The sequence below is a fragment of the Alosa pseudoharengus genome, unplaced genomic scaffold, assembly GCF_046254945.1.
Source record: "Alosa pseudoharengus isolate Yale_2024_CS ecotype anadromous, Long Island Sound unplaced genomic scaffold, YU_APseudo_1.1 YU_APseudo_1.1_scf_23, whole genome shotgun sequence".
Taxonomy (NCBI): domain Eukaryota; kingdom Metazoa; phylum Chordata; class Actinopteri; order Clupeiformes; family Clupeidae; genus Alosa; species Alosa pseudoharengus.
Window position 1 is genome coordinate 31,299,193 of NW_027468685.1, and position 69,898 is coordinate 31,369,090.

General features: G+C 41.5%; 7 protein-coding genes across 8 annotated transcripts in view; 6 read left to right on the forward strand and 1 right to left on the reverse strand.

Moving 5' to 3' along the window:
- The first annotated feature begins 3,170 nt into the window (after positions 1 to 3,170).
- On the forward strand, positions 3,171 to 30,413 carry pard6gb (par-6 family cell polarity regulator gamma b). Its single transcript, XM_076302367.1, has 3 exons — positions 3,171 to 3,468; positions 8,619 to 8,841; positions 27,855 to 30,413. Exons 1-3 carry the CDS (start codon positions 3,394 to 3,396, stop codon positions 28,907 to 28,909), a joined length of 1,353 nt encoding a protein of 450 aa, XP_076158482.1. The 5' UTR covers positions 3,171 to 3,393; the 3' UTR covers positions 28,910 to 30,413.
- Positions 30,414 to 31,965: 1,552 nt separating this feature from the next.
- Positions 31,966 to 34,677, forward strand: bloc1s4 (biogenesis of lysosomal organelles complex-1, subunit 4, cappuccino). Its single transcript, XM_076301057.1, has 5 exons — positions 31,966 to 32,397; positions 32,744 to 32,815; positions 33,354 to 33,455; positions 33,568 to 33,702; positions 33,969 to 34,677. Exons 1-5 carry the CDS (start codon positions 32,104 to 32,106, stop codon positions 34,074 to 34,076), a joined length of 711 nt encoding a protein of 236 aa, XP_076157172.1. The 5' UTR covers positions 31,966 to 32,103; the 3' UTR covers positions 34,077 to 34,677.
- Positions 34,678 to 37,560: 2,883 nt separating this feature from the next.
- On the forward strand, positions 37,561 to 40,222 carry nutf2l (nuclear transport factor 2, like). Its single transcript, XM_076302369.1, has 5 exons — positions 37,561 to 37,637; positions 38,078 to 38,193; positions 38,307 to 38,378; positions 39,792 to 39,890; positions 40,078 to 40,222. Exons 2-5 carry the CDS (start codon positions 38,095 to 38,097, stop codon positions 40,189 to 40,191), a joined length of 384 nt encoding a protein of 127 aa, XP_076158484.1. The 5' UTR covers positions 37,561 to 37,637; positions 38,078 to 38,094; the 3' UTR covers positions 40,192 to 40,222.
- Positions 40,223 to 45,139: 4,917 nt separating this feature from the next.
- LOC143141107 (choline transporter-like protein 4) lies at positions 45,140 to 53,790 on the forward strand. The gene is made up of 19 exons (XM_076302368.1): positions 45,140 to 45,212; positions 45,360 to 45,459; positions 45,687 to 45,818; positions 45,908 to 45,968; positions 46,453 to 46,564; positions 46,719 to 46,802; positions 46,891 to 47,003; positions 47,260 to 47,382; positions 47,921 to 48,020; positions 48,225 to 48,317; positions 49,273 to 49,375; positions 49,652 to 49,911; positions 50,365 to 50,459; positions 50,583 to 50,677; positions 50,862 to 50,935; positions 51,172 to 51,242; positions 51,428 to 51,522; positions 52,311 to 52,395; positions 53,622 to 53,790. Exons 2-19 carry the CDS (start codon positions 45,418 to 45,420, stop codon positions 53,720 to 53,722), a joined length of 1,839 nt encoding a protein of 612 aa, XP_076158483.1. The 5' UTR covers positions 45,140 to 45,212; positions 45,360 to 45,417; the 3' UTR covers positions 53,723 to 53,790.
- A 3,432-nt stretch (positions 53,791 to 57,222) lies between these two features.
- adnp2b (ADNP homeobox 2b) lies at positions 57,223 to 63,467 on the forward strand. The gene is made up of 4 exons (XM_076302371.1): positions 57,223 to 57,506; positions 58,936 to 59,052; positions 59,619 to 59,711; positions 60,266 to 63,467. The coding sequence occupies exons 2-4, from the start codon at positions 58,945 to 58,947 to the stop codon at positions 63,026 to 63,028; spliced, it is 2,964 nt and encodes a 987-aa protein (XP_076158486.1). The 5' UTR covers positions 57,223 to 57,506; positions 58,936 to 58,944; the 3' UTR covers positions 63,029 to 63,467.
- Positions 63,468 to 65,809: 2,342 nt separating this feature from the next.
- Positions 65,810 to 68,715, forward strand: txnl4a (thioredoxin-like 4A). Of its 2 annotated transcripts, none has more exons than XM_076302374.1 (4): positions 65,810 to 65,884; positions 66,345 to 66,519; positions 68,002 to 68,105; positions 68,227 to 68,715. In XM_076302374.1, the coding sequence occupies exons 2-4, from the start codon at positions 66,367 to 66,369 to the stop codon at positions 68,396 to 68,398; spliced, it is 429 nt and encodes a 142-aa protein (XP_076158489.1). In that variant the 5' UTR covers positions 65,810 to 65,884; positions 66,345 to 66,366; the 3' UTR covers positions 68,399 to 68,715. The 2 variants fall into 2 exon arrangements, with proteins under 2 accessions (XP_076158489.1, XP_076158490.1); XM_076302375.1 differs by lacking the exon at positions 65,810 to 65,884 and adding an exon at positions 67,468 to 67,586 and having other exon boundaries at positions 66,433 to 66,519.
- Positions 68,610 to 69,898, reverse strand: part of LOC143141113 (uncharacterized) — a 3,490-nt gene continuing 2,201 nt past the window's right edge. The window contains exon 5 of the mRNA XM_076302376.1: positions 68,610 to 68,821. Within this exon, the coding sequence (XP_076158491.1) occupies positions 68,813 to 68,821 (9 nt within the window). The 3' untranslated portion in view covers positions 68,610 to 68,812. The remainder of the gene's footprint in view (positions 68,822 to 69,898) is intronic.

A 69,898-nucleotide genomic window follows, 5' to 3' on the forward strand; every position in this document is an offset into this window, starting at 1 on the left:
TTCCCCCCAACCCTTTTCCCCCAACGTATAATTAACAACAGAGTGTTATTGTAAATAAATGCACCATGCACCACCATTAAAAAAAGAGAAAAGACTAACAAGTGGCTGCGGTGTGCAAAGGAAAAAAGAGAATTAGGGAAACACATAGCGAGGTACAGTCAGTAAAAGAAGGGTAATGATAATTACATAGACAAATGCATGCATATTAATGCGTGCATGCATGCATGGTTTCTGGTGTGGTGTAAATGGGACCAGGATCTTGCCTTAACATGCATCATGAACTAGGAATTTCCTGTGCACTCCTGTTAGTAGCCCAGTGATCACCAGCTAGAAAAGTTCACCAGCTCTCAGGATTATACACTTCCCTAAAAATGTCACAAGTACTTGTCACTTATAGAACTGGTGCTTGATGTAAGTCTTTGAATGAAGCCTGAATGTAATAGTAGATAAATTACATCTAGCGATATATATATATTCATCTCAAAGCAACATGCAGTGCATCAATATGACAATTTGCACATATTTCTAAGCAGTCATAAGATTATAATACCTTTTGTTCTTGAGGATCTACATGCCCCTTTTAGACCCAGCAGTGATTAACTCCCTAATAAGGAAAAACCCATGCAGCTCACACAGTGAAGCTAATGTTTAGTGTTAATGCAGGAGCATGACCATCAGTCTTACTGCCCCCCACAAACACACACATCCACCCCCACCCACACATGCACACACACACACACACACACACACACACACACACACACACACACACACACACACACACACACACACACACCACCACCATCTTTCTCTCACATCTTTCTATTTTCTGTTTCTCAATACCCACCCCTATTTCAGCCTATTTGGTGCCTGTTTCATGTTGAGGAGGGCATGGGCATTTTCCTGAGGGAGGTTAAACCCACTACATAAAACTTCTCTCAGGTTACACTCCGCCTCATGAGGAGACTGACCAGAGGGGCCAACACTAGCTTAGGTAAAACAAAGGTGGGTGCAGTGATTTTGCATAACCCACTCACTTTGCCACGACTCCGCTTGTTATTTTGCATTGCCTTTGTGGTTGTAAATGACTACAATTGATAAAGATGTGTACTCACTAAACCTGGTCCTTTCACCTCTAGTCTATTTCTGCATTTGGTCTGGTTTGATAGATTCGACTAGCACCCCAGGCCCTTTGGGGCCCCATCCAGACCTGCAGGAGGACTGATCCAGACGGAGGAATGTGGGTTGAATGTTTTTTTTTTTTCATTTCTTCCCCTTGCATCTGTTTCCCATCGTCTCAACATAGCCAGACCTGGTGAGACAAAAGGCTGTGGACTAGAGGGCTGGAAGAGGGGGTCAGCGTCCAGTGTGCCTGCGAATGTTGAGGTGAGAGGGTCTGGGCTAGGACACAGTGTGCTGGGCCATTTAAGTGGTGGAATGTCGAGATACCCCCTAAAAGGCCCTCTAATCCCCTCATCACCTCTCTTTTTCGCTCTCTCTCTCTCTCACACACACACACACACACACATATACACACACACACACACACACACACACACACACACACACACACACACACACACACACACACACACAGACACATGATTAAGCTTAGCAATGGGGCCTCTTCAGTTACTGGAAAGACCAGGGGAACAAAAGATCAAATAAAAAAGAAAGTAATATTATCAAATGATTATGTATGAATATGAAATCAATGTTGTACATGTTGTGTTCGATACATTAATAAAATAAAACTACAGGAAGTGTGTAGTGCACTATAATGGATCATGTGCTTCCAGTGATGTTGAAGTTCTTCCATTTTTGCTCCCATATTTGATTGCTGTGCCATGCTGCTTGCTGAATAAACCCAGTTTCTGCTCTTTCTTATTTCTAACATAGTGATTACATTACACACACCTATAGAGGCTATACAATTTATCAATGTACAGTAACCTATGTGATGAAATAGAACATTGTGAATATTTAGGGGGTGTGTAATGATGTGACCCCACTTTTACAGTTTGCAAAAAGGCTGTGCCACAAAACCAGCATCAACGTTGGAGTACACAGAGATGTCCTAACAAAGTAGGCTAATGTTTTGACAAATAAAATGTTTGGAACAAAAGATACAATTACACTTCAGCACTCAGCCTCTCTCTTTCTCACACACACACAGAGAGAGAGAGAGAGAGAGAGAGAAAGAGAGAGAACTTTGTAATCTTTCTGATAACCTAAGCTGCATTTTCCCTACTCAAAAGCGCAATCAGGCACGGTGTTACACTGCCATCTAGTTGTGCCGGAGAACGATGTGGTATACGTTTTTGTCAAGGTCTAAGAATTTGTTCACGTGAAAGCACCACGCCACATGACGGCAGCAGTGGTCCGTCTAATTAAGTTTGATTAGTTCGGACATCTTTTGAATTATAAGGATAATTGAAGACCGTCTACTAAGGATCATTTGTGACAGCGATATGTTCATTATGAACTGTTGGAGGACCCTGGTCCTCTAAACTATAGGCCTATAATTTACATTGCTAATAATAAAGCTATTGGGAAGTCGAAAAACATGAATGACAGGCCATGCTGTAGGCCTAGGCTTAATTCTGCACAAATTGCAGAATTAAGCCTTTTCATGTTTGACTGCATGTGAAATATTATGTCTTGTTAGAATAACTACTATTGAAAATCTAATAGCCTATTCCTTAAATGTGACAACAGTAGCCTACGCTACATTTGGAGGGACTGTGGAGGTGACCCGAACTGACCAACAGGACGAAGCGGCTGCGGCTGTCCTCCTTGGCACCACACTTGGCTGCCAGCCAGAACGCAGTAAACCTGGAGACACCGTGGTGACCCCATCACGGAAGATAAATTTAGAACCTCACCTAGCTAATAATTTGATATTAAATTTAAGATTATGCCTATTCATCGGCTATACCAAGTTGATTTTACAAATGTGGAAATCAACTTACACCATTACCTTATACACACCAATGAAACTAGTTATATGCAGCCTATTTATAGAAATAAAAATCACCTCTAAAAGCGCGTCCTCTAGCGTGTGGGAGTATACTCCGCTCATGGTTATGGGAGCATTGTGGGATGGCCTCTATTGAGGGCTGGCGCTTGGCTCTACGCTTGTGGGGCGCAGCGATGATGTCATTTTAAAAGTTAACCCACTCCCCTAGTCCGAGTTGCTGATTTCTTCATAACATTTCATTTTTTTCTGCTGAAGTTTCACTAACAGTCCTACGGATTCTAGCACTCATAGGTGGAATATAGGTGACCTACAGCTGTAGAGGGAAAACTTCTCCATTCAGACGACGCGGGATTTTAATCGAGCTGCCCCGTGAAGCGGGCAAAAGTGTTAACTTTTAAAAAGAAAAAGCAAAAATGAGCCGGATTATCCCTAATAAATCACAGTCTTTACGACAATTGGATTGCAATGCCGTTGAAGTCAAAAGCAAGGTAGGTTGTGCTTCTCTTGCAACTAAATAGAGAAACTTTGGGAAATTGTATCCAAAAGTGCTACGCAAAGTCGACGAGGTCCACGATTTACTGAGGTTGGAAAATCTTTTCTGATTTTACAAACGAAACGCGCCATGCAACCAAGTTGTGTTGAAGAATAGTTGCGTTGGTGCAATGGCCCTTTAGAAGTACATTAGGGTAGGCTACGTTCATTTTCGAATTTGCTTGCAAATCTGGAATATCTGGTTAATGTTTTTGCCTTGCCCATGTGATATGTGATGCTCCCATTTTCCCTCAAAAAAATCTCATATGGCAAATACTCCGCTACACTATTGTCTAAATGTTGCGAAGACTTCGAATGCCCGAAATTGTTAAGTACGGATTGAAATAGGTATTTCAATGCCTCCACGTTCTTGAATTTATGGGTTCAGATGGGATCTGACGTTGATTTGCTTGGCCTCAGAGTAGGAAGACTTGCAGTTGACATAAATGCTGTTGCTTTGACATTATCACCAAGCCACCCTAATTGACAATACCGAAACTATGCCTTCCATGTAGGTTTCCCCATAATGTTACCGCTCCTTGCTGCCTGTAGGAATGCCCTCTTGACTTGATGACGCGGTAGCAGTGCCAGAGAAATGGATGATTTAATACACGAACTCATAGTGGGATATGTATGATTGGAGGGGTTTGGGGGTCTATAAATTCCACCCGAACAGGACCAGACTGGCCACTGTCCTTACCGACAGTCATTGGCAAAAAATGACATTTCGTCTTGATATCAAGGAATCTATCTGTCACAAAGAAAATGAAGGCACTACTTAGCTGATGGTGGCATGACTCATGGATGACACTCTGTCTTGGTATTGTGTAAAAACAAAAAAACAACAAGTGCAAGTAGGCCCTATGGCCACTCTTTGTAGTCTAGGTTAGGCTACTTCTTAATTTTTGAGCCTAAATTCAGAGCCTACCTCTACACAGAGAAAATCGAGGTGGTGATTGGTTTGGATAGGTTTCATAACAATGTGCCATGGCTGTGAAGGCCTTCATTAGGAGAGTGCCTGGGCACCGTGCCCACCTCCTGATCTATCTTTTGTCTGAGGGAGCTGGGGCCTCAGCAATGATCTAATTCATATCGGGGATTGGAATGTTGGTTTCCCATCATCTGTGAAAGGAGGCCTCTGAAGACCCAACAAAACCCCCATTACACACACACACACACACACACACACACACACACACACACACACACACACACACACACAAGCACTCACCCACCCCCTCTCCCCTATCTGGGGTTAGACTGCTCCCTAAGAATAGACCAATACCCCCGTCTGAAAGAAGGGAGCGAGATGCAGATTGAGCAACTTTCTCACAGTCTGTAAGAACACAGGACAAGCATGAGAGTTCCTGGCCTACACTAAGAAAAAGAGTTATCACAAAAGGGCTCTGTGAAAGGTCTTATGGGTATTCAAATTGAAACCCACTCACCCTGTTATGTGAGTGCAGGTCAGTTTATTAGGCTGGAAAGGAGAGGGTGTCAGACAGGCTTTTATTGAATGCCTCCTCATAATGTGTCATCACCATTGCTCTATTCATTGTGGGTTGAGCAACGCACTCTGAGAAGTACTGGCGAGAAGAGCACCGTGACTCACTAATCTTTTCAATCACATGACAGCAGGAGTCTTTTGCTGCAGGCCTGACTGGAACTTTGTGAAGTGTACCACCATGAGGATGCAGGGTTCCTGGCTGCCGTTCATGTCTTTGACTGGTGCTGTCGTGAAACAGGTGGCCATGATGAGATTAGCTGAGTTGTAGTCTCTGCGGTTTTTTGCTTTGCTTTTCCCTCCTTATCAAGAAAGGGTGTCTCCTGTGTCTTAAGCTGTGTCTGCTGTTTGACATCCAACAGAGTCAGCATGTCTCTCAGCCTCTGCGTACAATTTTGAACTTACACAAATGAATGTTGAAAGTTCAGTACCTGAATGTACGTGCAGCTGAATGGGGAACTGGTGTGTGTCAGGCTACCGTGGGGGCTGTTCTGCTTGCCTCAACAGGTAAGAGTTTCCTGAGTCGTGTCACAGACAGCTCTGTCATTGTGATATGGCTCACTGAGTGAGATCCTGTTTGAGCATGATCAGACACTACCAGGAGGCCTGGCCGGAGCATGAATGCACGAGCCAACAAAAAATTTTAAAACGACTCAATCACATTCATTCCATTGCCACATGTATGTTTTTTTGAAGCTGTTACACGTTTAGCTCTCGGTAACAAGACAAGAGATCTATTCCAACAGCTACCCCACACGATTGACCCAAAATGAGTTCTGTAGTATTGAAATGTAGAGCAGGTTCTGACTGGAATGCATCTTTTGTGTAAATATTTGTCTTTCAACATTGGCCCATTACCTTTGCTAAATTTATTGCAATTTAGGGCAGCCGTAGCCTACTGGTTAGCGCTTCGGACTTGTAACCGGAGGGTTGCCGGTTCGAACCCCGACCAGTAGGCACGGCTAAAGTGCCCTTGAGCAAGGCACCTAACCCCTCACTGCTCCCCGAGCGCCGCTGTTGTTGCAGGAAGCTCACTGCGCCGGGATTAGTGTGTGCTTCACCTCACTGTGTGTTCACTGTGTGCAGAGTGTGTTTCACTAATTCACGGATTGGGATAAATGCAGAGACCAAATTTCCCTCATGGGATCAAAAGAGTATATACTTATACTTATTGTTGGGTCCAATAAGCCTCCAGGCTACAAGGTTTGTAAAATGTATATTCATTAATTAACAAGCTAGTCCCCATCTCTGAAGGTTTACTGCTAAACATAGAAGTTAGCCGAGCCACAGTGCCATCTCAGCAACACAACCATATGAGGAGCCTGGGTCTGCAAGGGAGAGAACTCACGACACACACACACACACACACACACACACACACACACGCACGCGCACACACACACACACACGCTCTCTCACACACACACACACACACACACACACACACACACAGATAGATTCTGTCTATATGTGAGCGAGAATTATGCGTGTGACTGCCTTTCTAAACTCTGAATTAAGCACCTGCCACACATGCCAAGCTTCACCTCCCACCCTGCTTGCTTCCCAGCCTGATGTTGGTATTTCATGCTCTAATGACAGGCTGCTCCTGCTGCTTCAGTGCTGCCCTCCATTTCTGAGAGCATAATTGCACTTCTGCAGCGCCCTCACAAATTACTGCTGTGATGAAACAGGACTGCTACAGAGAGAGACAAAGCCATGCTTGTGTATATGATCCCACTCTGTGTTTCTCTTGCTGCAGACATGGATGTAAGACTATATCATATCTGATATTTCATCGTAGTCTTTATGGTAATTAGTCCCATTCACCACTATCGTCTTGATATTAAATCACACCTGCTTACAGTCTTAAGAGCCATGCAAACACAAAAAGCAAAACATAATCTTGACCATCATCGGTGAATAACTCTTTTTCCTAACTTTGATCTCTGCCTTCTGTCATGCATGTTCTTGTTCTGCGAATTGCCAACCTGGCAGCGCATATGTGAACATGTCATCAACTATATAATTTAATATCACAATATGACAATTGTTTGTCACAGGAAGGAATTCCATTGCAGTGTTTCCCACAGAATTGAATTCTATATACTGTGGTGGTAGGTTTGCAGAATTAACGTGAATGCAACAGTTTTTAGCAAATTAGCACAGCGTGGTTATGATGCTAGCCAGATTTTAGCACAATTTAGTACAACCATTGTGTGGTGGTCAATGTTGATATTGGTGGGGCGCCACAAATAAGTCAATGTATGTATAGTAGTATATATACTCTTTTGATCCCGTGAGGGGAAATTTGGTCTCTGCATTTATCCCAATCCGTGAATTAGTGAAACACACTCAGTACACACAGTGAGGTGAAGCACACACTAATCCCAGCGCAGTGAGCTGCCTGCTACAACAGCGGCGCTCGGGGAGCAGTGAGGGGTTAGGTGCCTTGCTCAAGGGCACTTCAGCCGTGCCTACTGGTCGGGGTTCGAACCGGCAACCCTCCTGTTACAAGTCCGAAGCGCTAACCAGTAGGCCACGGCTGCCCCAAAACACTGGAACAACAATGGGAAACACTGCATTGGTATGTCATGGATAATACGATGTGGCACATTTCTTGTGTGTGTGTGTTCCTGCTTGTGAATGATTTGCACAATGTTTTTGTGTGTACACATGATGTGTGTGCTTTGTGCTGTTCTGTCTGTGTGTGCGAGAGATAGGAGAGAGTGTGAAAAGTGCTTAGTCGTGACCACCATTACCTCATCTGTTGTTCAGTGTTTCATTCTATGCTGTCTGTCCGTGTACGCACTCTCTCTCTACACACACACACACACACACACACAGACGAACACAAACTGACTCATGTATTGTTCTATTGTTACTAAGCTGTTTGCCGGTTCCTCTTTTCACAACACTGAATCACAGGCTAACCCAAAGTTCACTAATACAAAATAAACAAACACAGACCTGCATTATCAGGCCAATTATGTGCAATCAGGATATTCTCAGTCAAGCTTTCTATCACACAAGAATTTAGCATTTACTTAGATTAGAAGATTAGAATCATTTTAAATGAAATGCATTTCCAAGTCCATGGTTGTGATTTAAAACCAGCTAATAGAATGAGTCGGATCATCTGGGTTCCAGGGCAACGTCAGGGTGTCAGGCTGTGGCTGTTTAGTCTGGTGTCTAGGCTGCTCTCTTGAGGGTCTTGGAGTAAAACTCAGAAATGAACCTTGGTGCTCCTTAACACAGCAAAGTCTTTACAGAAAGAGCAGAAACGTGCGTGTGTGTGTGCGTGCGTGCGCAGATTTGCAAGGATGCACAAGTGCAGAAACATTGATGTTTGTGTTTATGTGTGATGTAGGCTTGTGTGTATTTGTCTGCTGGATAGGTTGTACAAATAATTGGTCATGGGTTACACAAATAAAGTGTAAATATGAGTGAGATAATCTTCTCATTAATCTTATCATCTCATCTCGTCATCTCACTGCATACGTTTGAGAAATTCTGTCTAGCTAACTGTGTTCTCTCTCTCTCTTTCTTTCTCTCTCTCTCTCTCTCTCTCTCTCTCTTTCTCTCTCTCTCTGTATTTATTTGTAGTATGGGGCTGAATTCCGCAGGTTCTCTGTGGACCGTGTGAAGCCAGGCAAGTTTGAGGAGTTTTACAAGCTTATCATGCACATCCACCGCATTGCCAACATGGAGGTGATGATCGGCTATGCAGACGTGCACGGAGACCTGTTGCCCATCAACAACGATGACAACTTCTGCAAGGCTGTCACCTCTGCCCATCCCCTTCTCAGGATCTTCATCCAGAGACAAGGTAGGTCTACAGCTCTCTCTCTCACTCTCTCACACTCTCTTTCTATCTCTCTCTCTCTCTCACACTCACTCAGTGGGGTACCACTGTGCCCAGACTTGATTCTCTGCAGGAAGAACTGCTAATGGCAACATTCACTGACCCACAAATTCTGTGGGAATGGTCTGCTGTGTGTCATCATCATTAGAGACAACCCCCACCCTCCCCCATTCCTTTATTCTCTCTTTCTCAGTTTATCTCACTCACTCACTCACTCACTGTCACATGCACAGACGCATAGACATAACACATGTCTAGTTTCTCACCTATATTTTCACATGGATTTACCTTAATCAAGACTTATTCTGAACACAGAACATTTGTTTTTATAGTTATTTCACAAAAGGAATTTCTCTCAGATGTTTATGAAACATCCGGTCATGGGCAGCTTTCTGTTTTGTTTACCTCTTGGCAGGGGGTGGTCAGCTCTTGTAGTTGTCTGTAGTTTCTGTCTGAGTATGTGTATGTCTGGTGGATAAGTCCTACCATGTTGTCAAAAGGAAGAGCCCCTGGTCTGTTGAATGTAGGTCAGGGTTGGGGTATGTCCACTGGCATACTGATGCATTCACCACTAGAACAAAAGACATGAAGAGTGACAAAAAAGAGAGAAAGAATGACTATGGGAAAGAGTAATACTTGCATCTGAGTAATTTGGTCTCATCCGGCCCCTTCCCAACCAGTCATGTTCAGCTGACCCCTTTCTCATGCATGCCTGAGCAGACTGGGGCCATGGACTGGCCACCATTTTGGAATCGCGTTCCATATTCTATGACGGAACGGAAAATCACAGCAGTAAGAAATCTGTATGCTAGAAAAGTCAGCAGGCAGCAAGCTGGTTTCTTACACATATCTTTAACAGATTACTGTTTATCCATATTGCATAGACCCCTGCGGTAGTTTAGATTATGGAAGGTCAGGTTTGTATAAGTGGTGTCTGGACCTGTTTTGGGTTCAGCGTTGTTGTACGGCTATAAGACGGCTTTTCAGTCGGCTTGTAGGAATATTACTTTTTATCTTAGTCATAACAGGCAGTGGTGTGGTCTGCTTGGTCAGCATTTTCTCTTTGTATCTCTCTCTCCATACACACAGTCACAGACACAAGGTAAAAGTGTCACAGACGCACACCAAATGCCATATCAGATAAACAGAAAAAACATTCATAACTTCAGAGAACTGCTCCTCTGGTGAAGTTTCTTTGAAAGCTGCATGCTGTGTCCGCTTCCCCAGCCCAGATCTCTTCCCCTAGCGGCTCCAATTCAGACACAAGCAAGGCTGAAGAGATCGCTAGTATGTCATTCATTCATTGACATTGATTCAAGGTGCTTTATAGCAGGGTTTCCCAAACTTTTTTTCTGGGGTCCCACTTTTTAAAAATGACAGACTATCGCGACCCAACTCGTGACTGTGGTAGTTAACAAACTTTCCTAAGGTATAAGCTAGGGATATTACACAACATAAATTGTCACTAGGCTATGCTGGCGACCCAAATAAAATCTCCTACGACCCACCTGTGGGTCGCGACTAGGGTTGCAAAATTCCGGGAATTTTCAAAGTTGGAAACTTTCCATGGGAATTAACGGGAATATATGGGAATTAACAGGAATAAACGGGAATTAATGGGAATAAACTGGGAATTTTTAATATGGAAAGTTAGTCTATAACAGGGAACTTAAATGTAGTGGACAAAACCCCATCTAGAGCATAATATTAGTTAAAACAACCTGATTTAATGCAATTTCAGTCGAATTTGTACCCTGCACATCAGTCAGTCACATGCACACAGAAATCAGCATAGGCTAGACATAAAGGAAACCTATGGTGCGTTCATGTGCATGGGAAAAAAAGGTTCCAACCAATCGGATTTTGTTCTTGAGTAGTGTGGTGTATCTTGGGCAGTTCAGTGTTGCTAGTTTAGCATGCTAGTAAACAATAGGCAGAGAATGGGATTCCCGCTAGCATGCTAGTTAACTTTGTATGCTAAGCTAAGCAAAAATACAAACATTCAAATCATATAGCTTATTACGAAACAAAATGTTTGTTTATATATGAAAGTTCACAGTTAATTACCATAAATTCCAATTAATTCCCATAATTACCTTTAATTCCATTAAAGTTTCCAATTTGGAATATTTCCAAAATTCCCCAGCTTAACTTCCCATGGTAAGTTTCCGGAAATTTACCGGAAATTTTCCGCCCCTTTGCAACCCTAGTCGCGACCCAGTCTTTGGGAACCAATGCTTTATAGAGTCTAAAGAAGATGATACATGGGGCAATTTTCTGAGCCATGTTGCTGGGCAACCACATAACCAGTTCTATGTGTTCTGATTGGATGATCATGATCTACCTACTGATGATGTCCAATATCAATGAGAAGCAATATTGGCCAGCAACATTGCTCAAAAAGTGACCTTGTGTATCGTCAGCTGAAGGCTACATTGTGTGTTTGTGGGACAGGGGACAGAAGTGAATAATTGAGCCCAGTGGGACCAGAGCTTCCTCCTGATCAATGTTCATGTCATTTACTCTTGAGCTGGTCTAGTCTGGTTACTGGCCCTGGACAGGAAAATGTCCTAATCCACAGTCTTACACAGCTTATGGCTAGTCATTTGATAATGTTTGATGTGTTTGTTGTGTTGTGCGATGTGTGTGTGAAGGTCTTGTGCAGGTGCGGGGGGGGTGGGGGGGGGTGGATAGGACGATTCTAAGGGCCCAGCACTGTCAGGGGGGTCCCCAGAGAGCCCCCCCCCCCCCCCCCCATAATACTAGCAGTGCCCCTGGGTGTGTGTGTGTGTAGTGTGATGGTACACTGGATAGGCTGGTTTGTGTTTTATTGTTTGGATGTTTTATACAGTAATGTGAAGTGTGTGAGTGGTGATGTGATCAGCTGTGTCGCTCACACTCCTGTCAGGTTCTACATTTTCTCTTCAGACATGATGGCTTAGATAATATTCCCTGGCCTGGGTTTTGTGTATTTCATACTTGACAGTGGAGGTGTAGATGGTATGAAAAAACTAGGTTGATTTCTACTATGAGATTCTTGGTGACCCTGTTGAACCATACTGCGTCCATCCCCACCACTTTTCATTGTGCTTTCTGGAAACCACAGAAAATGAAATTCCTGCAATTGTAAGACTACATTAACACTGCAATGCAGTTAGATTGAGACAAATTGTGAGGGCCTATAATAGAAACCATCCAGCTACTGGGCTGTTTTTAAAAAGGACTGCACTGGCATGTACATAGTAGGGCTGGGTGATGCGGCTCAAAAAAACTCTGGAGGAGAGGAGGAATGAAAATATACAGTAAAATGCAATATAACAAATAAATAAAAATGAATAAAAAGTAGATATTGTTATACAAAGTTAACATGTGTCTAATACATTATACTAGTTGTGATCAATTAAAAATGGTGCTTAAAGCTCTGCAAAAAAATGCACTTAAAAAATCACTATGTCAATATTTCAATATGACAAATTCTTGTGATATAGTTAGAAGCATGGCCATGATCTACTATATGGTACAGCACACCTAGTAAATAGATCAGAATCAAGGGCACAGACTGCCCTGTCTGCCCCTCATTCTTAACCAAGTTGAATGACTTTCAGTTCTCTTTTCCCTCCATTGAGAAGGCAATATTTATCAGGTTTAGTCCATACCCACCCCTTTTAAAGCAAACACACGTTTAGTTGTTGTAGAATATAGGTCAAGGCTATGTGAACATCGCCATCAGGTGTGTGTGTGGTGTGTGGTGTGTGGTGTGTGGTGTGTGTGTGTGTGTGTGTGTGTGTGTGTGTGTGTGTGTGTGTGTGTGTGTGTGTGTGTGTGTGTGTGTGTGTGTGTGTGTGTGTGTGTGTGTGTGTGTGTGTGTGTGGCCTGTAGTGCTCACTCTACGTAAGAGAGATGTATTGTACTGCTCCTTTACTGTATTGGGGTTTACATGGACAGTTTGTTTTTGTCATTCCAATAAAACTATTCTGAACATGTTCATATGGGGTATGTTCTATTCAGATCAGGTGCTCCTTACAGTCTAGGCAGTCTACTCTTTCTTACATCCTTCTTTTTAATTCTGAGATTTAGTATCTGCTACTTAAATCTGTCGTTAGGGAAAAACAAAGTCTGCCACAGAATGAATATAAAAGTGTAATTTCTTCACTCTGCACATCAAGTATTTTTCTTCACGGTCAGTTCAACTCAAAGTGTGTGTGTGTGTGTGTGTTTGCGCGCACTGTAATTCTGTCATTTCTAAAGATCAGAACTGAGCTTGAGAACTCAAGCCAAAATGCCTCTCTGCATGTGTTTCTGCTTTGATCGCAGCATTGAGTTGTAAATGTGTTTTCAAAGCTCCAGTGCACTCAAATTGGCCTCATTGTACCAGGCTTTGGAGAATAGTTGGTCAGACATTCCCTGGCAGCATTAGTCTTGACCGCCTCCACTCTTGGCGCTATTTTAGTCAATGGTCAAACATTCCTCCAAGTAGAAAAACACCCTTCTTTCTGTTGCTTCAGTGTAATTCCTCCTCGCCACTGATGAGCTGCTCCCTGGACTCGATGTGACAGCCAGCCGGACTGGCTGGAGTCTTGTGTTCCCAGAATTCAGTTCAACTCTGCGTGCTTGACGTGCCTCTGCCTTCTGTCTCTGGAAGGCCCATTTGAGATGCATAGTATAGAAGATGGAGGAAAAGATTTCGGGGGTTGCCTCCCAGCATGTTTGCAAAAGAGGGATATATAATTAAAGTTAGGTTAGCGAGAGAGAGAGAAGGCTGAGTCAAGTAATCTGGTCCAAACTTTTTGCTTTCTGATCTAGTAGCAAATTTATGATGTTTTTGACAATTGCAGTCGACTCTTCGATATCTATGACCTTCCATTCTTTTCCCGGCTGTTAGCCTTGAAAATGGAACATTTTATGTTCATATATCCTTTAGTCTCTCTTTCTCTCTTTCTCTCTCTCTGTCTGTCTCCCCCCCTCTCTCTGTTATTGTTGGAGGAGAGCAGTGGGTTTTGGCAGCCCATTAACTTGTCCAGTTCCTTTCTTTAGAAACGTACTTGAGTTCTCTCCTAAGCCTTTTTTACTACAAATTGCTATCCTCTAGCTTCCCCCAACTTCTCTTCTGTCCACTGATCTGAAATGTCTTGCCACATGCACACAATGCATGAACACATAGTTCAAGACGTGCTTCACATACGAGGCACAGGAACGGGTGTCTGCGTGTGTAATGTACACGTGCTCATGCACACAGTCCTTGCTGTGCTGGTTGTAATAGCTAACTGCAGAGATTAGTTGTCAGACGTGTACGCATGCAGACACACAGAAAGACGGCACATCTGGTTGGCTGAGTCCTTAGCCCTGCGGCTTTTAGGGTCTGTGTAGCAGAGGAATGGCTTCCTGACTGTATGCAATCTGTCTCTCCGTCTATCTCTCCCATTCACACACACACACACACACACACACACACACACACACACACACACACACACACACACACACAATATGCACATTCACATAGAATTTCATTGACAAACTATGTCCAGTCCACACACCCACATAATCAATTGTACCCTCTCATACACACATACACACTCACACACACATCACAGATCACCAGAGCAGAACCGAGATATTTTGTCATTCAGAGATGCCCCCCTTCATGGAGTTCTCTCATAAGCTCTCCCTTACATAATCACCTCACAGCTCTGCAGGGCTTATGCGCATCACGTGCCCCCAGAGATTTGTATTGTGTTTGACCATCTCTTTGCATCAGCTGAAGAGGCTAGTTTTGTGTTGTCTGTGCTGTTGTGGTCCCTATCCCTGCTCTTTAAAACGTTGGAGCTGCTCTTGCACTCTTTTATTGGCCATTATGCCAACAACCCCCCCCCCCCCCCTCTCTCTGCTCCAGGCGTGCTGGTGAAAGCCCCAACGCTGAAAGCATCCATGTAACTTTACAGTGTGTTATTCACACACAAGGCTTTCTTCATGTTGAAGACAATAAGGGAAAGGACACAGCGCTCAGGCTCCTCTTTCACTACTTGGATTTCCTCTCATGTTTTCTATCTCCTGTTTTTTAGGTGAAGGAAAGTGCTGGGCTGTGTAAATTGTGTGTGTGTGTGTGTGTGTGTGTGTGTGTGTGTGTGTGTGTGTGTGTGTGTGTGTGTGTGTGTGTGTGTGTGTGTGTGTGTGTGTGTGTGTGTGTGTGTGTGTGTGTGTGTGTGTGTGTGTGTGTGTGTGTGTGTGTGTGTGTGTGTGTGTGTGTGTGTGTGTGTGTGTGTGTGTGTGTGTGTGTGCGCAAGTGTGTTACGTTTCATATACCTCTGCATTGCCATCACCAGCATGACCCCAGAACACATACAACATGTAACTGATGAGCTCCATGTTCTAAATGGCCTCGCTGGTGAGCAGGCCCATGAAGCTCCCCTCTTCTCCCACCTCCTGCGCTGGACGATGGTGAGCAGGCCCATGAAGCTCCCCTCTTCTCCCACCTCCTGCGCTGGACGCTGGTGAGCAGGCCCATGGAGCTCCCCTCTTCTCCCACCTCCTGCGCTGGACGCTGGTGAGCAGGCCCATGGAGCTCCCCTCTTCTCCCACCTCCCGCGCTGGACGCTGCTTCTCCTCCACCAGAAGTGAGGGGTGCAGTTTTTTGCAAGAGAGTATGAAATAGTTGCTCCCCATATGCCAGCTGTTGAAGAAGGAAGCCGAGCGGCCTCAGTCTTGTGATTAGAACAGCACAGAATCTGCTGAGAACACATATCAGCCTTATGCTTAACGTGTGTGTGTGTGTGTGTGTGTGTGTGTGTGTGTGTGTGTGTGTGTGTGTGTGTGTGTGTGTGTGTGTGTGTGTGTGTGTGTGTGTGTGTGTGTGTGTGTGTGTGTGTGTGTGTGTGTGTGTGTGTGTGTGTGTGTGTGTGTGTGTGTGTGTGTGTGTGTGTGTGTGTGTGTGTGTGTGTGTGTGTGTGTGTGTGTGTCTCAGGAGGGTGCTGCTGTGCTACGGTTGTGTTTACCTGCTACTCTGTTAATGGTGTTAGTGTTAGTAGTAGTGTCTCTTTTCCCTCCACAGAAAGCTCAGCTGGAAAATACCCCCATTTTAAAACAAAAGTGTCTGAGTGTGTGTGTGTGTGGTCTTCCTATTAAAAGAGTGTAGTAAAAGTGGCAGAGATGACACAGATGGCTGGAGAAAGGATGGAGGAAGGGGAGGGGGAAGGAGGGAAAGAGTAATGAGTTAAAGGAGAAGTGGAGTGATGCAGACCTGGATAGATGCAATATTCTGTGTAAGTTCTGGGACTCGTGCCATCAATAGACTAGTAATGAGTAGGTCCCAGTTGTTTTGTGATTGTACCACAGACACGTACAGTGCCAGTGATTCAGTGCTTACTGTGCATCTGTCTGTCTCCAAGTCTGTCTCCAATGAGTCAGGCTGTAGTCCAACAAAGACATCAGTCTCTCTATTCAGTTCCTTTGCTTCCTATAGAGGTGTCCGTGTTTCCCTTAATGTGCTGTCTCCCCAGACACATACTGTAATGTTCCATACAGACACTCACAACTGGATAATGACCGCAGTGACCTGCTCTTGGTGCTTTATCTTTCTGTTAGTTGTTATCGAAGTTCTCCAAAGTCCTCTGAATTCAAGCACTGTGTTGTCATGACACCCCTTTCTCCCACTGTTACTTTGTTTTTGAGGTTTTTGAGTTCATGTCCTTGTCCCTTATGGTTTTCTACCTTGTTGATGTGTGTCATTTACACACACACACACACACACACACACACACACACACACACACACACACACACACACACTGAGCTTAGATATAAGCTATACAACTCATGTTGTAGCTTATATTCTTATTCTCTTTAAAGTGCATAGCCAGACAAGTTTGCTTCTTACTATTGCATTGGAAAAGAGGCCTTGTTTTGCAAATCTCTCATTGAGCTGCTGACTTTCTTTTGCTGGGTTTATCCCTTTCTAATCTTGGCACTTGTGGCTTGGGCCAAGCCCTTGGGTAGCCCACACATACATATGGATCCAGCATCATCCACAAATTACACTGCTGAGAGACAAACAAGTCCACTGCCGGCTTGCTCAGCCTCTTGAAACCCCTCCAGCCCCTCAGCACTGGCACTTTCTCAGGCTATGGGTAAGATAGCCCTCATGGTCTGTCCACAGGTTTGTCTCTAATTTCCCCCTCCACCCTCTGACCAGGAAATGCTGGCTGCTTTCGTCTGAAGGCTCCATATGCTGCAGTTGTTTATAGTCTGAGGGCCTAGGTCTGTGTCTGTGTGTGTGTGTGTGTGTGTGTGTGTGTGTGTGTGTGTGTGTGTGTGTGTGTGTGTGTGTGTGTGTGTGTGTGTGTGTGTGTGTGTGTGTGTGTGTGTGTGTGTGTGTGTGTGTGTGTGTGTGTGTGTGTGTGTGTGTGTGTGTGTGTGTGTGTGTGTGTGTGTGTGTGTGTGTGTGTGTATTGGTGAAATGTGGTCAGCAAGAGATGTGAGAGCTCTGATTCTGTTTCTGTGTGCTCCCTGAGAGTGATGGCTCATGGGTAATTTGTGGCGTTTGGAGGAGAAGAGGGAGGGGTAAAAGGTTTGGTAACTTCTGAACTTTTCTATTCCGACTCACTGATTACCATCTGATGCAAGGCCAGGCATGTGCAGACTGATACAAACTTGCAGACGACAGTTAGCTTAAAAAAGTTAAAAAAATGGTTCAGAGCTGTGAACACAAGTGCATGATTGTCTTGTGACATTATCACTTTATCATTGACATTATCGCTGACATTTGTGCGAATAATGAGGTCACCTTTTTTTAGAGTGTTTGGAGTGTGTCACTTTGGTAGCTCTTTGTCACTTTTTTTTTTTTCAAATTCATTTTCAAGATTAATTTATTCTTACACCTCATTGCACATGTGTAAAGAGAGTAAAAAATATTGTGTTTCGGCTCAACATGGATTTGGTTTCATAGTTTTGAATGAAATCTAGAAATGATCTTTAAGGTCAAGAACCACCTGCCATGTTCATGTTTATTAACAAAAACCCCTCCAGAATTAAACTTCACTGTGTTCCTGAATTTAATGGTTGTTTTTGTGAGTCAGGACAACAATGTTTGATAATGTGGCCTTGCTGTCTGCATGATCCAACATGACAGGAGAGCTCTTGATCAGCTGTCGCCAAAGATATGTAACCATCCTCTACTGAAGAATAGTACTTTTTCGTAGAATGTTTGCAGTGTTTTTAATGAAGCCAGTATTTTTGCACAGTTGTGTTGACTTTTCCTGACTAGCACAGTTCAGGTCAGCCTATCTTTTTATTTTGGGCCAAGGCCATGGCCATGACAATGCTCTATTCAGAGTCTTCAAACATAACTCATCCCTTTGTGATAAAAATGTTGCCATTTTCTGACATTTTCTTAGCAAGCAGTGTGTTTTTCTGTGGATCCTTGCGCAGGGTAGTGCTTGACCCATTGACCAATGACTGCCAAAAACCTTTTGTATCTGCGACTGGCTTGTCAGTTTATGGTTAGGGTTTAGAACAGAGTGCTTTGTTGTCCTATCTCATTTTGACCTTCCCCATGTATCTCTCTTGCCTAAGGTCATGTTTTTGGTCCCCTCACTGGTTATATCACTGGTAGTGCTAAACAGTTTAGTTAGTGTCAAAGTTAGACCTGTTACAATGTTGCAACGTTTATCCCGCTTCCAAAAATATTTTTGTAAAATGTTGTAGTGCTTGGCATGGTTATGTGGGGTATGTTTACAGGCAACCTAGGATTAGATATCTCCAGTGGTGCATCAGGCTGTTACACACACACACACACACACACACACACACACACACTTAAAGACTACATGGGGAGCACGCTGGATGTATGCATGTACACTGGCTATATGACAAGGAGGGGCCACAATAGGAAAAGGGCCTGCTTTGTAATTAAAGCCTCCCAATAATAAAGCCTCTCCACCATGTGTGGAGCCACTTCATCCTCCCAGAGATTCTCAGTCATGTTGCAGTGTGTGAGACGGTCGTAGCGAGGTTGTGAGACAGAACCTTGGTGTATGAGAGAGAGAGTGGTGTGTGTGTGTGTGTGTGTGTGTGTGTGTGTGTGTGTGTGTGTCACACACACGCTTGTCCATGTCCAAGTGTGTGGCAGCTGCTTGTGACAGTGCACATTAACACAACATGTAAGGAACAGATATTGGATGTCCGCCCTGGTCATGAGCGTGTATTTACCCAATTCATTTACGAAGAAATGTCTGCCATGCAGGCTGCTGTTTTGCTGCTGTGTTTGTCTGAATCTTCGTGCTTGCATAAATTGGTCAGTGAGCCATGCAAAAAACCCTGAACATCTCCCACGTGCACAGCTGGAGCACCAACATGGTCAATTGGCCTCTAATCACCAGGGACACAGGACATAACAAGCAGCAGGGCCCTTGTGGTCACTGCCAGTGCACGTGGACTCCAAAGAGTGGGATGTGTTTAGCTCAGGGGTTGGCAACCTTTTTTACCTGGAGAGCCACTAAATATTGTTAGAAGTTATATGTTATTACATGGTATCACTTTATAAACAAATTACTCAAGAGAGTCCATATAGTTGTAGTGAAAATTGCATCCATGGCCTGAAGAGACCATGTGAGACTTTCCTGCAGTTATGTGACTGCAGATGGGATCGTGTTGTGGTAGACAATGGAACATAATCAGTTTTTGTGTATGCCTGAAAGTCATTCTCTTTAAAAGTAGTATAAGTATATATACTCTTTTGATCCCATGAGGGAAATTTGGTCTCTGCATTTATCCCAATCCGTGAATTAGTGAAACGCACACAGTGAACACACTAACCCGGAGCAGTGAGCTGCATGCTACAGCGGCAGCTCGGGGAGCAGTGAGGGGTTAGGTGCCTTGCTCAAGGGCACTTCAGCCATGGATGTGGGCATGGGAGAGCAGTGCTCAACCACTTCCCCCACCCACATTTTTCCTACTGGTCGGGGATCGAACCGGCAACCCTTCGGTTACAAGCCCGAAGCCCTAACCAGTAGGCCACGGCTGCCCACTAAAGAATGCCCACAAAAGAATGAGCCAGTCGAGCTGGTGATACACTGCAGACTTGTCTGTCAGCTGTGAGTTTGCACACACAGGGTGCTGAGGCATTTCACTGTCTAAACTGGATGGCATTCTAATGAGCCGATGCCAGATGAGGATGAGGCACACTGTCTAAACTGGAAGGCAGTCTAATGAGCCGATGCCAGATGAGGATGAGGCACACTGTCTAAACTGGAAGGCAGTCTAATGAGCCGATGCCAGATGAGGATGAGGCACACTAAACTGCCGTCACCACACACAGAGCGTGACGAAGGGTGCCCCTCAGACAAGTGCTCCAAGGCCCCTGTATTTTGACCCAAGGTATCCTACATCTACTGCTGATCTTCCTCTCCTGGATTTACTAATGAGCAGACGTGTTTTATTGGAGGGGCAGTCATGCACAGCAGTGTCTCAGTGAGCAGAGCGCTTTGGCAGCCAAAATGGCTGGCCTGATGAAGTAAGTGAACAAGGAGTGTCTCCTCCTCCCCTCCCCTCCCACGTGGGGAACTGACATTAGTCCAGCCTTGCAGGTGAAAAGTTCAGTACTACTGCAGGAGGAGAGAAGGGAGGAGGATTGAATGGGATTCATACTGCAAGAATAGTGTGCCTCACAAATTTGATTTATTTATTTATTTATTTATTTATTTATTTTATTTATTTATTTATTTATTTATTTATTTAATACTGTTTTACTCTGTGTATAGTTTATTATAGCAAAGAAAACCTTTTTTTTGAAGTCCTGCTATTTTTGCGCTCTGGGTTGTATTTGTAGTTTAATCAAGGTGTGTGTGTGCGCACGTGTGTGCGTGCATGCGTGCATGTATGTGCATACACTCGTACGTATGCATGAGACTAAAGTTATCCACTGAGACACAGCAGAAGGAAACCCAACACCCCAATAGCCAAAGTGATGCTTTGGAAAAGGCTTGCTTCTGCATGTTGCACAACAAAAGGTCTGTGTGTGGCTGAGGTGTTTTGTGAGTTGATGTGCTTTGCACTGAGAAGAGGGGTGTGTACTCTGTGGTTCAGGTCAGGGTGCAAGGCAAGTTTTTGTTGAGGCATGTTAGATCCATCTGGGCTTGCACAAGCCTGTACAAGCACCACACGTGGCAGATAAACTTACTGGGTTTTTTTTCTACAGTATTGTAAATCTCTTGACAAATCCTCCTGGTTTGAAGTGACATCACATCAATCCTTTAAAGTTTAGAGAGGTCACTATTTAGCTGGGCTAAAATCTGAAGCTGTTGCACAGATGATGGTTTCTTGATATTTATACTAAGAAAAAAAGAAGGTAGCAGTTTTGCTCTTTTCTTTTTTTCTTCCATTGACCACAAATTCCTGTGTGGCTGAGTGAACTGCAGTGGAAGCAGATTTCTGTGTGGTGGTTGAGCACAGGCTTCTTCAGCTTTGGGCTCTTATGAGGTATGCTTGTGCTGACCTTGTGCATTGTCTGTTTCCAATGGAGTGTGAAACCATGAGGCTTCATCGCTATTAGTGTGTAATTACCATCCACATCATGCAATGACTGCTTTCAAAGTCCTGCCACTCTTGTCTGAATATTTCACTTCAACATGCAGTCAACATGGAAACCTCAAAGTTGGAAAGTTCTGTTAGCTTTTTTAACTTTCCAGGAATGCGGTAGTTATATATCTTTGTATATCTGTCTATGATTGTGTTGTGTGTGTGTGTGTTTGTGTAGTAACTTGAGACTCTTCGCACAAACACGATGCATAATAGGAAGGAATTATTTTTCTCATTCATGTTAACTAGCAAGGATATAAGAGACAGGCACATGTGGGGAGTGGCTGTGCATGGGTGTGGGTGTATGTGTGGTAATGGTAAATTAACTCTAAATGTTTTAGATTTTCTGAGTCGCTGGCATGTTTATCTAGTGAAGGTCATTGATTCATAGTGATTCCTCCATCCATACTTTTACACATGTAGTGTCTATATGCAGAATTCTATTTATGTAGAATAAATAAACTATTATTATTACTTTTATTATTATCATTACTTAACCCCCCTCAGTGCTCTTAGCCTGGTTTGTGTCATCCATGGTAAGATAACAGGAAGTCTGCACCATCTCACTGACACGGATGTCCAGCAGGGTTTGGGTGGGTGGACAGAGAGAGGTCATATCCAGAGAGAGATGAGGTCACTTCTGAGTCTTATCTGTTGCCTCTCCAACTTCACCCTATCTCTTTGACAGATAAATGCTGACTTTTTCAGAGCAAATGCAGTCAATACATGAGGATGTCAAGTCCATGTCAAACATGATTAGATTCAACTTTATTGTCATTGTGCAGAGTACAAGTACAGAGACAATGAAATGCAGTTTGCATCTAACCAAAAGTGCAAAAAAGCAGAAAAGTGTAATGTGATATACACAGTATAGGCAGGTGGTGCATAAACAGTATAAGATATATATATATATATATAGTGTAGTGTAGACAACAGTATACCGTTAAGAAGGTGAAATCGTTTACAGTAATATAAATTAACTATATGTGTAGTGTGCAGTGTATTAGCAGTAACCTTATAAGAGCAGAATAGATATGGGTACAGATCTGTACAGTTGATTAGCAGTAACGTTATAAGAGTAGTAAAGTACAGAGCTAGAGTTCAGTAGGGTGACAGCCGCAGGGAAGAAGCTTCCTCTGAACCTGCTGGTTCGGATGTGGAGAGACCTATAACGCCTCCCGGAGGGGAGTGGGGTGAACAGTCTGTGGTTGGGGAGAGGACAGTCTTTGTGATGATGTTGTGCTCCTTACGCAAGCATCGCTTGCCTTGGATGGCCTTGATGGAGGGGAGTGAGGAACTGGTGATGCGTTGGGCAGTTTTCACCACCCTCTGCAGTGCTATATGGTCGTAGACAGAGCAGTTGCCATACCAAACTGTGACACAGTTGGTGAGGATGCTCTCGATGGTGCAACGGTAGAAGTTCACCCGGATCTGAGGAGACAGGTGGACCATCTTTAGTCTCCTCAGAAAGAAGAGACGCTGATGAGCCTTCTTGATCAGGGTAGAGGTGTTGATGTGGACACCCAGAAACTTGAAGCAGGTGACACGCTCCACCTCAGTCCCGTTGATGAGAATAGTGGTGTATGTGCTAGCGTTTGACTTCCTGAAGTCCACAATGAGCTCTTTGATCTTCTTGGTGTTGAGAGCCAGGTTGTTGTCAGTGCACCACAATGTTAGGTGCTGGACATCCTCCCTGTAGGCCGTCTCATCTTTGTTGTTGATGAGACCAAACACCATGAGACCAAACACCACAGCCCTGTGGTACACCGATGTTCAGGGTGATGGTTGAGGAGGTGTGATTGTCTAACCTAACAGACTGCAGTCTGTTGGTTAAGAAGTCCAGAATCCAGTTACAGAGGGAAGTATTGATGCCCAGTTCACTGAAGTGATCAGTTTGGAGGGGATGATTGTGTTGAATGCTGAACTGAAGTCAATGAACAGCGTTCTCACATAGAAGGTGAAATTGTTCCTCTCCAAGATATCTACTGCACATACTGTACATTTGTGTGAATAATGAGAGTTGTGTATGTATTTGTACGCAGGAGCAGTCTATAATTTATTCCCATAAGCAACATTATATCAAATGTTTCTCTAGTTGTGTCCCACTTGACCATACAGGTTTTGGATGGGCCTTTTATGTTAGGCTACTACTGGGCTGCAAAGGGCCATAGGTCTGCTTATGTTGGTCTCTGTCTCTGTCTCTTTCACTACATTACATCTCTCAATCTCTCTCTCACTCACTCACTCACTCCCTCTCTCTCTCTCTCACAGATGTTTATTGGGACAGGTGGCAGAGGCCTGAGGTTCACTGCAATGTCACATAACCAGAACAGCTTTATGGCCTCACTGGCAAATTTGCTCACACATTTACCCCCTCTTTCTTACCCAGTAGGCAAAAATCTGGTCTCTCTCTCTCTTTGTCTCGCTCTCTCTCTCTCTCTCTCTTTCTCTCTCTCTCGCGCTCTCTCTCTGTATGAGTGTGTGCATGACAAATGCCTTGTCTGAGTGTACACAATCCATCCATCTGTCTGAGTGTACACCATCCAAGTCAGAACTTATACTTTAAAGCATGTCTTTGTGATATACTATGTCCAAGAAATACTAGTGATGTATAAGAGGTGTTTTATGTGGAGCTATTTTAGCTGTTTGATGTGGAGACTGTACAGGACCCAGACCGCACCACTGGCTTCACATACCATTTCTGCCCATCCCCCAAAGCCTGCAGCCCATGCTGTGCCCAAGCTGTGTAAAGAGGAGAGGGCAGGAAGAGAGAGAGAGAGAGAGAGAGAGAGAGAGAGAGAGCATCTGATCTGCTGACACAGGCCCTGATAGCCCCACCATCCACAGCCCTCGTCTAACTCATCCCAGATGTGGAACAGCAGTGCACAGGGAAAACAGAGGGAGTGGTGGGAGGGACAGATGGAGAAGGGGAAAGAGATGAGGGCTAATGCTCAAATATCTCCCATATCTGTGCCCATCTGTGCCCATCTGAGCCCCATGCTTTTAAACATCTATCCAGCTGACCCATGCTGCGTGGGAGTCGGAGGACTGGTTGCGTCCGGTAATCTGTGTTGAATTCAGAAGGACTCTAGTCTCTACTGACAGCACAGTTTTCTTTCAAACTGTTTTTCTGTTCCTAAAGGTTCCTGTTGTGTCTGTTAAGCAAAGCTCTCATAGGGAACACCTGGGTCTATTTATTGAGATCTAAGAAATACAACCCCAATTTCCAAAAAAAAACAACAACTGGGACGCTGTGTAGAACATAAATAAAAACAGAATGTTATGATTAGCAAATCTGTAAACCCTGTATTTAATTGAGTGTAGTGCAAATACACCAATCATGACCAATTGTTGAAACTGAGAAAAGTTCATTTTGAATTTGATTTGAAATCTGAATTTGCCAGTAAAAAGCTGTGACAAGGGTATGTTTACCACTGTGTGGCTTCACCACATCTTTCAGCAACAGGCTGCAAATGTTCAGGAACCTTTTGAGAATGAAATGTTTCCTATCCTTGCCCGATATAAAATTTCAGATGCTCACCAGTCTGGGGTCTTCTTAATTGTGTTTTTGGTTCAATGATGTACCCGATGTGACATGTGTGAGACTGGACTGCAGGCAGGCCATTTGAACACCAGGACTCTTCTACTATGGAGCCATACTGTTGTGATATGTGCAGGATACAGTTGGGCATTGCATTTCTGGAATATTCAAGGTCCTCCCTGGATGGCAGCATATGTTGATCAGACCTGTATATATTATCCACCATTATTTGCACCTTTCCAGATGTGCAAGCTACCCATGCCATTGGCACTAATGCACCACACCAACACCACAGAGACAGCCAGTACATCTGAATTCTTCTTGAATTTCCCCTTGAGGATCAATAAAGTATCTAGCTAGCTAGCTAGTACAGAGCTGTGTTTGTAGGTAATAGCTGTGAGTACAAAATGCTATTTGATTGTATAATGAAGTGGAGGCGTGATTACTCCTAATATTCTATTTATGACAATTATCCTGCAAAATGGCCAGACGGTCAGTACCAACTTTCGTTATGCTGTTGCACAAATTATATTTAATCACCATGAGTAATCACATGGTGATGTTAATAAGGTGTCTAAATAGGCAATAATGTGATTAACTGTCATACTAGTGATTTCACTTTTAAATCAAAGTACTGAGTTTGTGGAATACACAGTAGTAATCATTCAGTCTCAGACAGTGTGAGAATAAAGTGAGAGAAAGAGGCTCATGGCTAGCAGTAAAATCTTTTACATTCCTGCTTTTTATTGGAGTATATAAAAAAATCCTTGCTGTGCTTGAAAGGGTCATTTTCAACATAGAAGTTAATGAGAAGTTTGACAAAAGAATGAGGAGAGGTCTTCTCTATCTTTCAATATGTCACTGAGGACCTGATGGAGTAGAATTGTGCTCACACACACACACACACATTCTTAAAACACATATATAGATTGTCATGCATGCACTGTGTGCACCCAGCCTTTGAATTATGCCATCTAAACCTGCAGAGCACGTTGACCCCTAACATTCCAAGTTTAGGAAAGCAGGGAGGGGCAGCTCTTACTGGGATGCATGCCGCAGAGGATTCTGGATCCCCAACCCCCTCCCTCCCTCCCCACGTACACCCATCTCAAAAGGAATGTAGAACCTTCCCACTGTTGTGACCCTCCTCCCCCCACAGACACACACCAAGTCTTTTTGGGAATATGAATAGAATGTTAATATGTGAATAGTGTTTCAATGACCAGTGTAAAGCATGCACAGGACTTTGTGTTTTTGTTATAATGTTATAATATATTTTTACATTATATATAATGTTATAATGTATTTTGTTATAATGTTATTGTGGGATCATAAAGCCTGTTTGTCTTGTCTTGTGTCAGCGTGTTGACAAGGATAAATGTGGTCAATTCCACACAGATCTCCAGATAGCGGATTTTGGTTGAAAGGAGTTATGAAGGCCCTTTGGACACTAAAAGTCGCTAGTAGACCTTAGCCCCCATCCCTTGCAGTTAAGCCTCAATCTACTGGCTCCACTGTGTTTTTTTTTTTTTCAATCCGAAGACTTTGTTTTTCTGTCTGGAAGACTCGGGGGCATTCCCTTGCCAAAGTCTGGAACAGGCCGGTGAATGACCAGCTAGGCTTTGATCCCCACATGTTGGTTTGCTTTCCCAGGATGTATTGCCCTAGCAGGGATTACTGCTGTTAGGGCTGGCTAGCCAAGTTGGTATGGCCAGTGGCACTGCTGTCTTGGCACTTCATCATGATTGAATAACAGGAGCATTCTATTGAAGAATAGTTCTGACCCAGACTATCTCCTCAGCCATTTCCTGAGCAGTACCAGCACTAACTTGACTTCACCTACATAAGCAGGGAAAGCTTTGGAAAGCCCATTGTAATCACCAGCTGACAAGGTTGTGCACGTGGCAAGTGGCAGTTGTGTAGGTAGACACTGCTTTCTGTGGAACTCAAGGCTCGTGGATGTTTCCTTTGTGTTTGAAATCCTGAAGATGTGTGAGTGTTTGTTATGTGGAGTGAGATTCCAGAAAGGAGTGTGGTGCTGGTGTTTGAACTGCTAACCACTTCACTTTTTTCACTAGTGTTGGGGGGTGGGGGCGTGACTGTAACAAGGAAATAGCTGCCCCCCCCCCTCTTCTTTCTTTCTCTCTCTGTGTGTGTGTGTGTGTTTTCCATCAGGAGTTGCACCAGTGTCTTAAATTCCTCAGTAAAAAGCCTGGCTGGCTTGAATCAAACTAATCAGGCCACAGGCTTGGCCTCGAACCAGACTAAGAGTATCTGTGTTCAGGCAGCTTTGATAAAATTCAGAAGCCCTTTAAAGGATGGACTGAAGCTGGCAATTTGGAATGTGTGAGAGAATCAGCAGTCAAACCGGCAGCCATTGCCATCGGCCAGACACATGGCCATTTGAGGAATATTTGCTTTGAGACTAGCTTTGTAGGCATTAGATGCTCCTCTAATTAAACCCCATTTAGGAACATTGATGAGCAAACAAAAAGTTTACTGTTGCTTCCGAGGGGCTCACAGTTTTGCAGTTTCTAGGAGTGGGCTGGGTGCTGCAGAGCTACAGGAGAAATCACGTGTTGCTTTGGGTTAGTTTAGTCTAGTGTCCTTCAGCTCGTCCAACCTTCAGCTTGAAAAAAACATTCTTGAAATGTCCGTGGGGTGATTAAAAAAAGTTTGAAAATAGATCTGTGAGTGCTATCCTTTATTCATAAAGATTATATTGACACTCAGGAGAATGTAGCACACAGTTGAGACTGTAACTGCTTCCAGACATGTTCTCTGCTCTACTCAGCCCCTCATCTGACGGGGTACAGTATGTAATTTGAGCTGTGATTCCTTACACCTGTCTATCTTCTCTTTGCAGAGGAAGTGGACTACAGCAGCTTTGGTAGCAGCACGCTCACACGCAAGAAGAAAGCTGTGGTGACACTCCGCAATGACTTGAACAGAAAGCGTCCGCACATCCGCATCGGAATGCCCCAGGACTTCCGACCTGTGTCCTCCATCATTGATGTGGACATCCTGCCTGAATCCCACCGCCGCGTCCGGCTCTATCGGCATGGATCTGACAAGCCACTTGGCTTCTATATCCGGGACGGGACCAGCGTTCGTGTTACGCCCCATGGCTTAGAGAAGGTTCCAGGCATTTTCATCTCGCGGTTGGTACCAGGGGGATTAGCAGAGAGTACGGGGCTGTTAGCGGTCAACGACGAGGTACTAGAGGTTAATGGCATTGAGGTGACTGGGAAGACACTGGATCAGGTGACTGACATGATGATCGCCAACAGCCACAACCTCATTGTCACGGTGAAGCCGGTCAACCAACGCAACAATGTTGTGCGTGCCAGCCGCATATCAGGCAGCTCGGGCCAGAGCTCGGACAGCAGTGCTGGCTCCTGTGGCTACCCTGCCCTCTTGCCCAGCAACCACGCCACGTCCTCGCCTGTTGTCGGGGGCGCCCACAGCAGCTTTGTCGGTGACGACCTGGAGAGCGATGAGGAGTCCGACATTGTGATTGAGAGCAGCATTAAGAGGCCGTCACGACGCTCCAATGCTTCCGTGGCCTCCACCAGTTCGCGCTTGCAGCCCCAACTCGCCTACATCCCACCTCATGCCATACCCAACGCACCACCCAGCCCCCCCACACGCCCCCCCTCCATCATCTCCACGGCATCATTCCACTCGCAGCCTAGCCTGAACGGCTCTGGCCCTGCCAGCTTGAGCTACCAGCTACACAGAGACCTAAGCCTGCAAGGACCCCACGTTAATCCCCATTCCCACCACACCAGTAGTCCTGGCCTTCGTCACAGCAATGGCAGTCTGCACAAAATTCTCAGCTCGCTCCGCACAGACCCACGCCACAGCCTTGCGCTTCCCAAAGGAGGAGTGGAAGAGGATGGCACTGTCATCACACTGTAATGCCCTACATCACATCTCAGATTGACTGTCATTTTCTGTCTAATCTCTCTTTCTCGTTCTTTCTCCGCCTGTCCCTATCTTTCTTTTTTCTTACGTTTCACCCTCACACACAAGCATCTAATTGCCCAGAGACTGAGTTGGAACATCATCAGCTGTGACCTTCTAAATGCAATGATGTCAGAAAAAAAGTATTTTTATATAAAAGGAATAATTTAACAAATACTTAATACAATCATGAAATAGCAGCATCTTCTCAATGCTCATTTTTGTTTTGTGTTGTATTTGGTTTTTACCCATCACAGACATAAGAGATTAAAAGTGTTACATGCCAGACCACTAAACAAGCACAGCATTTAAAAAAAAGAAAATCTCTTTCCCACTCATTTTAAGCAGTTATCTTTTCATTAACAGGACCAAATTGGAGCTTTTGCATCTTTTAAGTTTTATTTTTTTTATTTCTGTTGATTTGTGTATCTAAGGACTGGCTAGTCCACACATAGAGACCAGAATGATCTGTATTGAATGATTGTTTCCCCATTGAGTCCGGTGAGTTATAGGCTACTCCACACTGTTCAGTTTAATCTGGTTAACATATTCAGGAATTTCACATTGGGAAATGGAATTGAGTATTTTAACTACGACACCTATCCACATGTTTGTAATGTTCTGTCTGTGTTTTCACCCAAACATTTTTAAAGTACTTTCCTTAAGACACATAAAGCAGATTTTCTGAAGACATATACATTTTTCAACACACTTGTGTGCTTTAATGGCCACAGAAAATGTCAATTTCCATACTGGTGTCCCATCACTTCTCTGGTAACAAATGTCATTGACTTGTCTGTTTGCACTTTACCACTCTGAACAGCATATGGGATAAAAATGCATCACTAATAGCCACAAATAACTGGGTGAAGGGGTGCTTATTGGGATTGGCAGTGTTGCACAGTGTCTGGTTTTCAGTGGTAGTTTACAGCAGTAGCCTACTCTTTTTTTATATTATATTTTCCATCTACTTTCATCATGGGAAAATGTAACATTAAATAGAAAAAGATTTTCATTTAGAATGATTTTCAGAACTTTAATACCCGTTTTATATCATTCAAGACCAGTATTTAAAAATGAGACCCAAGCCACAAATGCCTTGTCAATAAGGTATCATCAACTACTTGGTGGAGCCCAGGAGATATTTTGTTAAGTTAATTTTAGTATATGATCTTTGTTACCACTAGGGTTGCTCAGGACTGGTAATCATACTGCTTTTCTTAGAGAAAGTCGGCACCATGTGATGTGTTATTGGTATATTTGGTAATTTAGCACCATCTGCTGGGCTCTGTCAACGTTGCCAGCTTTCATCACATGATACACAAATGCTATGTTATTATTTATTGCAAAGATTCCTTTCAATCTCTTACTGGAATGTCAGGATGTTGTCCATTTCTGTTTGTGTTCATATGCATTTTTAATTGTGAATAAATTGTTTAAAAAACTCTTCTCTATTACACTATGAAGCCTTTTCACATTTCATTGGTGGTGTATGTCACATCCAGGGAAGACATCTTGACTGAGATAGCGTTGTCTGCTCATTTCTTTTTTTATGGAAGCATGTCGAGCAGACAAAAAACTGAATATGGGTATTCTTCATGAGATAGGCCTACATGTATGTCCATTACCTCAATATGGATTTTTTCCCTTGGGAAATCACAAGGACTGTCATGTCTGAATCTCAGGAGTTATTCTTAAACATAACGACATTCAACACCTCTGCTAATGTAGATGTAAACATGTTTTTTCAGATATTGCCCTCCCAGCCTTGTTTGCACAGGTGGACTCCAATCAAGTTGTACAAGCCATCTCAAGGACCATTGATAGAAGTAGGATGCACTAGAGCTCAATTGCAGGTGTCATAGAAAGGGTCTGAATACTAAATAAAATATGTCAGTGTTTTTTTTATAAATTTACAAAACACTCCAAACACCTGTTTTTTGTGGAATGTTGGAGTATTTAATCCATGTTAAGATGAGTATGAAACATAACAAAATGTGGAAAACTTGAAAGGGTCTGAACTTTCTGGCTGCACTGTATTTTTATATCGATGTTACATAGTTTTGAGGGACAGGCTTTTATATAAAACATTATATAAAACATCTACATTTTTTTTTACATAAAACAAGGCATACAGATGCACTCTTATTATGGATCATCAATTGAACATGTCAACACTTGGATTTCTCTTGGAAAACTTTTCCTGATACAATGAAAAGACTAAACAGAATTTAACAGAATAACAATAAGCATAATACAAAGCGAGACTTAAATAAATAGATTAGTTAGAAACAAGGTAAACTGATAAGTCTTTAAACACTTTTTGAACATCCCAAAGCTATCACTAAAACAAACCGCAGTAAAAGCATGGTTTGCCACAAATAGAAGGATGGCTATTCTGGAAATAACCCCCATCATGCCTGTTGGTGTATGGTCTGTATGTGGGGCTGTTTCCTCCAAATGCATTAATGCCTATAGGCTATCGTGGTATCATCATTTTCTGTGCTTGCTCTGTAGCACCAATCTTATAAAATGACATGCTTGCTGCATTGTTGCCAAAGAGGTGTAGTGGAGGACTGTCAATAATTGACATAGACAACTATTTGTTTTTATTAAAAATAATTATTCCTTGAATAATTCCTTTTTTGCTGTCCTGATTTTTTTTTAAATAGCCTAGCCTACTATTCAACTCCACCAGGCCAGGGGTGCCAATAGCAGACCTAAGTATGGCACTGTCTCTTCGTGATATGGAAGTCTGGGACTCAAAAAGGTTTTTTTGAAAAGCCAGGAAATAGACTAATGCCATTCACAGCTGAATAATTGCAACTGCAAGATAGCCTAGAAATCTAGACGCACCCTAGCGGCGGCAAATTAATTTGCTCAGCCTGTACATTTCAATGATATAGGATGGCCCGCCAGGCTAACTGCAAGACACTGTTTAGGACTTTTTTTAATTTCAGAACTGTCAACAACTCAGAAAATGCTGGTTCTCTTCGTGGTAGACTGACTGACTTTCAGCGATTTCGAAACGCGGTTGTGAAAACGTTTAGATTGAGTCCTTAGAGCCACTGTCATCATGTGATCGGAACAGAAAAAACAACTACACACAACCATTTTACATTGAAAACAAAGGTGTAGTGTGAGTGACTATGGCCCAGGCCCATCGTCCCGACAGGATTGCTGTTCTGTCTCCCTTGGAGGAGTCTAGTGCGGAGGTCAGCAGAGATAGCGGCATCGTTTCTCTGAGCGCCAGCAGCTTGTCCATGGTCAGCGAGGCCCTCAGCAGCGGGACTGTCTCTCAAAGCCCCAGCTTCGGCGCTGCGGTGTCTCAGAGTCCAAGCTTCAATTCCGGGGAGCCCGTGCTAGAGTGCGTGGACGAGGAGATCCTGAGACACACCGCTCAAAGTTACTCTACGTACATCAGAGCGAACGCAAGCGATGAGGTATTTAGAGTCAAATGTTTATTGACAAAGTGTTTTTCTTTGCCAGTGAACAAGCTATCCCAATGTTCTGAACGATGCAACCAAACCTTAACGTCAGCTAAGTTGTATTGCGTGACAGCATGCATTGCTGAGACAGTGTCTCTTTTGTTGCACAGCCTAATATAAGATCTCAATGAAGAATGTGTTTACCACTGCATTCTCACGCTAACGCGGTATGCATACATGCATGCGTGAAGGACTTGGATCTGGGACGTCGTTGTCAAACACAAACCTTGTGCGGGCTCATATGATTTGAACCGGACTTTGGACTTATACGATGTTCACTTTTTGTTTCTGTCATGTGCAGATCCTTAATTTAGAGAAGAGTTTGGAGGAAATGCTCACAAGAGTAGATGAATTTGTGGGAATGCTTGACATGGTAAGTAATAACCTCTCATAACAGCTGCTGCACGATGCTATTGGCTATGTCCCTGAAGGTTTTTTTTTTTATTGAAATTGAATAGGCTAACCAATAGCAAAATATGCTCTAAATGCATTTCTAATTGCACACTGAAAAATGAAGAAAGTTTAAACCCAATCTTACACTCATGTTTATGATTTTATGTTCTGTTTAACAGTAATACTGTCTTATTTAGTAATTGTTTATAAGTATAATCTCGCCCAATACATTTTCTCGTGTATTACAAGTTTAATGTTTATTATTGTCCCGGTTTCAAATAAATACATTGTATTCCATTCCATTATGTACAGGTTTGTCAAATGTGTTAGACCTGATGGAGACAGTCAGGTCCAAATATATTCAAAGTTGTTTAATAGATAGATAGATAGATAGATAGATAGATAGATAGATAGATAGATACTTTATTGATCCCCAGGGGAAAATCACTAACTGGAAGATGACACTAAATGAAGAGATACCACCTTGTTTATCGGCACTACGTTTATCTTTTATCTAGATCCGCAATGATACCTCACAAATTGTCAACGAGAATCTACCTCAAATCCACAGAAAATCAGAAGAGATGAGACAAATCTACAGTAAGATTGACAAGCTGGAAGTAAGGATGCACTGTGTTCATCAGTCACATATCTATTTTTGTTTATCAGTCACATATTTATTTTTGTTTGGTACAGTGGTTAATGTAGTTGGTTTGTTAATTCATTTGAAAGGCTTTTGTGAAGATGGTCGGTGCTAATGTGAATGCAATGGAGGATCAGGTAACACAGGCTGAAGGTGAAGTTGGGACCTTACCAGGAGCCTTTAAGAAAATATTCCGGACAATGAGTGTTCCAGGATTCTTAAATGTAAGGCACAACACTAAAATTTTGATATCTAAGCACACTTACTATATGAAGCCCAGAGTGGCTGAGTTTTATGATGTAGCCTACTTTTTCCCGTACATGGTGACTAATGTTTAAGAAGTCAGGATTTTGTTCAGTGAATGTAGATTAATTTCAGCAAAATGTATGTTTAGTAGGCTTGTAAACATTAAATTGTTATTTCAGTAAGTCTGCTGTGTGTCATCTTAGTGTCAGACTGTCACATTTGAGCTCTGTTATCAACTCTGCAGAAACCATCCAGCCCCAGAAGACCCCAGAATCACAGCCAAGAGCTCCCTGCTGTGTTCCGCACTGATGACTACTTCCCCCCTCATACAGATTACTCAGGGGGAGTGTAGACCGCTCACCTGTCTCTAATGATCATCTGTAATGGCTGGAGGGCTATAGTGAGGAGTACTTCAGCACATAGCAACTGCTGTGGAAAGACCCTGTGGTGCTCCAGCCTCAAGAGCAATATGGACCCAGGCACAAGGTGTATCTGGATTTTTATCTTTTGTGTCAGTTCATTTACAACTTTGTAGCCAGATTGTTTGTTTGTTTGTTTGTTTTTGTTTGTTTGTTTGTTTGTTTTTAAGATGGATGTCCAAGTGCCTCTTTCTGTTAAATTATCCTGTGTGTCTGCCAGGGGGGTTGGAGTTGAAATGTCTGACATAATGGATACTGCATAGAAACTGCTGTTAATAGATTGATACAATAATAGTATTGCATATTGTACTTACATTTTATTGCATTAAGGAGATTTGTGTTAAAATGATGTCTTATAACTTACACATTTGTTGTTAAATTTGCTATGCAGTCACAAATGACCAAATGCTACTGAGTATATTTCTGTTCATTTTTGAATATGGACAACATGACATAACATATTCTGTTTATACCTCTATTTGCCAGTTGTAATAACAACATAATTGAATTTATTAAAGAATGTTTTTAAGTAAACACTGTCATTCAGTAGTAGCAGGCAGCACTTGGTCACTTTAGGAGGTGTGTGTGCAAATGTTGGTGGAGGTTGTTATAACAGGTGCACCTAACCCTACAATATTCTCTGATGCCATTGGCAGGGTTCCTACGCAGTATGGAAAACCTGGAAAAGTATGGAATTTGATTTTAGTAATTTCCAGGTCTGGATAAGTATGGAAAAAAGAAACAAGGGTATGGAGAAATATTTATGTTTCCAGACTATTGCATCAACAGTAATAATCACTTCTCTCAGTGAACTATTCCTACTGTTGTGTAACTTAACTGTCAGTCCACATCGTCAAGATACAATTATGTGGGGGTCCTCCAATTCTCTCCAAACAAGAGGACCCTGGCACCAAAACCAAATTGAGAACCACTGGTCTATGCAAGTGCCCTACACCAATGTGCACTGGTATGTTTGTGTAGCTCTGCTATTTTTGGCTAAAACACTGGTAATCAGAATCAAATAGATTTCGCCTCAATGAAAATAATTAACTTTAGGTAGACTTTAGACGTTATCCATTTTTGAAGTTAGGGCCCCTAATTTTTTGTATCTTTGAGGTCAGGTTCCAACATTGCAGTAATAGCACAGTATGAGCTCCGCTCGGTGAAAAGCAAAAACGTCAGTCTGAAAGTATCAGCTTTCCTAAAAGTCTGATTTGCAAAAACCTTGCAAACAGCACCAACTGGCACTGTTAAAAGCTTACTCATTGCCACCTGATGATGGAGACTATAAAAGCTAAAGTTTTGCAGAATTTCATCTTGAGGGGCAGCAAGACTGTTTTAGCTGCTAAAATTGAATATAATGAGAGTCTAAGCGGCCTTAACTACAATTCTATTTGAACCACTGCTCCGAAGGTTGCTTTGGTACGGAAAAATCACGTGCCATATGACGTTCGAAGCAGAAACTGCTTCATTCTCTGAATGTATCACCTGAGTGGTTTGCAGCGCCACCGCCTCGCGAACCAATCGTGCTGCCACTGCAACGGGCAGGCCCTCGTTTCTAGTCAGAATTATAGCGCGCTCAAAGCATAAACACTTTAGGCTAATGCACAACATTGCGTTTGGTTCGTAGCCTCTACTGTGACAAGCATAGTTTGTTCGTATTGATTTATTTTTATTACAATGTAAGAGAGACATGGGAAAACTTTATTCTGATCGCTCCTGATCAATCTTTATTTGTAAAAAGAATGATATCCCATTCGTATTCATGTGCACTACGTATGTGGGGGGATGGGGTGGTTAGGTGCGTGCACTAGATTTATTTCACTAGTAAAGCTTCCTGTCCACTATCTAGCCGGGATAATTTAGATGCAGTCTTGGCTTTTCACCAGGAGAGGTCGCTGTTACTGAAGCTTCGAGTAATGAACCCATTTTCGAATCAACTGTTCAAAGTGGTTCAGTGCTTCACCAAAGCTTCATTTGCCCATCACTACTGTTCACGCCTTCCCTACAAATTGGATTTTATTGGTGAGTATCAAATTGATATGTGTAAATTGGTCTATTTTATAGAAAGAATATCAGACATGATTATTACATTTTTCAAGGAATTTTGTTGTATGGCCAAAAGTCTTTTGTAGCCTAGTTAAGCCTACATTAGGCCTATATATTTAATTTACTTTAAAATATCTTCATAAACATTACACCAGGCAATGTTGTATTATTTATCGATCCTAAAATGTAATTAACGATTTAATCTGAGCCGTTGGACAGTGGTTCTTAAACTTTTTGTCTGGCGACCCCACAAAAAAGTATGGCGAGGTCTGGCGACCCCACTTTCCCCAAACCCATTCTAAGTCCTTACTCAAATACCCCCCTCAAACGTTAACAACTAAATCAAGCAAAAACTAGAAAGCAAAGTCATTTGTTTTATTTACTCCATATGAACAACATCACGAACAAACAATTACGATTAAATAAGTGTAGGCTGCCGCCATATCAGATCAGAGCGCTATGTGCATAGCGCGCGCGCACACACAAGCACGCACACACACATAGGCCTACACATGCAGCATTAGGCCTACATCGTTACATTAATTATATTTATGGCGATAACAATAACAGTATTTTTTTATTTCCCTTTTCTGGTTTACTATCTTTAACAATTTCAATGGGAAGGGTGGGCATGCTTCCGTGAACTAGCAAGTTAATTCTAGGAGGAATGCTGCATACGGCAACACGGAGATTTTCCTCCACGGTGCTGAGCCGACCTGTATTTTGAGATGTCGTTTCATTTTGACAGGTTTTAAGCTCTCATTCGCCAGAACATCGCCGCAAATCACACATTGTGGGTGGTCGAGGTTATGTTTAACTTGGCAAGTGAATATATTTCAAAAATTCTTTCTGATAAAGCCGATGCGCCGTTTGTTCTTTTTTATTCTCACCGGCCTGTAGACTTGTCCCATCTGAGGATCACGGAGGAGTAGACGCACTAGATGGCACTTCCGAGCTTTTGTTCAATTTTTTTAAGCAGCCACCTGTCCATTTTGGCTAGTAAGCTACCTATGTTTTTGTTTTGTTTTACTTAAAATAGCGGGAACAAGTTGAGTTTGCATAGTGGGAGCAGATTGTTTCTATCAGCGGACCAGTAGCCCATAGGCTGAACCAAATCTCGTTGAAAGACGAAAACATTTCTCTCTCTTCTCTTAACTGCGTGTAAATAAGAAAAAGCCAGAAAAGGCCAATATTATTTTCCTTTGTTTCACCTAATAATAATTTCAAACTGAATACAGAAAATAATTGGCGACCCCACGGAAGGTTTTGGCGACCCCTAGTTTAAGAATCACTGGACTATTACATTTATTATTTCTAGTTTTCATGCGTTGTGTTCTGGGGGAAGTTGAAACTTTTATTTTGAACCGCGGTGAACTTATTTTACAGAACACTATGACACTATTCCGTTTGGGACTCCGCGGGAATTTTGGGTTTTGTGCATGAAGGTAAGTTGCCCCCCTTCTCTGGTGTGTACACGATTCATTATAAAGTCGTATTCGTTTAGTTAGCGTGAACTAGTCCATGTGGTTTGAGTACAATTATTTAACTCAACTTAATTGTCTTTGTGCCCATTTGAATTAGAGAGCATGGCATTTACCCTACCGTTAGTGTTAGCAGGGAAACCTGTTAGCTAGCTTATGGCCTCCTTACACCAAACAACTTTGACAAGATTTGGGAAAGATTTTTGAAAGATTGGAGTCTTTTGAGGAAAGCTTGAATGGGGGGCAATCTTTTCCCAAATCTTGCCAAAGTTGTTTGGTGTAGAAGCTAAGGTGGCCATTAGTTGAAGGTGTTACCGCTGAAAGAAAAAGTCAGTTTCAGTTTGTAGTTGAACACCTAACGTTACATATTAGTGTGTCCACACGTGTTTTGTTTGATGCTTTAGATAGTGAACATCGAGTCATGGGAGACAAACCTTTGTGGGAACAGATAGGCTCTCAGTTCGTGCAGCTGTACTACCAACATTTCGACAATGACCGCGTCAAAGTTGGAGACCTCTATGTGAGTAAAGATACTACCTAAAGAAGAGCCCTGTAAACAAAATGAGCACCGCAGAACTTGCTTCTGTGTGAGGATGGATTTGAGCAATAAATCGTTCTCGTTTTTCCCCCAAGTACGATGATTGCTTTATGACATTCGAAGGATCCACGTTGCGGGGGAAAAACAATGTCATGGCCAAGTTAAGTGTAAGTGAACTTATTTTCTTATTAACTTATAGCTGTTTCACGTAACAGCATTCCTTTACACAAACTTACGTGGCGTTTTTGAGAGGTAAACAGGTACGCCATGCTGTTGGAGGTGGAAACAAACGCTGCATTGCCATTGAAAACATAGTAAGGAGCTGACTCAAGGGTTATAAAAGTATTTTCTCGTGTTTAGTTGTAAAATGAAGGCACAGTTCTTGTAGCCATACATGTTCACTTCTGACTATCAATTTGGTAACGATAACGGGCTATTTGACGTTTTTAGAACACTACATATCGAAGGTGTCAAATGTTGGAGCAGTGTGCAAGCTCCTTAACTCCAGTCTAGTTTTTTTCCAAAGTAAAATTCTTGTTTTGAAGTTAACTGATGGTTAAATAACCAAAAATCTGATTGTTTGCACCTCAAATGGACGGTGACGTACGTCTGTGAGGCGAGTTTGTGTGAAAGAATTGTTAATTCTGTACTTATAAAAACTGTACTTATAGGCCAGACATGAGTATGTTTCACCTATTTATGGTGAATCTGAATTTGTTACCTTGGCTCAAGTTTTCGCCTTGATGGAAATTACATTAGTACATTATAAAACAAAGTCATTGTGCAAATACATGGCAATGTAATTTCCTGCCAGACGAAAACTTGTGGTTTAATTCAGTATAAATCTAATTGGGCAGAGATATGAATAATTGTGGGCTTTACTGTATTTGATGTGTGCTTTGTGTGTGCTTGGTATGGAAACCCTCAGCTGCTTGTGAAATTGAGATTACTTAAGACTATTTATTTATTAGTAGTCTTACTTATTTTATTAGTAGTATTACTTATATTGAGATTACTTAAGACTACTTATTTATGCCATCTCGATATAATAAAACATTCTTGAGATAATTAACATTATTCATCGAATATCTCAGGGAAACTACATATTGTTTTCAATGATGCCACTTACATAACCACTTATTAGCTAGGGTTTCATGGTGACAGCATAGCTGCATAGCATGCTTTTACTTTTATGATGAGAACAACAAGGTTCATTTTATTCCAGCTGTATCACACATCACAAACCCAGTCTTCCAATGCCTTCTTGCCAAGCAGGGGTGCGTTTCCCAAAACCATAGTTGCTAACCTGTTAGCAACTTAGTTGGTTGACAATGGGGAAATTGCATTGCAACCAACAAGTCGTTATGTGTCTTCGTTCTGTCACGTTCTTTAGATATGGAATTGTTAACTTGAAAATAACGTTTTGTCGTCGCAAGATCACAAAAAAGTAGAAATCTTGAGAAAATAGGGATAAATTTGGGATACATACCCAAAATTAATGGCATGTTAGGGCTTCTATATAGCTTTGTGCGTGCAAGGTTATTTCTGATTCTGATGGATAGCACATCTCCTCTCTATAGAGCCTGCCGTTCCAGGCCATCCAACACATCATTACCGCACAGGACCACCAACCCACACCTGACAGCTGTGTCATGAGTATGGTGATGGGGCAGCTCAAGGTGAGCTGAGGGGGGAAATTACCCTCAGGAAAATTCTACAATAACTTTCACTTTTCTCTTTTTTTGGGGGGTTTCTTTTCTTTCTTTATTTTTTTATAATAATACATATTATATTTTATTTGAGTGCTTTATCATATAATCAAAGAGCTAATTAAAGTTTTTTTTTTTTTTTCTTGTCCCTTTGCAGGCAGATCAGGACCAGGTCATGGGGTTCCAGCAAGTGTTCCTGCTAAGGAACTTTGACAACAAGTGGCTTTGCACTAATGAAATGTTTAGGTTATCCTTACATAATTTTGCATAATCCAAATGTGAATAAAGTTTTCATAAAAGAGCTTTAGATCTGGATTATATTTTCTGATATTCTAAAGACGTAGTTGGAAAGATGTAGTGCAGTCTTTGACTTCAGAATTAAACTAAGTTGCCATAATGGCTCAAAGTTAGTAAAACTCCAAATAATGTAGCCCTTATTCTTTACACATTAACTGCATGTCTATAACAGAATGAAAGTGTTTCCTTACTCCTGTTTGTTTTTTTGAAGGCCCCCTAATGAGATATATTAAAGGAACCATATGTAAGAAATGTATTTCAATTAATCATAAAATGGCCCTGATATGTCACTAGACATTACGAAATCATGTTCATTTCAAATACTTATATCACTGACAACAGTAGTCCGGCCAGGATATTGTCATTTAAAAAGTGAAGTTGCAGCCCTCAACTGATGTTGATGTTGTGTTTTGTAGTGTCATGTTGTGTTTTGGCCTAATGCGCCACCCTCTACCTATCTACTAATCACGAAGTCAGTTTTGGCCACAAACTTACATATGGTTCCTTTAATTATTATTTTCTAAAATAATTTTTATGGCATAAACTGTAGCCCTACGCATAAGTTGCTTCGGATAAAGATCTAGGAACTAAATGTAAATATGTCAATTCTCCCATGTGCGTAAAGGTGTGTAAGTAAAAAAAAGTGTGTAACGGCATGCATTTCACGCTGCGTGAGAACCCCTTTGGCTTAAATCAGTCATTTATGCATGATCGAGGGAGTTATGCGGTTTGGGTGGCAACCCCAAAATCTGGGCATTTCTTATATATACATATATATTCTTATATATCTACAATTCGCGCATTCTGCCATTAAGCACCTTTGCAGCTAGTGCTCTGGAGGGCTGTAATTAAGGTCGAGCGCCCACTACAAGGTGAAGCAGCATATTGCTCGATGTCGGCAGTAGGCCTAGTTCTAAATACATGTAGGCTACACAGCCGGTTTGTAATAGAGACTGGTATTGTTATCCCAGTCTCTACTGAATTCGAAACTGCAGGTGTCAGTCTACTTCGTTAGCTTGATATGTGAAGCAGCTGCCATTTAAACTTTATTTTTCAACAGTGAGTTTTTAAATTATGGATCTACACACCTTAAGCACATCTTGACTCTTTAGATAGATAGATAGATAGATAGATAGATAGATACTTTATTTATCCCCAAGGGGATAAACCTCAAAGCAAAAGTGAAATTTCGTTAAGTCTATTTTTTTGTTAGGCTATGTGATTTGATAACATTTTACTGTAGGCTTTCCCTATTCAGTTCACCTTTTTAAAAATCAAAGACTGGTTTGTGTTTTTTTCTGGATTTAAATAGCATTCAGAAGGCCAATGAGAAAGTCCGTTCCACGTTTTCATATCAACCTACATTAACGAGGTGATGGATCAGTCTGGTCCTATTTTAAATAAATCATGCCTCTTTCATAAGTCCGCCTTGATTTCGAATTTGCGCGCTGTGCGACAGGTGGTAATGAGAATACGCGTTAACGCAGAGGTGCGGAACTGAAGTGCAAAAGAAAGCTTACGTGCCCCCATAAGAACATTAGGATGTTATAACATGGTGATGTTATGGAATTGAGCAGCTTTTGACCAAAGCGACTTACAAAATAATGTAACAGTTAACATGGTGATGCTATGATTATGGAATTGAGCAGCTTTTGACCAAAGCTACTTACAAAATAATGTAATAGTTAAAAATGCACAGTAAACAAAAGTTGGTAGCCTACGATTACAATAAGGAAAATAGCAGTAATGACAATAATGCCCATGCAATATCAATGGTCAGTAATGAAAATAAACAATAGCCTATATATATTATACAAACCATAACTCACAAGAACCACTTAATTAATTAATTAGCCTAATGTAAGCTGAACAAATACGTCTTAGACCCCTCTTGAAAGACCCAAAACTATCGCAGGAACGCAGAGCAGGCAACTTCACCAACGAGGAACAACTGAGGAAGTCTTCAATTTGACCTAGCGTTTATGTCTGGTCAACACGGACACAGGAAGACCGCAGTGGGCAGTTTGGGATGTAGAGCTGGATAATATTTTATTTTTATTATTATTATGATCTTTACCTCCTAAACTATTCTGTCACTATTGCTATTTTATGCTTTTATTTGTTATTAATGTTTGCTTTTGTTTATGTAAAGCACATTGAATGACCTATGTATGAAATGCGCTATATAAATAAACTTGACTTGAAACTTGACTAGGTTATGGTTGGGACTTGGCAGACGCTTTTGTCCAAAGCGAAATACAAAACAATATAATAATTTAACAATATGAGAAGACTAATGAGTAGAAAATTAAGAGCATAGGCCTAACCTGTTTTCACAACAGCCTGCCTCCCCTCGTCCCCATAGAGTCATGTCTCCTAGCGGCTCTACTACTAGCCCCTAGCCGACTTTAGGCCTTCATAGGCAGTGTGTGATATCCTTGAGGTGCTGAGGAATCACCACATTTTTATGTTCTCCAACTGGTGTCTTTATTGAATGACTGACCGAACACGCATACTTACAATCTGCCACCTAGAACACTAGGCTTCTTACTCTGCTAGTTGTTTTACTACTAGCCGGCATATCACCATAGAACATTAGTTCCCTCTAGAGCAGCGGTCCCCAACCACCGGGCCGTAGCCTACGACATGAGTTTTAAAAAAATGCATGCAAACTAAACTCAATTTAATTCGCAATAATGTCACGTTTTTACATGGCATAGGCCTATATGCAGTTGTTTGATTGCACGCATGTTTGCATTTTGCAAGGTCTATTTTCTTACGTCTGTCTGTCCCGTCTTCAACGCTTTACATATTGCCTTCAGCGCTGCGCAGCCTCAGGTCAGCTCACTTCACTTGATTAGTTCTTGGCGAACGGTAGTGTCACATGAAGCTAAACTGCTAGAATGAGCAACAAAAAACAAGCATCTTTAGCAGGTCACTGTGTGTTCGAGAGCCGCTGCAGAGATTTCTTACAGAAAAAAAGTCACCGTTAGCTGCACATTTTAGTGATAAGGACTGGGTGTCAAAACTGGCTTACCTGTGTGGCATATTCGGGTTGCTTAATGACCTCAACCTGTCACTCCAGGGGAGAATGACGACTGTCTTTTAACTGGCAGATAAGTCGCTGCATTTAAAGCCAAGCTTGATTTGTGGGGATGAATGGGGACGGGGTGTATATGATATGTTCCAAACAGTAGTGGGGGTTTTGGGAGCGACTGAGGCAGGGCCCTTTCTCTCGCAGCTGGTGCGCGATCACCTTGTTGCGCTTTCAAATGAGTTTGAGCGTTAGGCTACTTCCCATCCTCCAAAGATCCACGGCAAACCAATGAGTGGGTCCGCAACCCATTTGTCAATATCCCGAATAGTCCTAACTTGTCAGCGCAGGAGGAAGAGCAGTTGATCGAAATTGCAAATGACGGTGGTCTTAAGAGTGTGTATGAGGAAACCTCTCTGGCCTCCCTTTTTGGATCAAAACCAAAGCAGAATATCCCGAAAAAGCGCTGAAAACGTTGCTACCATTTCCCACCACGTATCTATGCGAGGCCGGGTTTTCTGCAATGACTGCAACTAAGACCAAATTGCACAATCGACTGGACATTTCAAACACACTGAGGGTGTCACTGTCTTCCATCACCCCCAGATGGAACCTTCTTGTTGCAGGGAAACAAGCACAGGGATCCCACTGATTATATTCGTAATGCACGTTTAGTTCCCATATTTTGTTAAGCATGTTCACACTTGATAGATGTAGCTTCAAGTTGTTCAATTTTCACTTCTTCGAGTTCACGTTTTTCACATTTTTAAGAGTTTGTTACCTTCACCGTTCATACATAACTGGAGCTAGTTATTTTCAAGTAGGCTAATGCATGCACAACACATATGGAACATGGAACCCCCGAACACCCCCACCCCCCGCCGCCGCCCCTCCCCCCGGTCCGTGAAAAAAAAAAATGGGAATCAAACTGGTCCATGGTACATAAAAGGTTGGGGACCCCTGCTCTAGAGGATATTCTGATGTATGCTTAAGCATTCACTTTACTACACAGTGCCACATGAGAGAGGTGTATGGCAATAGCCTATGGTAGTCCAAAAGCCACAGCTCTGTGGTAGCCTGTAGCCAAAGATTCTAGAATCTTTGGTGGTAGCGCATTTTTCTTTACGTCATAGAACGATTCAATTACGTCACAATGAATTACCCTGATAGCCCTCAGCAGTTGAATCAACTTGCATCATTGAGGTTAGTTATATCTTATGCAGCAAAGGTTTTGTCACCAGGCTGACCTAAGACGTTTATAGGCTATTTCTTTAATAGCTAGCCTAGTGTAAAAAGTTGGCACAATGATCAGTCGCTCTTACGAAAGAGCAATGCACAAACAAATGGAAGAAGGTATGTGGAGGACATTTGTTCTACGGTTGTGTTCGATTTTCAGGGGGAATTAATGTAGATAGCGCTACATGAAGATTAGACTAGCCTACAAGTTAGGACAAAGTGAAACGGGGACCGACAAACATTTTACTAACACCGTGAAAACACAAGATTATTTAGGCAAATTCAGAAAGCAAGCATCCTTTGAATTAATCCAAGGTTCTGTCATGTTTTAGGTCATTTGGCTCCCTATGAGCCTGATTTCAATGGGCCAGTCCGGCAAAGGTAAGTGCTTCTCGAATTTTCATACTTTATTTTTTGTGCAGCAACTCCAGCCTACCGGTCACTGGTATTCTTTTTTTCCTTTAAAAGAAATTGTACAGATCCTATTTGTTTCCTGTTGTTCCTGGCGGCCGTTGCTGGCTACATAACCGTTGGTGTGACAGGTAAGCTTATAATCACCAGGGTGTCCTGTCCAACAAAAACAGCCTATATTTGTGTTGTTCTTATATGCAAAAAACAGTAATGGTACACTTTGTTCCCCTACTAGCATGGCTCCTTGGAGACCCTCGAAACATTCTGCATGCCCGCAACTCCACAGGGGCGTTTTGTGGGGCTGGTACCAATGTGTGAGTAATTGTAGAATATTGCCATTCTCTCTCCTGTTTTATATTCTTCAGTTGTATATTTGTCACCTCAACGATATTACAGCACGTCAAAAGGCTTTGTGGCAAGTGGCAAGGTTTTGAGCTCGTTATTCTTATATCTTATACTAGACTGAAGCCCAGTGTTTTCTACGTTGACCTTTTAAAATGTGACGTATCGACCAATTCTATGGCTGCTGTCTTGGGTGGTGTCCAATGTCCCACAACGCAGGTATCTGCTCCATCTGTTTTCTCAAATTTTTCTAATCCTATATCAGGATATTCACCTATGCATTGAACACATACCTGCCCCGCAATCAACAGTCATGTCATACTAGTTTCATTCATATGGTCTTGGAAATGATTATGAGAAGGACATTTTGTTCCCATGACATCAGTTATCACTTTCCTCTTTATGTTTCTCTGTCTGGCGTACCCTCCGCTATTGGCCACATATAGGTGTGTGTCCAGGAGTGCCCTTCTCAATACTGGATGCTGCCAAATGCGGCGTATGCCCCAGGTGCTCAGCCCAAAGACTATTTCCAGCAGGAATACTGTGACCCCCGTCTTGATTTGCAAACAACCACTCTGGTAATACACAGTTTGGTGCATATTGCTTTAATCCTCTCAATTCATCATGGTTGATCTCTTAATTTCTATTTTATGTTTCCACAACTAAGACTGTCCAGCAGATCCTTGATGAAGATCTCTGCCCGTCTTTTTATACACCAGCTCAATCAGGTAAGTCATGTTTATTGCGTGTGTATATATATAGCTTGTGTGTGTGTGTTGACCAGTGTCAAGCAAACCCCAAGATAATGTTCTTTTTCCACAAAACACTAATCAGGTTGGTGTCATTAGGTGGGTTTACATGGACACTTTTAATTAGAATCAGAAGAATGGCTCAATTGGAATAAAAATGACACATATAAACACTTTGTTTGGAATAAAATCCGATTAGAATTTTAAGCAGAATGAAAGGGGTGGATCATATTCCAATTGAGCAGCCATGTGTACAGTCATTTTTTTTTAAAGAAATTATTCAAATCCAATTAATTTATTATCAAAAAAGTTGGTGATTCGTTTAAATGTTTATTTCATTGATTATTGATTATTATTAATTGATTCATTATAGCAGCTGTAATGTGGAGCATAAAGTACTTTACATTATTTTCTCACTCTCACACACAAACATGTCTGTTTTTCTCTGTGTCTTCATCTCCAGTATCTGGACGGTGTCTCACAAACTCAGATTTACTGAATACGACCACTAACTTCGCCATAACAGATCAACTGTCATTCAATGAGACCGTTAGTGCCATAGTGAATGCTACCAGGTAAAAACCAGGACTCTACTACTGCCAAAAACTAGCAACAGTTGGCACAATGTCCTAAACAAAAGAACTCTTTGAAGCACTAATGAAAGTGTGAAGCTATCTGTCATAATAGGTCATTTGTCCCTCTGATCTGTGTTTCTTTTTGTTCTCACAGTGACATAATATCCATCATCAACAACAGGGGTGTTTGGGTTAGGATCTATGAGGACTTTGCCATGTCTTTGCACTGGATCTTACTGTACGTTTCCACATACTTTTTATGTTAGCCTTTTCATTTGAAATGTTTATGGGTTTTGACCCCTTCAATATCTCTATATATTTTTCAGAGGTCTTGTTGCAGCCATGGTTGTCAGTGCAGCCTTTCTTCTGTTGCTGAGATACCTGGCATGTGTACTAGTGCTGACTGTCATTCTCGGAGTGCTGGGTGTTGGAGCTTATGGTATTAACTGTGCTGCTGACAGTATTCTAAATGGTAGAATTGATTAAATAGATATAACAGTTACTGAGACATCAGTAACAGAAATCAATACCAGTAGTTGAATGAAAAAATAACCTGTAAAAGCCTTTTTCTCCCTCATTTCTGTCCTGCATTTTAACTGACCTAAGTAAATTTTCAATTTATATAATGTGGCATATGTTGCTATCTATAAAACTTAATTCTGCTACCTTATTTTGTATCATTGTTCTGTTTTTAGGAATATACCACTGTCATTTGGAGTACACCAAACACCTCACCTCGGAAATGTCCCTCCGTGATATGAGTTTCAACTCTACTTTTGCTTTTTATCTTCAAGTTAAAGAGACGTGGCTAGCTTTCAGTGAGTCACTAATCTATTGTATTTGTGGAAAAATGGTTGTCAATAAATCAGCAATTAGATATATTGAGTTGAATTGGAATATGAATATACTCGGACAAGCGCCTGTATCAATCAGCCTTCCATAACCTCTAAGAGGTTCCTTGTTGGTTTAATGATGTACCTAGTGTTGTACGTTCAAGTGAAGTTAAAACTCAGCTTTTCAATGTGCATCTATGTTATTAGTTATTTTTACAGGGTCATAGTTTGTAAATGTTTATGGTTTTTGTAGATATTATTTATGGTTAGATATTATTATTGTCTATTAAGGATGTATGTAGGATTTGAGTTGAAAATGTGCTTACTTTACTGTTTGCTTTTCTCTTTTTGCCACTGTATTTTTTATTGTTAACCTATGTTGTAAGTCACTTTTGGATATAAGCATCTGCTAAGCAAACATAACCATTTACCACTTTCATGTACTATTTTGCTTGTTCACAAAACAAATATCCGAGATCCCAGTACAAAGAGTCAAATTAATTGAACCTTTTCTCCATGACAGTAATCATCATAGTAGTGATAGAAGTCATCATGCTTCTAGTGCTCATAAGACTTGGGAAGAGTATCTCCTTTGCTGTGGATCTTCTCGAGGAGTCCAACAAGTATGGTGGCTGTTTCTTCATATCATATCTGTAATGTGTCAGCCCTCTAGAACTGTTCCTAATATGATCCTAATTCAAATGATTGAGTGATGTTGTTTGAAGGGTGGAAATATAGCTTTGATTACCTGAAATAAGAGACTATAAATGATTCCAGTTCTTCAATGTAGTGTGTGTTTAACGGTATTCTCACTATTTGAAATACAGGGCAGTTAGCTATGTGACCTCAACAGCAGTCTATCCATTCATCACCTTCATTTTGCTGGTGGTGTGTATGTCCTTCTGGGGAATGACATCCCTGTATCCTTTCATTGTGTACATTTTTTGTCAGTGCACAAAATCTTTTGTTATAGTGTTTGGGTGCTTTAAAGGTGCAGTTAGCAACTTTGCATGACATCACATTTAATAATAATAATAATAATACATTTTATTTATAATGCACTTTTCATCATACAGTAGATCTCAAAGTGCTACAGGTTAAAAACAAAAAAGGTGAGCAGTTTAAGGAAAAAGAAAAAACGAAAAGGTTTTAAAAAAACATCTAAAGGGGACCAAAAGCTTTGCTAAAAAGAAATGTCTTAAGACCTTTTTTTAAACAGTCAGTGGATTGTGGTGCCCTCAAGGTGTCAGGGAGGGCATTCCACAGACATGGGGCAGCAGCACAGAAAACCCTATCTCCCATGGTCCTGAGTCTGGTTCTGGGTATGTGGAGGAGGTTTGAGTGAGTTGAGCGGAGGGAGCGTGTGGTGTTTTGTGGGTTGATCATTTCTTTGAGGTAGGGGGGGGCATGTTGGTGAGTGAGGAGGGAAACCTTGTACTCAATCCTGGTGGAGACATTTGTTTATGTTTATATTTTAATTTCTTTTGGCTTTTGTCCAAAACAACACTATATTTTAATCAAAGACCAAACAAAACACACCATAGAGGTAGTTCACCCCTCCTCTTAAGTATTCCCAGAGAAACTCCACACAGTGTTTTTGTTTGGGGAACAGGCTGCCGCCAATTAGCTTGTTTCTAGTTTTCAGACCGACGGGATGGGCAGCTAGCGGATCGTGAGGAAATCTTCGTGAATGTGACAAAAAATTTTATGAGCTTGAAATCACGTCATTGCTGACTGTACCTTACATTTGTTATTCATAGCGGGTGGTGCTGTAGGCCTAGGCATTTTCCTGTACATCACGTACATTACCTTTTTTCTGTAGTCTCTTTTAGTCCGCTAATCTGTCCCGTGTTCAAGAACCTTGACCCTCCCTAGATATCTGGCTACTTCTGCGGCTCCTCTATACAGAGTAGTAGCACTGAACACCAAGGCTGGAACCTGCATCTCTGTTACAGGCCTGAAGAGTTGTACTCCAACTGTGAGTTACACTTACTTTCTGTTGCTTCCCTTCTAGCATGTGTAACTGTTGATTGCTCACCATAGTAATGTGCATGACATGGCCAGGAAGGTTATGGTGCATCATTCATATTTTGCATGCTCATCCTGAAGTTAGGCATATGTTTTAGTGAAGGTGTGGTCAAGGCCTCATGCATTCACTCCACTTCATGCATTATTTGACCACACGTGTAAATAACTTCATTCATTTCTTCTCGTCTTTCTCACAACTCTCCCACTGAATCTGTCTCCTGTCTAGACATTTGACTCTTCAGAGTTCTCAGGCTGTCCAACAGTGACCTGTATGTTCCACAAGTACGACGACACTGGCCTGTTCCAGAACACCATAGTCTACCTGCAGGTGTTTAATTTTGTGGCTTTCCTGTGGTGTGCGAACTTCTTCCTCACCCTGGGTCACTGCACACTGGCGGGTACGTTCACTGCCTACTTCTGGGCTTTTGACAAGCCAGGCGATATCCCGGCCCACCCGCTGTCCCAGGCTCTTATGCGCAACTTACAGTAAGACCACAATACAAAAAACAAGAATGTCAATACACACACACACACACACACACCAAAACAGAATAAAACTTAACATTGACAAAAAATGAAGTACTGTAGAATATTCAACATTAACTGGCTGGCAATTTAACATAATTGGGGGCAGCCGTGGCCTACTGGTTAGCGCTTCGGACTTGTAACCGGAGGGTTGCCGGTTCGAACCCCGACCAGTAAGAACGGCTGAAGTGCCCTTGAGCAAGGCACCTAACCCCTCACTGCTCCCTGAGTGCCGCTGTTGTAGCAGGCAGCTCACTGCGCCAGGATTAGTGTGTTCTTCACCTTACTGTGTGCTGAGTGTGTTTCACTAATTCACGGATTGGGATAAATGCAGACCAAATTTCCCTCACGGGATCAAAAAGAGTATATATACTTACTTATATACTTAATTTATCTTTTCTGTCCAATGTGAAGGTACCATGTAGGATCCCTGGCTTTTGGTTCGAGTGTTCTCCCATTGTTCCAGCCTTCTCGGATCTTTCTGGAATTCTTGTCTCGTAAAAGTAGAGGTAAGTACTTTCTCTCACAACACTGTAAACGTAACAGTTACGGTTCATGTTTAGCGCATTTGCAAATTGTGAAGATGTTACTGGGGTCATTTGGTTGTGTTTTTTATTGTTGTCTTCCAACAGGACCGTCTAACCCACTCAGCAGATTTATCAACAATATCACATACTGCTGCCTGAATTCCTTTTTACAGATCATGAACTCAAATGCCCATGTTGTGGTCAGTTTTTTCTATGTTATGCCACATTTATATGTAATTCCAGTGATACTATGTGCTAAGCTTTAGTCTGTGAATGCTATAGTCCTATAAATACTCTAGTCTTTTATAGAAACATCTTATGAACGTTACACAGAGCCAAGAAGGATTCATTGGGAAAAGTAATTGAATGTCCCTTGCTCAACAGATATCTGTGTATGGGTACAACTTTTGGAATTCAGCCAAGGAAGCACACAGGCTTATGAAAAGGAATATCTTACGGTACGATTTCTTGTTTGTCTTACTCAAGCATCGCCTAATGTTGCTGCTCCTTCTTTAGGGTCTCCCAACTGTTTTGAGCTATGCCACAAAGTGTGATGTAGATAATATCAACCAAATAACTTGTATGAGGAATATGTTGGGACATCTCCCTGACTGCACAACATGATAAGTCATCCAAGTTCCTATCAAATGTTCATTGGTTGACAGCACTCTTTAACTTTCTGTTTCATTCACAGTGTGGAGAATTTGGATAGTGTAGCAGATGTGCTGCTTTTCTTTGGCAAGCTGTTGGTAGTGGGAACAGTAGGTAAGAAAACAGCAGGCTATCAAACCTGGCTTCATCATCATCATTAAAAACATTCCCTTTTCTGAAGCAAACCCAGCATGTTTCAGTCAATTCAAAGCTGGTGTGTAAATCTGGAATTATTAGGTATTATTAATACTTAAATTGAAATAAAGGAAATATTCACATGATTCTAAAACTGTTTTAAGGTGTGCTGGCATTTTTGGTGACCTCTGGCACCATCACAATCCCACATGACATCTTCCAGGCAAGCAAACTGAACTATTCCTGGGTCCCAGTCATTGTAAGTGTTGTTTCTCTGTTATACTTGCTTCAAAATAACAATTTTGTGTGTGTCTTAGGCCACCATTAGTGTAGTTATTTTAGTAATGTAATAACAACCATATATTTATTTCTCAGTCTCATACAATTATCATCAATTATCTTTTTTTAGTCCAGTTGTTAATATGTGAGTTGGAGAAAGGTTGAAGGATGTATGTTTGTAGCCTTCGATGAAACACGGTGGAGGGTCTGTCATGATTTGGGATGCTGCATTTCTGCTAATGGTGTTGGGGATATTGTCCGAATCATGACTGCTGAAAAGTCTAGGCAGATTTTAATTAACCATGCCATTCTTTCTGATTGGGAATGATTTTATTCAGCATGACAAAAACTGGACTGGCCTCAATAGAGTCGTGACTTGAAAACTGTAGAGGCAGTATGTGAACACCTGGACAGAAAAAAATGAATAAAAACTGTATTGGTCTAATTAAGAACTTGGTTACTTTAAAGAATTTAAAGACGGTCTTCACAACAGTTCAAGAAAGTTCAAGTGCAAAAGGGGGTCATTACACTTGTATCTTTAGCCTACTTTTCTGGGATGTTTGTGTTTTTTATACTGTACATATTTCCTGCCTTTTGTGGTTGAATTCTAATGAAGAGACTGAGAAATAAATACATATGGTTGTAATAACTTTGCTAAACAGCTAATTTGGTGGCCTAATGATGGTAAATGTAAATTCGAGGAGGCATTAGATACATGTGTCATTACTCACTGTACAAATTTTTAGTTTGGTTATTGTATGTTGTCAGGTCGTCATTGTGGGAGCTTATCTCATATCCCAGGCCTTCTTCAGTGTGTACACAATGAGTGTGGAAGTACTCTTCATCTGTTATAGTGAGTACCTGTTTTACTATAAGTTTATCTAAATGCTTGTGGAAATTAATTGAAACAAAATGTGGTTTACCTAAATTACAGTCTAATCCCATTTTACATACCAAAAGGCCCTTTGGTATGAAACATTTCACTTTTTTTCTATTTACAGACCAGTATTACAATTTTACAAGGAAGTTATGCTTTGGTTATGGTCTGGTGTGTCTGTCTCTGTCAGATACTGTTCAAATTTTCTTGAAACTTGGTGAAAGTGTTAAGCTTGCCCCAAGGAAGTACCCATTACATTTTGAATTAGATCCGATTCACAGGCCAGATCCACAAACTTAGTTCAACTTTCGCGTTGCAAGATACAGCATTTGGCCTTGGTGATGGGGCTTTGTTCCCTAAGTGGTAGGCTATAGTGCAATTTAAGTGGCTAGATGAAAATGCAATTAGAACAATGATTGCATCAGCCAGTATTGTATTTTTACATCAATGGTTATGTTTATGTTGCAATTGTTCTGTGAATGGCAGGTCTAATGCATTCCTGTTTTCGGTTTGCCTCCTGTGGTGCGTGTTACCTTGCTTTTTGGAGTTTGGAGAGTCTGTAGATCAGACAGTTGTAAGCCATAGTAAGATTGTTGCCACGGTCCTAATTTAGGAAGCTCATGGTGGCACTCATGTTACTAGGCAACTCAAAGAAATAAAGTAGGCTAATACAAGCGTTGAGATCCACAGCAATAATGTATGTTCAATCACTTTGAAGTGTAGATGTGGAAACATGAAACACTAGCAAAAAACCCCAAAAAAAACAGGATGGAGAAAAAACAAATAAAATAGACCAACAAAACTATGCCAGAAACCAGCTGGTTGTCACAAGAGCATTGCCACGGCTAGCAATGGTTTATACGTTATGTAATTTTGTTTGGTTACACTTTACTTGACAGTATCGACATAAGAGTGACATGACTGTGATGAATGTGTCATAAACAAGTCATAAAAATGTATGACGTAACGCTTCTGTTATTAAGTGACATTCGGTTTTTGTCATAACAAGTTAGGTTTAGGGTTAGAGGTTAGGATTAGGGTTAGGGTTCATGTGTCATGACAGTGTCATATTGCCATGACAGTGTCATGTCACTCTTATGTCGATACTATCAAGTAAAGTGTTACCTTTTGTTTTAATATATTACATTTTGTCTTGTACAGGTTATGTTCATAGTGTTATAAAATGTATTTTTTCTACACAGTGGATGACTTTGAGCGTAATGATGGCACCGTACTCCGCCCATATTACACAACACGGAACCTCATGAGGATCCTCCGCAAGACTGACTCCATGATCTTGTGAACCTAAACAACACAGACAATCCCGTGGCATTTCTGTCATATTCTTTACCTTCCATATCATTAAAAATCATATAAGCATATCTTTAAATCATTGCGTCAAGTGATTTTTGTAGTTTACAAGTGATTCCTTTGCCTGTAGCTGCTGTGGCTAGACTGTCAGAGCAGAGTGATATAGGATTAGATATTTGAAAGAGTGTAATTGCTAATTAATTTAGAACATGAGCAAAAACAAAGCCAGTTCACTGAAATTAAAAGCTCTGCTTTTCACAAGGAAATGGGATAAACATACCTTGAAATGACTTTTGGACGTGTTGGCTGGCATTGTAGACAACAATCTTTTTAGTATAGGAGTCAGCGGCAAGGTTGTTATAAACACTACGATTACTTCGGCAAATCCAAGTAAGCTTAACAGATAAACAGTGACTTCAAACACAAAGTGTCAACAGTGTTGCTTATTTTGCCTGCACAATCGTGCACAAACGATTCCAATTATTTGGTGACGTCACTCGTCACGATGGTGCACACGTTTTTTTTTTTTTTTTTGCATGCTTATACAAAGCACAAACAATTCCAACTATTTTGGGATCATTTAGGAGTTTATTGGGTGCTGGGTGACCCCAGTTCACTAAACAAGTTAATGTTAAATATCTTTAAGACTCAAGTGAGCAGGAAGCCTAGTAGGCTTCTAATGTTAATTCCGCTACCTAGCGATATTACTAGACAAGGGGAGCTGGAGCGCTGTATCCCTTGTATCTGGTAAGTATTAATCCAAAAATAGGCAAAAAGTAACTCATAGGCAAGCCGACCGTACGGAGTACAAAGCTTTATTCACGACACCGGAGACAGGTTAAACACACAAGCATCCTAGGCAAGCATGAGAGCAATTAAGTCTGAAGTCTTACCATTATTTATAGGACTAAAACAGGTGTTCTTGATGGATTACAAAGAAAAGAATAGTGAAAGAGTTGTAATAATAAGAGATAAGCTGTTATTGGTTTTGAGGCAGGAGCTATTCTTTGCCATCACTCTGGCCATAGTGCATGATATTGCCGTCATTGTGAATCTACTTCGGTTATGGAAATATCATGCACTATGGAGTTATTAACAAACTTTAACTAGTTGTATAGCCCCTGCAGCAATATATCTAAATAAACACCTTTTTGAAGTAGCCTACCATTCATGATATGTTGTCAGGAGGGATGAATGAAACAAAATGCACATTTGACTTTTGCTGAAATAACTCCTGAACGGTTTTGTCCAGAGCTGAATAACTGTATTTGACAGAGGACAGATGAGGTTGCTAATAGCCTAACAAAATATTAGCTTTAAGTGTGGCATGTTTTTTGTAAATTACTTTTAATTTGCCTAAAAAGTGTTTATCTCGTCCCAGTTCTCCTCTTATTAGTTCACATTCAGCCTGGGACACTAGTTTAATAATAATAAAAAATGATGTAATATTTGTGGCAAAACTTGCAATTAAGGAGGGAGGGTGGGTAAATACAAGGGTGGTTAAGATAGCCTATTTACGTCTACATCTGGACATTTCACACATCAACAATAATTTCTCCAGTAGCAACCTCAGGTTTCAGAATTTTTATTTATTCAAGATAAGGCGTAAATCAAGCAACAACAAACAAAGTGAGATCAAGTGCAATGACTTGGGGATGTGGGTATGGTTGGATATCTAGCCTTCCTACAGGTCGCAGCGAGACACACTTGAATAAAATGGCAAACAGTAGAAATGCAACCATTGTTAAAGGGTTGTTTGCTTTCATCCAATGACTAGGGGTGAAGTCTTACATGCTAATTTGGTGCACTTTTTTTATTTCAAGTGACAGAATTAAGGTATGACTTAAGTTTAGCTGACGTTATAACATGTAAAGTTAAGCTTGCCCACCCCACAGGCAGGCAGCTCGACTATGACTTCGCTTGTGACACTCCTGTTAGTAAACCAGAAAGAGTTAAAAAAATAGAAATGGAATGGTCGCTTAAATCCAACGTACACACAGATAACTCACACCATCCTACTGATTATAGGGGCCCAAGGGGAGAGAGGGCCCTTGAAAAATCTGGAATATATTTCACTTGGGTTGAGGAACATGGGGCCCCATCAGGACTGCCTATGCAGGGGCCAATCAGGACTGCCTATGCAGGGGCCTAGGATCTTGTGCCACGCCCCTGATACGGGTAGGCATTCAGTGTGTTTGAAATAATGAATTTGATAACTTTTCCTCTACAAAGATGGGAAATATTATGTGTGAAGGGAATTAAAGGTGCCTGTCTCAAATACTAGCCGGTGCAGTTTGGTGATTTGGGGAAATAAAAGCCTGGGCTATTATTTGAAGTTTTACGATAATGTGGGGAAACGTCATAGTTTTTAGTGTATTTTAGGGTCAGATAACAATGTAAAAAATAGATATTGCTTTTTTATTTTTTTAAGAAGCACAAATCAGCTTTATCAACCATCTCTGGTATAGTGATCCTACGGGTCAAATTTCGTGCAGTTCTGAACCCGTCAGCCAAAGATACTTACAGAGCCCCAGTTTTACAGAAGGAAAAAAAACTGACGAATATGATCGCTGCTACATGGAGCCGCATTCAAAGAATCTTAAGCCTAAAAGTAACTCCATAACTGGCGAATTAAGGAAACTCCTAAAAATAATGGGCATCCAGAACACCTGGAACACCTGTTGGCCCAACGTTGGCATTGGTTGGCAGTGTTGGAGATGAAATTTCAACGATTCACAGCAACGGCAGCCTACAATGTGCGTGGGAATAGTTTTAACAAGTGTACAGTTGGTTATGTTACACTGATGATATAAAGTTAGCCAGTTAGCAACCTAATGAAGCTATCGAATATTAACTTGCAGAGAAATTTGTTGTCAACATTGGGAAATCGAGGGTGAATTAGGTTGTTAGCATACACTGGACAGTTAAGTAAACAAACCACTGTGTTCAGAAACAAGCGGAACCCCATTTGAATTTAAAACAAATGCATAAAGTGAACTGCTAGCAAATTTGCCCATTGACTACCATTGTGTGTTAGCATGCTTTACCCAACATGGGGGCAGTAACCTTGCCAAACCTTTCTGCCGACTTTATATAAAACCCAAAAAGGCTATGCGTACAATGGATTTCAAGTGATCTACAAATTTAAGATTAAAAAAAGCATGTATTCACGAGTTCACACTTATGCTCAGAAAAAGCAAAAATTACAATGGGTGTTTTAGCATTATGTTTTGTTGGAGTGGGCTAGCCTTGTTCCTGCGTACCCATTGGATGATAAGCAATGGGGTGAGATGACGTAATTCATTCAGTCCCACCCACTTGATCTTGTTGCCTAGCAACCCATGAGCCTTTCCCCTCTTCAGCTAAACATTTGAATGTTGATCAACACAAGTCAGTATTTTCTATATCGCCTAGCCTTGGTCTATTCATTCAACTGACATACAACATGCCAAAAGTTGAAGAAATTCCAAAAGTTTAGATCCCCTTATTTTATTGGCTGGTCCAATTTCATGCAAATGGAACGACATACGTCATTTCCTTTGAAGAGAATCGCCATTTTCTCTCGTAGGGCCTACTGAGGCTGATCGTGTGTGTCATTTTGGTACAGGCGATTATAACTTATGCATCTTCCTGATACATTTGACCCCGCCAAATACTGTGGTGGAGTGCATGTCTTGTGGCACAAGAATCACCTTTGTGTAGCCTGAATGTCCTGATTGGCGGATTGTAACGTAGCATACGAAAAAGCGGGACCTCCTTGCAAAACTCGCGTTAAGGTAACTTAATGCAATGCTTTTAACGTTAGCGTTATAATGAAATGGGCTGAATTTGTAGCTATTGTTCACAGCTCACAAAAGCATGTGCTATATATGGTTGGAACTTCTAACTGATATCCCGGTGTGTTCATTTTGTAATGGAAGAACATCTTGAACATAATGCTTTTGTTATCGTCATGCCTGGATGTAGACTTGCGGTGATATTTGTGGACGTTTAATCAAGGGTCAATTACAATCATGGAATTTTCGTTGAAGAACGCATTAAGGCACACGTGCATAATTTTAAAACAAAATTCATGACCACAAGAGTTGGCTCTGTTCGGAACACTATGTACTTGACTTGATGTTGGTTGTGAGCAGACGTACGCTAACTTATATAATACATAAAAAAAAATCTAGTACATACCTGTAATGTTCATCATTATAAAGTTGGAGCGCTATTTCATCTAATGATGCGACGAAGTGTGCTTGTTATCGACGTCACTGCTTCGCGCCAGAGTTTGCATCAAAATGCTTTTGAACTTGAGTGGTCATTCATTGATAGCATGCAGCTTTGTTTATTATGCATGACGTCTCGCTCTCATTTTTTTTTTTTTTATATGATAGTTAGTAGTTGATGTAGGCTATAGCTTACAGATATTCAGAACTTTATGTGACATGTTGGTATTTCTATGTTCATAGGCTGAAAACGTTTGCTATTGATAAAATGTCAAATTATGGCATACATCTTGTACTTGTGTTGTATACATTAGTACTATTCCTCTTTCATTCCCCTAAATCGGGAAAAAAAGCAGCTCAGCTTACCCAGCTCTCCTCTATTTTGCCTAACTGCATTAAATGGGGCAGCCGTGGCCTGCTGGTTAGGGCTTCAGGCTTGTAACCGAAGGGTTGCCGGTTCGATCCCCGACCAGTAGGAAACATGTGGGCGGGGGGAGTGGTACTGAGTGGCACTGTTCTTCCATGCCCACATCCATGGCTGAAGTGCCCTTGAGCAAGGCACCTAACCCCTCACTGCTCCCCGAGCGCCGCTGTAACGGGCAGCTCACTGCGTCGGGATTTGTGTGTGCTTCACCTCACTGTGTGTTCACTATGTGCAGAGTGTGTTTCACTAATTCACGGATTGGGATAAATGCAGAGACCAAATTTCCCTCACAGGATCCAAAAAAGTATATATACTTATACTTACTTATACATACTTAAATCTCCATGTAGGCTCATGAAAAATGGCCAGTGCTAAAGGTATGCAAGTGTGACATTAGCCTACAAATTGTCTACAGGGATTATGCGATAAAGTAGGCTAAGCACGAAGGTCTTTGCATTGTCGTCCTTATGGTCACTTTTAAGACAAAATAAATGAACTGTGAGCCATCTTGTCAGATGCCATCAAATGCTTTGGTTACAAGAAGTTCATGAAAATATATCTTTTCAGGTGCAAGAGATGTATCAAGTTCCTGTTTTAGGCTTGGACAAAATCAGAAGATCAAGGAAGAATGTGAAGAGTATTTTAAGTGAGTTTGGACTTGAGCAATGTGAGGTCTTTTCCCAGGTAAGGGGTGTGTGTGTACACGTGCATGCATTTTGTTCTATCAATAGCTTCACTGAAACTTTCACTGACCCAACTTCAAACACATTGGATAGCTTACAAAATTGTAAACTCCATCAACTAATCATTTCCATTCAGTACTTAACTCACATTCCTCTTAAGTTGCAATAAACTACTAATATGGCTTATAATGATGCTATGACGCTTCTACTTCTGGTACCAAGATGGTGCCAGTCACCTGTTTGTTTTCTCTGGTTTGCCTACATGTGAAGCAGTCCTCAGAAGCCTCATGTATTTGTATGTGTCGACTGGACTTTTCAGGGAACTGTATTATACAGGCTCCAGTCAACCTTGCTAAGAGCTGTCTGAGGTTCCAGATTGAGAAAACACTGGCGAGAGAGCCTTTACCCTATTGAAATGTTATTGATTATTTGTATTTTTTCTCTTTTTTATTCTATGTGTTTATACAGTTCCTTAATGCAGTTGACCCTTCTGGTGTCTGAAAAAAAATGATTGAATATGATGGTGTTTAGCTGTCAAAACTAAATGAAAATGTGTTTCTTTGGTAGGAGCTGGAGGAAGATGATCCGGTGGAAACCGCTTTCAGTAACACTGAATGGAGTGATCTCACAATAGGATTCCATGGCAGGAGAAGGAAAAAGGTAATACTTTTGGACAAGGACAGAACTAAACAGGTCATTCACCACAAAACAAACAAAGATTTGTATCAATAATTGGTTTCTTTTGTGTGTGTGTGTGGATAGTAGTGATAGTGTGTGGAGTTACTGATTTTGTGTTTGCAAACAGTTCTATATAGAATGCAGTCAGTAGTAAATGCATACTCTGATCAACTACTTGGTTTTAGAAGTTACATTCTACTGTTAAAGTAGAAATCCAGCGAGTGACCTCGAAAAATGGAGATCTATGTGAATTTACAGAAGTCCATAATTTCCTAATTTTCACATAGATCAGTGTAAATTGATGACCTTCAACCTTATGTACTTTTATTCGGTTTCAGTATTGGCTGAATCATCATTAACTGCCTGTGTTTAGGACAGCACACAATTGTAGGGCTATAAGCACCTATAAGCTTCTGTTTTATGTTGGTCTATATGCTTTGACATTAACCCAGTTTTCGTACAATAAAGAACAGAGCATGTGTCACAATTTTGTGGAACATTTTAATGTTAATAGCTCGTTTCCCCTCTTTTTCCAGTGGAGTTATCGGACACAGGCTCTCTGCTGTAGCCTGTGTAAGTATTCTGCACGTTCTTGGAATTCGTTCCATGGTCACATCAAGTGCTACCATCCAGATGGGAAGAACCTGGCTTTCCTGAGTGCTTGTTCTGCCTGTTCGTTTATTGGTCACCCCAGAGTCCTCAAGAAGCATTTTTCACTTTTTCATTCTGATCTTCCCAAACCCCAGCCTTTGGACTCTGGACTTTCACCATTGAGAAATACAGCAGCTGTAGAAAAGTACGGCTGTAGGAGGTGTCCGTATGAGGATCCTTTGCTTTACTGCATAAAGAAACATGTTCTCTTTAGGCATTGCCTTCCTCTGTGGCACAAGTATGCTGGTCAGAGAACAGAAAGTGAGCAGAAAGCTGGGGGGGGTCCTAATAAATACTACTGCAAGAGCTGTGGCACATCTGCTGAGACGACAGAACATCTAGTGTATCACATTTTGACCTCTGAGAAACACAAAGATCTGGGTACCCACATCCATGGCTTGATCTGGCAAAAGCTTAAGCACAAGAAACCATACTCAGTTTTATCTCCAAAAACCCAGCTAATGCTTGCTCCGAAGCCAGCTCCAACTAATACAACCCTATTGAATCCCGTCCAGACCAGCATCCCTGTAGCGGCATCGTCCAGCAACCAGCTGCCAGTGACAGGTGGGCCTTCATCTGGTGTAGTTTTAAAGGGCTTGTCCAGCAGCAGTAACACAATGATGTGTGGCCAGGGGAGCACACAGCTCCTTCCTGTTCAGGCTGCTGCTCTTGTTCAGCTGGCCAGTGCAGAGGCAAAGGGTTTGCTTCGACCTGATGTTCCAGTGACCCATCCCAATGCACAGCCTTCACTCGTAGGTGTACCCCCAGCCTTGCCTGCAATGCCAACAGGTCCATCTACACACCTTCAGTCAGCTGTGCCTAATAAGCAAGTGCCCATAGCTGTTGGCATTTCTGGACAACCACCGCTTAAACAACAGGTGATGACACAGCAGGTAGCTGTTCCCTCAAGAGCATCGCTGACTATTCCTGGACAAGGCCCCCTAGGTCTCACTCCTCAGCCTGCTTTAATAACTCAAAATCAGACTGCTCCCAGGGCAACAATGCTTACATCCCAGTCCCTACTTAGTCACCTCATTCCTACAGGCAACAAGGTCAATGGCCTGCCAACTTATACTTTAGCCCCCGTACAGGTAAATCTACCTGTTCAGTCAAGTAAGGGACCAGTTGTCAGTAAAGTGCCACTTCCAGTATCCCAGAAGAACTCTGCATCCCAACCAAACAAGCCCCCTGGCAGCACCTCACTGGAATCTGGTAAAGCCAAAAAGTGGACGAGCTGCCGTTTCTGCAAGGAACTTTTCCCATCTACTCTCTACAATGTGCACATGGAGGTTCACAAACTTAAGTCAAAAACAGGTCTTGCTGCAAGAGCACCATTCTTAAGGAAAATGCCTGACAAAACTGTCAAGTGTTTGATGTGCAAAGTCCTGCTTTCCGAAAAGGGCCTTTTTGAGCATATGCAACATGGAATGACATGCCTGTATTGCCCAGGGCTGTTTTATTCCATCAAACACCTCCTAGAACACATTGGATCAGACCACAGCCCTTTGCAAAAGGAAAACTGTGATTTCATGAGAAGAGAATATAGACTTTATTCAGATGAATGTGGCAATCTCCTCTTCCCTTATTTTGACATAAACACATCCGCCCCCAAAGAAATAATGGGGGAACATGAAGTGAATCTTGCATTAGTGACCAGTTCCCTTGACTTAATTTTTGTGAAGATGTCACCTAGTGTTGCAAAGCCAGTGTGTCAAACCTCCACAAAGACAAACGGCAATCAGTGCCCTTTCTGCTCAGAGGAACTGATGAGTGCAGAAGACCACCGCATACACCTGAGAGAAAAGCACTTCATCACTCCTACAATCCATGCCATTCTCAAGACCCCAGCCTACAAGTGTGTGTACTGTGGAGGAGTGTATACTGGTAAAACCACCACAAAGGCAATCACTGTTCATCTCCAGCGATGCAAGTGTGCTCCCAAGACCGCACTCGATGCTGAGAGGCTCCTAAACACAAGACGCATGGTTACCCAGAGTAATGGAATCAACCAGCCTGGCAGGCAAGCAAACCCAGGTACGAAACCTGACAAACCTGAGTCAGACATAGAGGTCCAAAGAAAACTGAGGCTTGAGATGGCTGTGAAGGTGGCTATGGAGGCTAACAAGCGGGAGAGGGAGGCTCGGGCAGCCAGAAAAAAGCTTGAAAGGGAAAAACATTCTGCTTCTCCCTCGGTTGCACCTGAACTTCTGTTGGATCCCTCTGTGCAATTAGCCTTGGATACAACAGGCATGTGGAAGAGGTCTTTTGAGGACAGACGAGAATTTCTCACAAAGTACTTCCACACGAAACCTTACCTGACCAAGAGCGAAACAACTTCCCTCGCCAATCACCTACTGCTTAACAAGTCAGATGTAGCTTGCCACTTTGGAACAAAGCGCACAAAGTGCATAAGGTCCATTCAGAAACACAAGTCAAAGGTTCTTCTAGGTTTCAACATGGCTGAACTGCGAAAAGTAAAGCATAACCTGTATGTCCCTGAAATAGAGCCAGAACGAGAAACTGAGAAGAGTGACAGTGAGGCTGACAGTGAAGAAGATGAAGCTCAAGTTGAAGAGATTAAGGCACATGATGCAGACTGTGAGGGGGGGGAGTTAAGAGACAAATTACAGAAGCAAAATGATGTTTGATTCAACCTTCTCTGTAAAACTGATGATCGTTCCTTAAAAAAAAGATTTTGAATGGTTTAGCAGCTGATTTTTACTTTAGCTACATGTTGAAATGTATAAACTGCTTGGAAGGAAAATGTTTTTTACCAAGGCAGGTGTTGTTATGTTATGTGATGTCGTTTTGATTTTCTTACAATAATTTATCTAAAAAATGCATAGATCATACTTCAAAGCAATCTGTGAGTTAAAACACTGATATTTAAAAAACAAAGCAGTTTACAGCAGTTCATATTCATATCTTATTGCCAAATAACTGACTGCATTTTTATTTACATAGAACTCATGTCTTTGTTTGCTCTTAGTGGAGTGTTCTTGAACAGCCCAACAGAAAAAAGAGAACAAAAATACAACTTATTACCACCGAATCTGTATTTTCAACCTATTAAAATGTATGTCTTCATGCCCTTGTAGTTTTTTGTTGTTGTTGTTAGTAAAACATATCTGTCCACACACAAGCATCAGAAGTACAGTGGGGAAAATAAGTATTGAACATGTCAAAAAAAATTGAATAAGCATACTTTTAATGAGGCTATTTGCATGAAATTTTCACCAGACATTAGTATTATAGTATATTAGGTAATCCACCCATATACAAATTACAAACATTAATGTCCATAAGTTTAGTTATGAGTAAAAAAAGTGGAATGGCACAGGAAAAGTATTGAATACGCAGCAAGAAAAAGCAGTACGCAAAGGCAAGGAACAAGCTGGAAAGTTGTTAGAGTAATTATCCCTCCTATCTGCAAATTAATATAAGCTGGGTTAGTACATATTGATGGGCTATGAAAAGGTTTTTCATTACACAAGAAACATTTCATGATGGGTAAAAGCAAGCTCTCCCAAGACCTTTGCAACCTTTCAAGATTTCTGACCAGGAAGTCAAAAGAGTAGACCAAGAGCCAAGGACCACTCGGAGAAAGCTCCAGAAAGAGTTGGAGGCAGCAGGTACAATTGTTACAGAGACAATCATAGGTAATGCACTTCACCACCATAGCCTCTGTGCACATTCACCCTGCATCACTATAACTGAAGAAAGTCATGTTGAAGCACGTTGAAAGCTTGCACAACATTTGGATAAGCCTATGAGATACTAATGAAATACTGAGACTGGTCAGGCGAGAGCAAAATTGAACTTTTTGGATGTCATACTAGCCTACACACCATATTTGGAGGAGAAATGGCACTGTGCATCACCCTAAACATATACCCAACAGTGAGGTTTGGAGGTGGAGGCATCATGTGGGGCTGTTTTTATTTCACGGCGCTGGCAGACTTCATACAGTTGAAGGAATGATGAATGGAGTCATTTTGGTCTGGGAGAATCTTGCCATCCACAAGGATGATGAGGATGAGACATGGCTAAAAAATGTTGACGTGTTCAATACTTATTTTCCCCGCTGTACATATATCACCTGTTACTTCTGCAATAAGCCTGAATTAAAAAATAAAAACTCAGAGATATATGAAGGTGCTATGCCATTCAGAGCTTTGGAAATAATTAACATAACCTTAAAATCAATTCCATAGGAAACAAGGAGCCAGTGCAGTTCAGCTAACACAGGGGTGATGTGCTCTCTATTCTTGGTCTTAGTTAAAAGTCTAGCAGCAGAGTTCGGTATGAGTTCCAATTTCTTTATCTTTTTCTATACTTTTTTTGGGGAGACCAGTAGAAAGTGCATTGCAGTAGTCTAACCTGCTAGTAAGGTGATAAAGGCTTAGTTTTTCAGCATCTTGTTGCGTTAAAAAGGGCTGCACTTTGGCAATGTTTCTCAGGTGGAAATAAGCTGTCTGAGTAACTTTACTGATATGGGGCCTGAAGCTTAACTTTATATCTAAGATATGTCTGATCTTTCAAATATTGTACATGATGAAATGATGTGTGTATGGGGGGAAGGGGGTGTGTGGGTATGGGGTGTGTGTTTGGGGGGGGGGGGGGTGGTAGTGTAATGGTGTGTGAGTGGGGGTGGTGTGGGTGAGGGGGATTAATGTGTGTGTGTGGAGGGGAGTAATGGGGTGTGTGGGGATGAAAAGGGAGATGATGAAATGGTGTGTGTGGGGGGTATGTTGTGTGTTTGGGGTGTGTGGGGTGGTGTGATGAAATGGTGTGTGTGTGTGTGTGTGTGTATGTGTGGGAAGAGTAATGGTGTGTGGGTATGGTATGTGTGTTTGGGAGGGGGTTATGGTGTAATGGTGTGTGAGTGAGGGGGGTGTTCCTGTATGTGGGGGTGGGGGGCAAGTGGCAAGAGAGATATAGAGAGAAAAAAGAAAAAGAAAGAAAACCCTGAGGTTTGAGGTTCATGAGGAAGATAATGACAGTTCAGCATCTTGGGCTTGTGGATAGAAACTGTCTCTGTATCTGCTGGTACTGGTGTGCAGACTCGTATACTTCTACCAGATGTGTGGAGGGTGAAGAGACTGTGGCTGGGATTGACAAGGCATATCTCAACAACAAACAAGTGAATGTGAATGAACAAAAAAATGACCTGTAATTGTTTTCAATTGGTGCAACACCATGACCATGTCTGGAAGTTTGTAGCGTTTTCTTTAATAGAAATTAGGCTATCCAAAACAATTACAGTAAGAATTAAATTATTTTTATTTTGGGCTACTTATGGTTGCATAACTAAGAGGAGTGTATGGAATAAAAATATGTAAAACTGGTTGAGCTGGCCAGATACTCTATGACTTTTATTCTGATATTATTTGTTTCGTACCGAAACCGGAAATTTCACAAACACTTCCTGGAAAACAAGCGTTGATTCTCCGTTTGTGGTGTTAGTTTACCGCTGTTGCTCAAGTGTATTTTTCGGCTAAAAGGTTGGTGTAACGTTAATATTCTTGTAATGACGTGAACTGTTAAGAGTATGTTGTTACATGGGTATTTTTATGCATTGTATAATTGTGTAGTTTATGTAGCTTGCTTCTAACATTTATTTCACCAGACAAACACAGAGTAGGCCGAGATACCGTTTCATTGGCCATGCTAGCTACGTTGGCTTACGTTGCGTTACGTTACGTTACGTTGGCTTACGTTACTTGGATATCGATAGCTTTTTGATGAGCTGAACATTACAGGAAAGGCTTCAAAAACATGAAAAACATGTTTCATTCTATTTTATGTCTATCAAAATGATAGTCTGTCTGAAATTCCGTGACATTTTCTTCAGACTATCTATCGGACAAGAAACGAAATGCTAACGTTTCCATTGCATGCTGTTTGTGTAGGCTACGTAATGAGCAATATGTTAGCTAATAAGCTTGATATGTCTTTTTACAGAGTGTCTTCTACCTGAGTGAATATGTCTTATATGCTTCCTCATCTACACAATGGCTGGCAAGTGGACCAGGCCATTCTCTCTGAGGAGGACCGTGTTCTAGTTATTAGGTTCGGACACGACTGGGACCCAACTTGTATGAAAATGGATGAAGTGCTTTACAGTATTGCTGAAAAGGTAATTTAGTGATTCGTCTTTGACATCCGTTTTGTTTTGTTTCTTTGAACTTTTGTTATACTTCACGAATACGACTACATTTTATAACGAGTCAGACCTACAACCTAACACTTTGGCTTAAAGGTGCTCAAAGCGATGTCACACAGTTTCTAAGCTGATTTTTTTGTCACAAACAGCAAACATCTCCTCACAATCTACTAGCTGCTAGTCTCCTGAATACACTGTAAAAAAATGCAGCCTCTGTAGACAGCCCAGGCTCCAAAAAAGGCAACAAAAACAGCCTGGTGCAGCCTAGGCCATGAAACATAACAAACATTTCCAGCCATTCACCGACGAGACACGGGTTCAGGAGTTTCAGTCGCACAGGAGGGATGGGGAGGGAGGGGCGAGCTAGCTCTCTGTTTTGATTCAACGTCAACCGAAGTGATGTTACCCAACATTGCTTAGAGCACCTTTAATGAGAAATTGTCCTATTTTATAAAGGCTCTGCGGGCCGGATTAATTAGTCCATCAGGCCGCATTTGGCCCCCGGGCCTTAGGTTGCCACCTCTGCTATAGGGATCTCCCACCGTGACCAATAAACAACCAAGCCTATTTACCCTCTAAAACAAAGTCACCCGCAAAGCAACCTTTTTGGGCAAAACACCATCAGCAACAGAGCAGCCGTTGAGAGCTGGGGTTCCACTGGGGTAGAAGTAAGTTGAAGTTGAGTGCCAGGAAGTAAGTTGAGCATTGCAAAATGAACAAGCTATCATTTAAAACGTTTAAAAATCACTAAGGAATAACAGGTGTCAAAAAATGCCTATGCTCCGTGTTGCTCAGATATCCACTAAAGTCAGGACGCAAATCAGCCATGGAAGGTAAATTGTCAAAGGTGTTTTCAAATGAATTTGGTGATAAAGACAATATTAAGTTATATATAGACATAATGTATGTGTTTCTTTATAGTGGCAAGCCCTGTTCTTAATGACTGCGTGCCTAGAAGAGGAAGCACTCACGTGGGTGTAGGCTGTACGTAAATGGGCATTCAGTTGGCCTGCCCTGCCAATGAAATACTTCACTTCATGGTTGGTCTCTATCAAAAGTTGTTACTTACTTGAATAGAGCAGAGAGCTCTACAATCTTTGGTGTAAAGGATGCTATTTTTTTTTTTATCCCAACCATGAGTTCTTTAGAGGAAAGACAAGAATTTGTATGTATCCTGAATTATTTACAACTGGCTTGTCCTACTTGCTCCTATTCATCCTGGCATGGTGTTCATGAAATGTGTTGAGCTAGGTTGACCAGACAGACAACCCTGGGTTAAGTCTCGCTTTCTCTTATCTTAATTGTGCTTTTGAGAAATACCCCTCATATAATCTTTAAATAATCTGTTTGAAATGAAAACATCCCTCTCTACCATTTCCCACATTCAAGGACTGAAAGATCCCTTAATGTTTGTTTTAAGGAGCTGCCACAACATTATGTCGTGTACTTCTTTAGGTGAAAAACTTTGCCGTCATATATCTGGTTGACATCACAGAGGTTCCGGATTTTAACAAGATGTACGAGTTGTACGATCCATGTACAGTCATGTTCTTCTTCAGGTGAGCAGTTTACTCTTAATATTGATTAAGACAACATGAGTGTTGTTTGACTAAAATGCACATTATAACTATCATATCTGTTAATTTACAATGGCAGTTTTGGTCCTCTATTGCTTTCTAGGAACAAGCACATTATGATTGATTTGGGCACAGGCAACAACAACAAGATCAACTGGACTATGGAGGACAAGCAAGAGATGATAGACATTGTTGAAACTGTATACAGAGGAGCAAGAAAAGGAAGAGGTCTTGTTGTATCTCCAAAAGACTATTCAACAAAATACAGATACTGACCTTTCTTCTTTCTATTTCATCTGAACAGGGGAGTTTGTACTTTTACCATTGTACAGTTGCCATTGTAGTGCAATTTCTGACCATTTCTCTGTTGCATTTGACTGTATGATATTAAATGTCTTTGTTTTACACATAGAGGGTTGGTTTAAAGTTAACTGCTGTCAACCTTGAAGAGTGTGCGGGTGTGTTTAACTGAAGAATACAAATCTGTTAATGAGGTGTGAGCAGTTTATTGTGGTTAGATTAATCATGATACTATTCACCATATTTGGTTCTTTTTTTATTATTTGATACAAAATAAAATAGAAGAAAAGTACATCATTTCTGATATCTTTGCTGGCAAGGCACTTATGTTTGGTATTATGAGAGAGGTAGATGTGTTTTCCTGTTTTACTGCTGGTGAGTGTATTCCATCACTGTCTCTGCAAACAAGAATGTAAAGATAGACCACCTTTACCTATTGTGTAATATAATGACAGTTTGTAAAGAAGGGCAATTACAGTAGACAAATCTTATCTGATTTCATAGGATTTCTGTGTGGTTTCAGATTCATAAAAAGGGTAAGGGTAAGTAGTTACCCTTTAGTAGTTTAAAGTACAGTACATATAACACCTAAAGCAATAACAATGTTGATGCATTGCTACTTTTTATTTCATAAAATTAAAAAGAGAAAACCTGGACATATGCAAGCAAGAACACCTAAAGTATAAACTGGGCACAGTAGCAGGACTTATTTGCTATTGTCTGCTAGTGGGTGAGGTCTGCTAAAGACAAGAGTGCACAATTTTTTGCGCATATAATATGCAACCAATTTTGACATTTTATTTACTTGACTTCAAAAATGTACTAAATTAAACTAAAGTCCTGAGTCTAATCTAGTTAGTTTTAGGAAAACTACTTAAATTCAGTATACAGTGTTTTACAACACTTTTGAATATATTTTTTACTGAAGTGCACATTTTTTCTGCTAAAAAAATAAACAGCATATATTATACAATAGGTATTCCACCCCATTACTCCAATACTCGGTAGAGCCCCCTTATTGCAATAACAGTCTCAAATATTTTGAAGTACCACCTTTGCACATTGTTCTCAGTGTCCCCCATTCCTATTGGAGGAATGTAAAAATGGATGGAAAAAATTATATAATCTCTAAAGTATATATGTGTAAAAAAGGTGACTAATATTTAGCAGACAAGCAACATGCCCCGTGCAACATGGTGGGTTCTAGATTTGAACCTGGGCCTATAGATATTAGAAAGCTAGATCCCGCATTGTCCGTCGAGTTCTATTAGGTAGCATCGTAAACGCGGCCACCATATTGCTGGGGGCAACACCTTGACTGTATATGGGCAACACTTGCCGGCAATCAGAGACACCTGTCTGATTTCCAGTCAGAGTCACATGTTCCTCCATTGGCCTCCTTACCTGACACATCCCAAAGACTGTGGGGTTCAGGGCAGTTGTTGGTACAGTATAACAGTCATTCAGCACATTCA

Coding starts and splice junctions, on each gene's coding strand:
- pard6gb (XM_076302367.1), top strand. CDS start 3,394: ATGAGCCGGATTATCCCTAATAAATCACAGTCTTTACGACAATTGGAT. Junction 3,469..8,618: donor CCGTTGAAGTCAAAAGCAAG/GTAGGTTGTGCT, acceptor ATTTATTTGTAG/TATGGGGCTGAATTCCGCAG. Junction 8,842..27,854: donor GATCTTCATCCAGAGACAAG/GTAGGTCTACAG, acceptor TTCTCTTTGCAG/AGGAAGTGGACTACAGCAGC.
- bloc1s4 (XM_076301057.1), top strand. CDS start 32,104: ATGGCCCAGGCCCATCGTCCCGACAGGATTGCTGTTCTGTCTCCCTTG. Junction 32,816..33,353: donor TTGTGGGAATGCTTGACATG/GTAAGTAATAAC, acceptor TCTTTTATCTAG/ATCCGCAATGATACCTCACA. Junction 33,456..33,567: donor GTAAGATTGACAAGCTGGAA/GTAAGGATGCAC, acceptor TTCATTTGAAAG/GCTTTTGTGAAGATGGTCGG.
- nutf2l (XM_076302369.1), top strand. CDS start 38,095: ATGGGAGACAAACCTTTGTGGGAACAGATAGGCTCTCAGTTCGTGCAG. Junction 38,194..38,306: donor TCAAAGTTGGAGACCTCTAT/GTGAGTAAAGAT, acceptor TTTTCCCCCAAG/TACGATGATTGCTTTATGAC. Junction 38,379..39,791: donor ATGTCATGGCCAAGTTAAGT/GTAAGTGAACTT, acceptor TCCTCTCTATAG/AGCCTGCCGTTCCAGGCCAT.
- LOC143141107 (XM_076302368.1), top strand. CDS start 45,418: ATGGCTGCTGTCTTGGGTGGTGTCCAATGTCCCACAACGCAG. Junction 45,969..46,452: donor TTATACACCAGCTCAATCAG/GTAAGTCATGTT, acceptor CTTCATCTCCAG/TATCTGGACGGTGTCTCACA. Junction 46,803..46,890: donor TCTTTGCACTGGATCTTACT/GTACGTTTCCAC, acceptor TATATTTTTCAG/AGGTCTTGTTGCAGCCATGG.
- adnp2b (XM_076302371.1), top strand. CDS start 58,945: ATGTATCAAGTTCCTGTTTTAGGCTTGGACAAAATCAGAAGATCAAGG. Junction 59,053..59,618: donor AATGTGAGGTCTTTTCCCAG/GTAAGGGGTGTG, acceptor TTTCTTTGGTAG/GAGCTGGAGGAAGATGATCC. Junction 59,712..60,265: donor ATGGCAGGAGAAGGAAAAAG/GTAATACTTTTG, acceptor CTCTTTTTCCAG/TGGAGTTATCGGACACAGGC.
- txnl4a (XM_076302374.1), top strand. CDS start 66,367: ATGTCTTATATGCTTCCTCATCTACACAATGGCTGGCAAGTGGACCAG. Junction 66,520..68,001: donor TTTACAGTATTGCTGAAAAG/GTAATTTAGTGA, acceptor GTACTTCTTTAG/GTGAAAAACTTTGCCGTCAT. Junction 68,106..68,226: donor ACAGTCATGTTCTTCTTCAG/GTGAGCAGTTTA, acceptor ATTGCTTTCTAG/GAACAAGCACATTATGATTG.